At 47.1% G+C, this 60,948-nt stretch overlaps 1 protein-coding gene across 4 annotated transcripts; it reads left to right on the forward strand.

The window, feature by feature from the left end:
- Nucleotides 1–5,814: 5,814 nt before the first annotated feature.
- Nucleotides 5,815–40,642, forward strand: BRPF3 (bromodomain and PHD finger containing 3). 4 transcript variants are annotated; one of them, XM_043449819.1, is made up of 13 exons: nucleotides 5,815–6,044; nucleotides 9,352–10,807; nucleotides 14,142–14,298; nucleotides 16,648–16,779; nucleotides 18,537–18,665; nucleotides 18,958–19,270; nucleotides 19,986–20,288; nucleotides 22,182–22,691; nucleotides 26,165–26,258; nucleotides 30,150–30,247; nucleotides 33,099–33,196; nucleotides 36,936–37,090; nucleotides 38,337–40,642. In XM_043449819.1, the coding sequence occupies exons 2-13, from the start codon at nucleotides 9,357–9,359 to the stop codon at nucleotides 38,518–38,520; spliced, it is 3,624 nt and encodes a 1,207-aa protein (XP_043305754.1). In that variant the 5' UTR covers nucleotides 5,815–6,044; nucleotides 9,352–9,356; the 3' UTR covers nucleotides 38,521–40,642. The 4 variants fall into 4 exon arrangements, with proteins under 4 accessions (XP_043305754.1, XP_043305753.1, XP_043305755.1 ...); XM_043449818.1 differs by having other exon boundaries at nucleotides 5,816–6,044; nucleotides 9,331–10,807; XM_043449820.1 differs by having other exon boundaries at nucleotides 5,893–6,021; nucleotides 9,331–10,807.
- The last annotated feature ends 20,306 nt before the right edge of the window (nucleotides 40,643–60,948 follow it).

The raw sequence follows: 60,948 nt of genomic DNA on the forward strand, positions 1-60,948 counted from the left end.
TTGGTTCAAGTAATTATGTAGGCAAGGAAGTTCCATGATCTGTCATCTGCAAGCTGGAGAACCAGGATAGCTGCTGGTATGATTCAGCCAAGTCCAAAGGCGTGGGAGCTAGGACTACCAATGCACAAGGGCAGAAGATAATGTCCCAGCTCAACCAGAGGGCAAATGCAACCTTCCTTTACCTTTTGGTCCTAGTCAGGCCCTCAATAGATTGGATGATGCCCACCCCCTTTAGTAGGGGTGATCTTCTTTATTCAATCTAGCAATTAAAATGCTAATTTCTTCCAGAAACACCTTCACAGACAACCAGTAATAATGTTTCACCAGTTATCCCTTAGCCCAATTAAGTGGACACACAAAATTAATCCTCACACACATGAATCACCTAGAGGGATTTTGTTAAAATATAGCTTATGCTTTGGTAGATGCTATTATTATTATTAAAAGCTCTTATTTTTGTGTATTTTCTCTCTTTAGTAAAATTATACCTAGTAGGTAGCTACTTGCAAGGTACTGACCCTTTTCTTTTGTTAAAATATGGAAATAACATATTTCATGGTGTCCTGACTTCACACATGATTAAAAGTTTAGGACCTGGACTTCCCTGGTGGTCCAGTGGTTGGGAGTTTGCCTGCCAATGCAGGGGTTCGATCCTTGCTCCAGGAAGATTCCACATGCTGCAGAGCAACTAAGCCCGTGAGCCACAACTACTGGGCCTGCACGCCTGGAGCCCATGCTCCACAAGAGAAACCACTGCAATGAGAAGCCCACACACTGCAACTAGAAAGTAGCCCCTCCACTCTCACTGCAACTACAGAAAGCCCACACACAGCAACGAAGACCCAGCACAGCCAAAAACAAGTACATTAAAATTTAAAGAAGGTTTAGGGCTTAACAGAAATGCTAATCAAAGGTTAAAATGAAAGGACATTAAATCAGGTTGAACAGTTTACACTTGCCACATACTTTTTATTTTCAGGTTTGTGGTTTAGTATTTCACTAAGTATACGGTAAAATGTTCCAGCCAGAATTCAAGTCGAGAGGATAATGTGAGCCATACTAGCTGGATAATTTAAACCATATTGTATCACTCTCTTGCCTGACTGGATTTTAAAGCATGAATTAGTCAAACCATTTCCTTGTTCTAAAAATCATGAGGAACCACTGCCCCTCACATCCAGTTCCCTACATAACAGACTCTATGTTCTGACTTTGTTTTATTCTTCCAGTCTTTACTGTCATATCTCCCATTTTTGGTCAAACAGGGTAACCCACTGTTCCTTGAATCAATATTGTGCTATCTCACCTTTCTCTGCTCAGGTTGGTGTTTAGCCTGGATCACACTCCCTCTGCCATCCTCCCAGTAAACCCTGAACCCAAGCTTTAAGGTGGAGCTCAAGTGGCACCTTTTTCATGGAGCCTTGCCCTCTTCTCTCTCATATCTAACTCTCATGCCACTTTGTTTGCATCTCACCCAAGGTGCTTACATGCTATTGCATGTTCTGGTTATTAATATACTTGTTTTATTCCTGTGATTAGATTTTAAGTGACCTCAAGTGTGACAGTGTAGCCTTTTTACCTTTGTACTCTTCACAGGCATAAAATAGAACCTTACCTGCAGCTCACAGATAATTACTGAATGAATATGTATTTTAGTGTCACTAAAAGAGGCTCCAGAGAAACTGAGCTGACATCATTCCCTCAATCCTCAGACCCTCAGACCCAAAAGGAACTCCTGAGTAACACTTTGCCACCTCTTACTTTGCAATGACACTACCAGCATTGTCAAAATCTCCTAAATTTGCGTTTAGATTCCTTCTTTTTTCTCTTAGATTCATCTTTGATCTTCTCCTTTGTTCCTATGTCCAATCATTAAAAAAACAAACAAACTGTTGATTTGTCTTCTGATTTGACCCTTTCTTTCCCTCCTCTTTTTCTACCATCTCTTCCACCACTCTGGTTAGCATCCTTTTATTTTCACACCACCTAATTATCTAAAGTAAATTCCTTCTAGTTTACCTAATACTTTGCCTGCTCTAGTTTATTTTGTGTGTAATGGGGACCATGACAATAATTTCATAGAGTTACAGATTGATAAATGAGATACAGCAAGCATACTGGACCTACTTTCTAAAAGTGGCCACTATCTCTTTGGAGAATTATCTCATGCCTACATCCTCTGGTTCTGGTAGTGAACAATGACCACAGCCTCATCAGAGTATCATGTCCTTTTGGCCACAGCTATTATTTCAGGCTAGCCGAGAGACTGCAAGAGACTATGTCCCAATGACATAATCTGAATTTCTTGACTTGACCTTACCTAAAACCAGATGCACCCCTGGACTTTCTGGTTATGAGAACCAACAGATTTCCTTTAATTAAACTAGTTTGTTTTCTAAGTTCAATGAAGATATTAAATAATATGTATGTAAAGCACTAAGCACAGTACCTTGCAAGTAAGTGTGAGGTATTATTTTTATTATCCCTAGACCCTTGCCATATCTCATATCCAATTCAACTTTTTCTCTCTCAACATCTTCCCCATAGAGACCAGCGAGGATAATTTCCTTATCATTTCCTGCATATTGTCCCTTTGCCTGGGCTGCCCTGGCACCAGTCTAATAATGTCATTCTATATTCTTTTCACCAAGTCACATCCATCACTATTTAGGACCAGGCTAAAAGAAGTCTCCTATCCTCCATTTGAATAGTAGTAGCCCTACACTGTTCACTGCTTTATCTAATTTCTCCTGCATATATTTTCTAATTATTTCTAGCTACCATCTTGATTGTATACTACTTAAGGGGAAAAAAAAAGACTCTATGTTTACATATGATCACTGTGCCCTTTATAGGTTGAAATTTTGTCATTAGTTTCCAAAGCAACTTTTACAGTGTTGGACACACAGGAGGTGTCCAATAAATGTCTGTTACAGGAATAAATGAATGGAATTAAATTTAGAGGGTGTGGTATTCAGTTTAAAGCTTGTTGTTAGCACAGCTATTTTTTTTATTTTTCTAAGCAAACTATATTCTTAGAAAGCATTTCATCACAGCATAAAACTATCACAATGAATCCAACCTCCCATATTCTTCCTACTTATGCTTTAGAATTTTTTGGCCAAGGTCTAAAGAAAGAATATTCTATTAAAAATAATTTAACAATCAAAGTCTATTCTCTTTTATTCACATATATTTCATTAATCCAGTAAGTATTGCATCTGACCCTTCAGAGGTTTCTTGCCTCAGTAAACTAATGATAATAGTAAATTGTTGACAAAGATATTGTGAGATGCTGGAAGAAAAAATTGAGGGGAAACTTTTTGTATTCATGGTTACCTTTTTTGGGTCTAAGTGGTAAAACAATCTCCTAGTCAAAATTAAGTTAGTCTCTACTTAAAAAATGGAGGATTTTTAAAACTGCTATTGGGAATCAAAGGTCTGTGTCTGTCTGTTGAACTTAATTGCTGTATGGTTTAATGGAAAGGCCAAAGGCTGGTGAATTTAAACACTTCAAAGTAGCTAAAGATTAAAGTGAATTAAATTTAGTGCCTCTGGGATTTTTGATACATGTTCCAAATTTGTTTTTAATGACATAATTGTCCCACATTACATTTAAAATTACATCATAGTGAACTAGTTATGTATGCAGTTATACTAACAGAAACCAATTCCAAATGTCAAAAATATAAGTGAGGACAACTGTAATGTTACCATTAAGAAAGTGGAAGTTGAGAATAGAAAAGAAACATTTAGGCTGAATGTAAGGTCTTCTATGAAATCTTTGAATAGAAAAACCTGGAAATTATATGTATAGGCTTAACAGTGCATTTTCAACAGCATTTAAAATCATTTAAATACATTTTCCTCAAAGTATTTTTCACTAACTTTAGTGGAAAAAGTTAGCTCCCAATCACACCAATGAGAATTGTGTTAAATAAAATTTGAGAACATTCATCAAGAAATAAAAGTTACTAGTTATATGTAGAAATGGTTATATTTCATATTTTAAAAGAACAAGGAATGAAATTCAGTGTTCTTGCTTCTATTAGACTTCTTTATTCTTTAACTAAAAGTAATTGTAATATTCTCTTGTCTCTGGGGCTTTCCTTTCTACAATTAATCATCTTTTCTTCCATATTTCCCCTCCAAATGATTATTCCCCTTAGCCTTTAAACAGCTGACGTTAATTCATACTATTTTACCGTCACAGCTTTCAAAACAATGCCCTGCCCTAGCTTAGCTTCACAAGCCACTCCCTTTTTCTTGAAAAGAAAAAAAAAAAAAAGGTTAATGAAGTATTTTTGCTATTACTTTGCCAGAAGGTGCTATCATGTAATCAGGAAAACATCTTTGTTATACAAATAAGCGTCTTTACTTTTATCAAACTTTCAAATTCAAAACACAATGTTTACATTCCTTAGAATGATAAACATCTATACTTCAAAAGTAGCAGTCTGTTCATTTCAAACATTTGGAAGACTTGGGTCCTAAAGCCTTTATTCTTCATCCTCTGACTCTACAATCTGTGTTGTTGATCATCAGAACCAAGCAAGAAACTGTGAGTCTCACCAAGCTACACCACGAGCGCGGGCAGAGGTATCGCTTTCAAAACATGTCATTCATCTTCACATTTAAAGGCAGTCTATCCATATATCCTTTATAAACACCGTTAAATATTGGTGCTTAAGACTTCAGTCATATGCGGCAAGCTTTCCAATTTATAGGCAAAAGAGGGGTGGCAAACGCGCCCTTTTTTCAAATTTATTTACGAAAGCAAAAGCCGGGCTGATTATTGATACCTGAGAGTTTGAAGTTGCCATTTGCCGAACATCTATTAGAAAACCGCTTTTGCATTACAGCTTTTGCATTCCTAGCCAAATCAGGTGTAAGGAGGGTGTTTCCCGTGTCTATAGTGACAAACGAGTTACCAGACGTCCTTAAGTAAGACTGTCAAACTTCTATGTTTACGCTTTTTAAAACCCAGAAGGGAGAGGACGGGGCACAGCGAAAAGTCAGGTCTGATTCTTATAAAGGATGTCTGGTGGGGAATGAGACGCTCACCTGTACACAACAGAGGCAGGCAGGTCTTCCCCGGGTGTCCTCACTGGGGGAAGGTATGGACATCGATAGACCTTTGTCCTCTGAACTGGAACACGGGGGTGGGGGGTGGGGGTGGGGACGACTTTCTAGAAGTAGTTCAGGCACCTGCACCACACACACAAAAAAAACCTGCAGACCGATTTTGTCTTCAGTGATTGCTCTTGGATTAGAGACCCTCTAGCTCGGGGAGAGGGGCTGTCGCTCCAAACCTTAGCCTCCTCCCCCGCAGGGCTGGGGGAAGGGGATGACCAACCACTCTAAGACGAGTTAGGGACTTGTGTCTTTCTCAGTTGGATCCGAACGTCCTCCAGCTCTCTGGTCGGGCTCGCCCCAAAGGAGGCGAGCCGGGCCGGGGTGAACCGGGGCTGCGGCGAGCGCAGATCCCGCCTTTGCTCGGCGCCCCTGCCGCGTCCGCACCGCCACCGTGAGGCCGAGCAGGGGACCGTGCCCTGTGGCGGCAGCGGCTCCGCGCTCCGCTCCGCACCGCCCCGGCCGTCGCCGCGCCGGGTACGGGCGGGGGGATTTTTTTTTCCTCCCCCCCCGTTTCCCCTCTCTTTCGCGCTCTCGATCCCGTTCAGCGGGAGAGCCCGCGGAGCCATAGAGGGAGCGAGGGAAGGGGTGGAGGTGGCGGGGGGAGGGGGGGAGGCCGGAGGGGCGGATCCTGCCTGGGGGCTGATCCCTCCCTCCCCTCGGCCGGGCTCCGTGGCGGCAGCGGCGGCGGCGGCGGCGGCTCCATTCCCCCTCCTCCCCCGGGAGTGGCGGCGGCGGCGGCGGCGGCCGGGCCGGGGCCCCAGCGCGGGCCGGGAGGGGGCACGGCGGTGGCCGCGGAGGCCAGCGCGGGAGGAGGCCGCGCTCCGCTCCCCGGACCGCGCCAACCTACTAGACGGCTGGCCCGCCCGCGCCCAGGGGTCCCGAACGGTAGGGCCGGGCCGGCGGCTGAGGTAACGGGGGCGGCAGCGGGGTCGGACGGAGCGGGGGCGAGGGCAGCAGGGCCTACAGAGACCAGGGATTGAGCGGGGTGGGGGAGGGAAGCGAGGGGCTTCCCGACAGGGACGAGGGCGGCGCGAAAGCTCTCTCCTGGAGCCAGGGTGGCGGCGGGGAAGGAGAAGGCGAGTGAGGGGGGGAGCTGAAAAGCGAGGACCCCCTCCCGCAGCCGCCATCTTGTTTTCCCCCCGGTCCTGGAAGCCAAGCCGCCGAGCCCCGCCCCCGCCACACTCTCCAATTGGTCAGACCAGAGGAGATTTCCACCCCCTGAACGTCCCTTGGCCCCCCAGTTCCTCTTGACGGGTAGGTGAGGCGGCCAATGGGCTCTCGCCTCTGCGCCCCGCTCGTTCGCAGGCGCTAGCTTTCTCTGTCTGAGGGTCGGACTCCGCGTCAGTCTGTCTGTGGCGCGCTCGCCCCCTCCCCTCTGGTGAGGAGATGTTATTTTCCCTCCTTTCTCCTCTGAAGGATCAAGATTCTTCTGGAAGAGGTGCCCCTTTAAAGGGGCAGGGAGCCTTGGCTGGGGTTCTCCCTTGTCTCATGAGTATTTCGTGTGGGGTGTAGGGGCAACAGTCTAGTTGCAGAAGCTCGTTCTTCGAGGACCTGTGTGGGGTGGGAGAGGTGGGGCTCAGGGGGTGCCAGGGAGACCTCTGAGGGTGTTGGGAGGTATTTGAAGCTGTATATGTGGGAAGGGCTGTGTGGGATGAGAAACTCCCGCCAAAAAACTAGACTGTAAGCTCCTTGCGGGCGAAACTCCTTTTCCTCAGCCGCAGCCCTTCCGCCTCTGGAGTTTGCCCCCCAGCGTCTTGGGTAGGACAACAGAAGTCTCTGTAGATATTGCCGCCTGGCTGAGAGAGACCCGAGCTACGAGTTGCCCAGGAGGTAGCGAATAGCGGGTAGGGAGGGGGTATATACCGTGGCTTTGACAAAGGAAGGGCTTCATCTGCTCTCTGGGCCATTTCGAGTTAGTACTGAGGTAGATTTTTACTCTGCAGGGGTCTCCACGCCCTCGAAGGAGGGGGGAGGGTAATAAAGCAGGTCCGTTAGCCTGGGCTGCCCCCCAGGGGAGTTGGCGTTTGTAAGGCATGGAGTGGCCAAGGGTCCCTGGAACCTGCACAGAATTGCTGTGATGATTCTCTTTCCTTTGGGTCCAAATACGGTTTGTGCTTGCCTGGCACTGTGCCTCAGTAAAGTTGCTTTTTGTTTGTTTTTGTTTCAGTCACACTTTGGGATTGAAAGGCATTTTGAGTAAGAATGGTAACAGTACTTTTTGACAAGTAGCAACCCTTGAGAGATTTGTTTTATTGATTTCATTTTACTGATTAAGTAGAGAGGCACAGAACGATTCAGTGACTTTCTTGGGGGTCACACTGGGCCAAGATTAGAATCTGGACTGCCTCAGAGCCTCTTTTTGTACCAGACCATGGCATCTCTGTGGTGTACTTACATCCTAGTGAGAGGAGTTGAGCAAATCAAAAGATCTGGGTTTGAATTGTAGCTTTATCGTTTACTAGCATTGCATGGAATGATACCTTTTTGGGATTCTGTTTCTTCATCTGTAAAATGGGGATGAGGATATATATCTGTTCTACCTTCCAAAATAGTTGTGAACAGTATTAAAAGCAAAAGGGCTTTGTAGAAAAGTGTGTTACATTGTCATCACCATTTCCACTTTATAAAGATGGTAGATCTTGCATCCAAAGTGACAGATTCTGTTTTGTCTCCTTAAAATCATTTCCTTGTTCATAGCCTTCCGAGTCTCTGCTTATACCTCAGAGCATCATATCCTCAAAGGTCTTTTCTAGCACTGATGGCCTCGGTAATTGTGACCACAGCTCCTTCTGAGCTTGTCATAATTCTCTCCATCCCAGAAAACAATGTGAGAAGAATTTACAGCTTTCTCCTTGTTGCACAGAGGTAGATGAAGTATTTTGGGAGAGAGGGACTTTGAGGTAACAGATACATTGAGAGTTTACATCAGATATTACCTTCATTATCTTGGCCTTGGGTCCGGTGAGAGTCCCATATAGGCTACTTGAGGCCACTCCCAGAGCTTCCAGGTTTTCTGCTTAGAGATGTACTAGCCAATGCATCATGAATGCTGCCTTTTGCAGAGAATACCCTGCACATTGTAGTTTGAAGTGCTTAGACCACATGTAGTAGACATTTCAGGTGCCTTCACCCCCTTCACCCCTGAGTGTGATAAGGGGATAGGGTTTCTGATCATGGTAAGATCAATTGGGAAAGGGCACTAGACCTATGATTTTTGATCCCTCATGGGGCCACTGTTCATGGCTTTACACTGTTCATGAGTAGAGCTTATAAGTGGATGCTATTCTTGTTTACTCCTTTCCTAAGAACCACCACCCCCTGTTTTCGTAGTTGGCTGTCCCACAGCCTTATGTACATTATTAGAACGTTAGCTCTCTCCCCATGTTTCACTGTAGTGATCTGTACTTTTCTGTCCCTTCAATCAGACAGAGCTCCTCAAGGGTAGGGATCACGTGTGTTTGGTTTCTCGTTTCATTCAGCTAACACTTGTTGGAGATACAACAGGGAACAAGACAAGCAAAAATCCTTCCCCTCATGGACCTTACATTCTAGTGCTGTGCTGTGCTAAGTCACTTCAGTTGTGTTTGGCTAAGTCACTTCAGTTGTGTCTGGCTCTTTGAGACCCTAAGGACTGTACCCCGCCAGGCTCCTCTGCCCACAGGCTTCTCCAGGCAAGAATACTGGAGTGGGTTGCCATGTCCTTCTCTAGGGGTCCCAGCCCAAGGATCGAACCTGCATCTCTTACATCTTACATCTCCTGCATTGACAGGCAGGTTCTTTACCACTAGTTCCACCTGGAAAGCCCACATTCTAGTGGAAGGAAGAAAATATACATGATAGATAGGTAAATTACATAGCACAGCAAAAATTGGTGAGTGTAAGTAACAGTGAAAAACAAAGCAGGGTGAAAGATGACTGATGGGGGAAAGGGATTTGCAGTTTTGGGTAGAATGGTCAGAGAGGGAGGGACTCACTGAGAAGCACTGTTTATGGAAAGACTTGGAAGAAGTGAAGGAGCAAGCCATTGTAAATGATGCCTGAGGGGTAGGGTGTTCAGGCTGAGGAAATAGCCAGTTTGCTCAGTGGCCACCTGCTCAGAAGGAATGGTAAATGAGTGCATAGATGCCTAACCATCCAGCATGCATGGATCCAGCATCCATCCTAACCATCAGTCTCCTGGCCTTCTCTCCTTAGGTGTGTCTCATTGGTTCCCAGGTACCATGAGGAAGCCTCGCAGGAAGTCGCGGCCGAATGCCGAGGGCCGGCGCTCCCCATCCCCCTATAGTCTGAAGTGCTCACCCACTCGGGAGACCCTGACGTATGCCCAGGCCCAGCGGATTGTGGAGGTGGACATCGATGGACGCCTGCATCGTATTAGCATCTATGATCCACTCAAGATCATCACAGAGGATGAGTTGACTGCCCAGGATATCACCGAATGCAATAGTAACAAGGAAAACAGTGAGCAGCCTCAGTTCCCTGGCAAGTCCAAAAAACCCTCATCCAAGGGCAAAAAGAAGGAGTCCTGCTCCAAGCATGCATCTGGCTCTTCCTTCCACCTCCCGCAACCCAGCTTCCGCATGGTGGACTCAGGCAGTCAGCCAGAAGCACCCCCGCTGCCTGCTGCTTACTACCGCTACATTGAAAAGTCACCTGAAGATCTGGATGCAGAAGTCGAGTATGACATGGATGAAGAGGACCTCGCCTGGCTGGACTTGGTAAATGAGAAGCGGCGAGTAGATGGGTACAGTTTGGTGTCAGCAGACACCTTTGAGCTGCTGGTGGACCGGCTTGAGAAGGAGTCATACCTGGAAAGTCGCAGTAGTGGGGCCCAACAGTCACTCATTGATGAAGATGCTTTCTGCTGTGTGTGCCTGGATGACGAGTGCCACAACAGCAACGTCATTCTCTTCTGTGACATCTGCAACCTGGCTGTACACCAGGAGTGCTATGGCGTCCCCTACATCCCTGAGGGCCAGTGGCTATGCCGCTGCTGCCTACAGTCTCCCTCCCGGCCTGTGGATTGCGTCCTCTGCCCCAACAAGGGTGGCGCCTTCAAACAGACCAGTGATGGGCACTGGGCCCATGTGGTGTGTGCCATCTGGATCCCTGAAGTCTGCTTTGCTAACACCGTGTTCCTGGAGCCCATTGAGGGCATCGACAACATCCCACCTGCCCGCTGGAAACTAACCTGCTATATCTGCAAGCAGAAGGGGCTGGGTGCAGCCATCCAGTGCCATAAGGTGAACTGCTACACGGCCTTCCATGTGACGTGTGCACAGCGCGCTGGGCTCTTCATGAAGATTGAGCCTATGCGTGAGACCAGCCTCAATGGCACCATCTTCACAGTGCGCAAGACCGCCTACTGTGAGGCCCACTCACCGCCAGGTGCTGGTACTGCTAAGAGGAAGGGTGACTCTCCTGGAAGCCTCAGTGAGGCAGGGGACGAGGAAGGGCTGAAGGAGGCTTGTGAGGAGGAGGAAGAGAAGGAAGAGATAGAAGAGGAGGAGGAAGGTGAAGGGCAGGGTGGGGTAGGTGGCCCCCTCAAGGGAGTGTCCAAGAAGAACAAGATGACTTTGAAGCAAAGGATCAAAAAGGAGCCAGAGGAAGTGGGTCGAGACACGACCTCCACTGTCCCCATGGTCACTGTCCCACGGATACCCTCTTACAGGTGAGCTTACCCAGAAGGTCTCCCTGGGGATGCATGGTTTCTTCTTGGGCTGGTGTTGGCCCTGAGCCAGACCTCCTTACCTAATGTTGGTGAATTCCTGTTCTCTTTTGTGCTCTCAAATTTAGACTTCTCCTTTGGACCCTGGGCTCGCCCAGTCTGGTTTGTGGTTTTGATTGTGCCCTTCAAAGCAATGTATTTCCTTTGGTTCAAGGTGAGACACACACTTAAGTTCTTAGAAACCCAGGCGACAGGATGTCTAAGGTAATATTTCAGCTGGGCACCAGTGGCATTTTCGATAGGAGGTGACTCATTATTAGGACCATCCCATGCGTTTCTTGATGTTTAGAGTCCTTGGTCTGTGTGAGTGCCATTCGCATCCCCTCCCTAATTGCCTCATCTTTGTGACAACCTCAGATGCTCCCCACATATGTTCCTGGTAACCTTATGGGGATTGAACTACTTCCAATTGAGAACCTCTGTTTCAAAGGGTCAGTATGGGTATTTGTTGTCCAGAAAGCTCCATCCTGGGAATGATGGGAACTTTGTGTAAGAGGGTTGTTGTGTGGGGAAGATATGTTGTGTCTCCTCCTAAGAAACCTTTAGATATAGAGGAAAGATCAGTTCTGCAGTATAACTAAGAAACTTTGGCTCCCACCAAGCCTGTTTTAAATCATCAGAGAGGTATCTGGAGCTGTTGGAGGGATGGGAGCTTGGCAGAGAAGCAAGAGACAGGGAAGACTTTTCACTGGAGGCTCATCTCATTATTCATGTTCGTTAAAAAGACTACAGTGTTAGAGCAGGAAGGAGTCTTGGAGATTATTCATCTAACATAGTCCTTGCACCTTCTCCCACACCCCCAGATGAAGAAACTGCGGCCACAGGAGGTAAAGTTGTTCACTCCTTTATTCATTCAACAAGATGTTTATTGAGCACTTACTATATGCCAAGTCCTGTTCTAAGGGCTGGAAGGAACCAAGGGAAAGTGACAGATCCTGGACCACAAGCTGGGGCTCATGACACCTTTAGGTTCTGTTCCTGTTGTCTGTCTGTCTCTCTTTGTGTAAGGGACAGGGAGAAAGGAGTACTGGTGGGCAGTGGAGAGTGAGTTGTTTGCAGAAAGCAGGCAGCCAGACTTGTCCATCTGGAAAGAAGACAAGAGAAGAAGACAGAAGACCCAGAGGGAGAGGCTCTTGTGAGCCATGACTGGGGTTAGATTTAGTCAACAGAAAATGGACCTTCTAGTCACAGAGCTGTTCTAGGCTCCCCACTTCTGTTAGGTGAGTGGGTCCATGCTTAGTCCCCTGGTGGTTATGCCCTGGGACTAGACTTTTTGGTTGTCAGGTGTGCTCTTGTAGGTGGTTTCTTGCAGGGTCCAGCACTACACGCTGATTAAGAACCAGAGAGACCTGCATTTGAATCTTGAGCTTCTGTCACTACCAGTATGATCTTTGGCAAGTCACTTAACTTCTTTCAGCCTTAGTGTATTTATTTGTAAATGAGCCTACTACCTCAAAGGGTAATTGGGAGAAATCGGTAAGATAGTATAAGTAAAGCACTCAGCACAGTGCCTGGCAAATAGTAAGCGCTCAATAAATGGTGGCTGCTGCTGCTACTGCTATTTTATTATTATTCTTTTTCCCGCCTGCTATTGGGACCCTCCATGGCCAAGAGGTTGTAGAGGGTGGGGGCTGCCTGCATCTGGGCAGGTGTGCTTGGCATGGGTGTTGGTGGGGGAGCTGTTCTTTGGGGAAAGACCTAGGCCTTGATTTTGTCAGCTTGGCTTTGGGGCAGGGATGTCTGACCATGGAAAGGCGCAAGGCCTAGGTGAGCAATGTCCAGCCCAACATGAATATACTTTTTAGGTTCCACCTTGTTTAGCCATAGTTATCTTCCTTTCAGTGGAAGTGTGCAAGTGAGAGGAAGAGAAGCAGAGGAAAAGCCAGAGGAGCACTGAGTCCTTGCTTAATCAGTTTGGGAACACAATATGGTATAGCAGAGAGATCATGGGTTCAAATCCTGCCCAACTTCATCATCTTATTAGCTGCGTTAGTGGCTTCAACAACATATTTAGCCTCTGTTCTTGAGAACATTTCCATCATTTGAAACATGGGAATAATGTGACCCACCTTGCAGTCTGAGCGTTATTGTAGAGATTATGAACTTTAATTAATGCCTTTCCTACTGATTCCCACCGCGCCCCCCCCCCACCCCCTATGTGTTATTGGCTTAAATCCTGACCTCCAGACTTATCTTTGGGGGTAGTTGAGCCAGCTAAATTTTAAAATTTTACTTTTATACAACTTTTAAAGATTACTTTTTACTTACAATTATTACAAAATATTGACTATATTCCCTGTGTTGTACAATATATCCTTGAGCCTATCTTATACCTGATATTTTGTACCTCCCACTCCCCTGTCCCTGTATTGCCCCCCCCCCCCCCATACACACACTGGGAACCACTAGTTCGTTCTCTTGGAGTCTGCTGCTTTTATGTTCACTAGTTTGTTATATTTTTTATTTTTATTTATATTTTTTGGCCATGCCAAGCAGCTTGCAGTATCTTAGTTCCCTGACCAGGGATTGAACCTAGGCCCTTGCAGTAAAAGCACTGAGTCCTAACCCCTGGACCGCCAGGGAATTCTCTCATATTCTCATAGGTTTTAGATTACACATATGAGTGATATTGTATACTATTTAATTTTCTTTGTGGAGCCAGCTAAATTTTCAGATTCTCCATTCTCTTAAGTCTTTAGATTCTTTTTTTTTTTTTCCAATTTAGTTCAAAATTAGGCATTTTTAGGCTGCTAAGTTTTAATGAAGAACCAGAGGTCAGACAACTCCAAAGGGTTGCATTTGGGTTCAAGGGCAGTAGCCTGCTATATTCCTACTAATTTTCCTTCCAGCTTGGCTATGGACTACTCCCTGGTCTGATGGGACCCTTAGCCACAGAGGGGCAGGAAATAGTGACTACATTGCCCACAGCTTACTCAAGTTCCTGTTCTCTTTTGCTGCCTTTATCAAGAAAAGAGTGAGGGTGTTGGGACACACACCTATGTCTTAGGAGTCCAGGACTAAAGGGTCTGGGTTCCTGGGGGAGGGTTCTTTTGGAACCTGCAAGGCAGGAGGTGGAAAATCAAGTGAAATATCTTATGCTGAATCTGAGCTGCTTAACTTTGCCGTCCTTTTCAAGCCTTTCTCTGAGGTGAGGCATTTGGCCACTTTATTCTCTTCCTCTACCAAGTTCTGAAATGAACCACTGGGCCTTGATAGGAGGCTGTAATCCAGGCTGCCCACTGACCCTGTCTTTCACTTCCCTGTGCCTCTACCCAAGGTTGAACAAGATCTGTAGTGGTCTCTCCTTTCAGAGGAAAACCCAGTTCATGCAGCGGCTTCACAACTACTGGCTGTTGAAGCGGCAGGCACGGAATGGTGTCCCCCTCATCCGGCGCCTGCACTCCCACTTGCAGTCTCAGAGGAATGCTGAGCAGGTAGGTGAAGTGGTGATTTGAGGGCAGTGGAGGGAGGTGGAGAGTGATGAAGGAGAAATGGTGGGGCAATGCTTCCTGAGCCCTCTGTGGAGCCTTTGCCTGTAGCCTTCACCCCTCTAGGTGGTCCACCCCAGGAGTGACCTCCAGCATTGTAGCGCTCCTTCTAGATGAGAGGCTTGGCTTGGAGCAAATTCTAGGGGAGAGTGGAGAGCAGGCCCAACTTTCCCTGTACATGGGGAAACCCCTTTAGATACTGCAGAAAGGAAGAAGTGGGCTGAGTGTGAGTCAGGTGACCATGATATATGACTTAGGAAAAGGCATACTTTCCTTAAGACACTATACTGCCATCTGCCAAAAAAATGTTCCATAAGAAATACACAAATTAACCATCTAAGTTGTAACACACAGCCTGCCCAGTTGGGTGGCCTTGTAGACATTAGCAGCTGGAGTCGCTGCATGTTCAGTGTTTTCCAACATGGTGGAGGCACCCTGAGAGATTTTTTAAAAGCATATTTGGTTCTCTCTCTCTCTTCACTTGTTTCATTACTTCTGCCTTAAAATATTCCTACACCTTTATCCAGAGACAAAGCAAACCTTCCCATGACTCTGATGCCCTCTGTTCTGTCTGATTTCACTTTTGCCTTTTGTAACTGAAGTCCTGAAAGGGAAGTGTATATTTGCTCTCTCCTTGAAATGGTCTGCTTGCTCCCCTGTAGCTTCTTCGAGAACAATAGTGACACCCTTCCAGCCCAGCAAGTCTTCCCTCATATTCTCTCACCTTATAGACTGTTGGACGACATTTGACACCACAGTCACTTTGTCCTAAAGCTTCTTTGTGACACCATTTCCCACCTCCTCTACCCCACTGAATGCACCCTCTGCTGATCCCAGTTCTTACTCCTTAGTGGTAATATTCCCAGGGGCCCTGCTGTCTGCCCGTTGGCTTGGAGAGCTTGTCCACTGTTGTAGTTGTTAATAACTGTGGCTGTAGCTCCAGGTTTCTTCTCTTGTCCCCTCTCTTTTTTTTGGCCCTCAGTCTCTCTGGGGCAGAGGAAGTATAGATGTTCATGCATATATTGTTTCCTGTATGTCAGATATTGGAAACGATTCAGTATCTTCCTTCGTCTCCATAAATGTATTTCTGTTGTTGATATGGAAGCTTCTTCCTCCTGACCTCAGACATTGTCCACCTTGGAGTTAGTGTTGGCTCTTCCCTCCATTAGGAGCTACAGTTAATCATCCCCCAGTCTGTTTCAGGGGGTTAATCAGTGTGTGGCCCTTTATCTCCGTTCTACAACTACTCTGCTCACCTATGCCCCCTTAATTTCAACAGTAGCTTTCTAGGTGGTCTCTAGCCTCTAATTCTTTCTTTGCTCTACCACTGGTACTGCCTTATTCACTTAACTATTTTCCATCCTGTCATTTCTTTTTTTCCAGAATATATCCCCCCAGCCCCCAACCCCGCCCTGCTTCAGGCAGGCTACAGCTAAGGTTTTTTGCCTGGCATTTGAAACTTCTTGCCAGTTGGATTCTGGGTCTTCCTTGGCTTGTGTGGTTCTCCAGTTCCTCTGCTCTGGCTGACCCATTTTCCTCTACAAGCAAAGAATCACTGATTGTGCCTTCATACTTGCACTGTGGTCCCTTCAGTTCCAAAAGAGGCCTTTCTTACTGCTTTGTTCATCCATGTCCATCGCTGCATGTGAAATCCTAGTAAGCTTGTTCATGCCAGGAATTCCTGACCTGAGCCCCACCCATTGAGATCTTCTCTATTTTATATCTTCTCAGCATTTTATATTCAGTTTATCAGATCAGTTTTTGTTGGCTTTATGCTGCTGTGCCCTTGTGTATCAAACCCTGGGCCTCACCTACATTGTAGTTTTTCTAGGCAAGAATCACATGTTTGATGATGGTGGTAGTGCTGGTATTTTAAAGTATGTTGAAGTCAGTAAGTACAAGCTTATGGTAAAAACTTGGCTTTGTTTTCTAGCCAAGTTGAGGCTCTAGGGTGAAATTCTTTCCACCCTGAGGTGTCTATTAGTTTGCTTCTGAAATTCTTTCCAGTCCTGAGGATGCACAGCTGCTCTCTGGTGTCCCTGGGGGTAGGAAGGGGTAGTCCCATCTCTCCCCAGCAGTGGTGGTTGTGCTGTAGTGAAGAGACAATGTCATAGGACTGGGGAACCACAGGAGGAAGGCATGTGATGGAAGGGGGTGAAAAGGCTTTCTAGAACCGAGGGTCCAGGAAGGGCATGGGGCTTTTACCTGCAGAGTGCCTGTGAGGCTGGCTACAGAGAGGACTTTGAGCAGGAGGAACGCCCACAGCTCCTCATTCTTTTCCCTACCCTCCTGCAGCGGGAGCAGGACGAGAAGACAAGTGCTGTAAAGGAAGAGCTGAAATATTGGCAGAAGCTCCGGCACGATTTGGAGCGGGCACGGCTGCTAATCGAACTGATTCGGAAAAGAGAAAAGCTCAAGCGGGAGCAGGTGAGGAGGAGCTCCCAGAGCTCTTGTTCAAGATCTTTTTGTCCCCCGATCAGTGTCAGCTTTCTCGCCTTCCTGCCCAGCACTATGGGCTCCAAGCCCTGCCTACTAGGCATTGGGTGTGGTGCTGCTGATGCCTTCAAACTTGGGGAGCTTTTAGCTTCTGGTGGCCTCAAGCATAAGCTTACTATTATATGTCTGAGCCCACCCCTGGAGTTTCTCACTTAGGAAATCTCAGGAGGAGCCTGGCCTTGAATATTTTGGAGAGCTTCTCAGGCCATTCCGATGGTTATCTCTTTTGACCTGGGAGCCTGAGGGTTCTCATTTGACCCTTAAACACTTACAGTCTTTTTTTTTTTTCTTTTAATATCTCAAGTTTCCTTGACTATAAAAGGAGGGTATTAATAGAACCTACCTCATAAGGTTGTGCAGATTAGATGACTTAGTGTATATACAGAGCTTAGAACAGTGCCTGGCATACAGTAGGACTATAGAAGTATCAGCTGCTAGCATCATTATTGATACTCTTCGCTTCCCTAGAGTGTCTGTTGCAGCACCCTGCATATGACAGTGAGCAAAAACTATTAATTGAATGGATGACGAGCCAAAAGTGTTCTTTCTGGTCCAGGAATAGCAGCTGTTACTTCCATGCTCCGGAGGCCCAAGTTAAAGATGTTTTTTCTCTCTTTCTCCAAACTCTGCTTCACCGTTCAGCCCCAGCACAAACCCTTCTCTTGTGGGCTGAATAGCTTGAATTTCCACCTCTGAGACTGGGCAGCTTTTGCTATATGTAAGCATGGGTGGGCATGGAGGATATCTCAGGACCTTGTCCTTATAGTCACACTGTCTCTGCCATCCCAGGCCTAGTCCTCCAGTTGAACGTCTCTTCCCATTTCTGGTCCAGAGAAATGTAAGGGGAAAGGAAGTAGACAGGGGATGCAGGCAGGCCTGTTTGAATGTAGTCAAGAGGCAAGAACATCTCATAGTCTAGTGTGTGGCTTCCCAACCTTTTCACATCAGGGCACACGTGGAAAATAACGTTTGTATAGCACACTGGTGCAAATTGTCTGGCTGCTTGCTGCCTGAGGGGGTGATCTTTGCTAGGCCAACCTAAATGTCCCAAGGGCCAATTTGGTGGGAATTGTGGCCCAAGGCACATTTTATATCATCAATGTGCCCCTTGGGCTAAGTCAGACTTCGGTTTAAATCCCATCCCTGTTCTTTTCTAGCCAGGTGACCTTGGGTTAGTAACTCCGTGTTGTATTCCTTTCAAACCTTAGATTCCATATTTGTAAAACGTAGATAGTAACAGTTTCTCCTTCAAGGTTGTTGTAATGATTAACTGAAGTAATAGAAGTAGAAAGGCAGTGTGCATAGTAGTCAAAAGCGCACACTGTGAATCCCAGCTCTGTCCCTTATTAGCTGTGTGAGCTCAGGCCAGTCAGTCTCAGTTTCCCGGGCCGCAGTTTCCTCTTTGTAAAACACCTCATTTGTACCTATATTGAATGTTGTTTGGACTATAAAAGTATTAACTTTTGGTAAGTAAGTTTTGGTACGGCGCTGAATACATAAGAAAGGTTCACAAAATGGTAGCTGTTGGTATCATTGTTTCTAAGCTACGTACAGTGATAACTCAAGTCCTGATTAGCTTACTGTCTTGTGAAAATTTTCATCATGACTGATGAAAATCAAGTTATCAAGAAAAAGTTCTGTGCCTCTTTGTGGGGGGATGTCCTGATTTCTCCCCACCTTTCCCACAGATCAAGATTCAGCAAGCTGCCATGGAGCTGGAGCTGATGCCATTCAACGTTCTGCTGAGGACAACACTGGACTTGCTGCAGGAGAAGGATCCCGCACACATCTTCGCCGAGCCCGTCAACCTGAGTGAGGCAAGTTCCCCACTACTTTCTGAGCAATGAGCCCCACCTGAAATGGAAATAGGGTCTGAGTAGGCCAGGAAAGGATTGGGGCACAGGGTGTACAAAACCTGGGGGTGTCTGGCAAGGCTAGTAGACTGGCTCATGGTGATAGCTCATCAGGGCAGGGTGGTCCAGGGCCCGTCGGCTGTGAATGAGTCTGGCATGGCCAAGCCAGAAAACGGGGAGGCAAGAGTGCCGGTGAAGGGTGCGCCTGTTTGGCTAGTAAATGGTTGTTGTAATTGTACAGGTTTTATATGTTTAGGTTCCAGATTACCTGGAATTCATATCCAAGCCAATGGATTTTTCTACTATGAGGCGGAAGCTGGAGTCCCACCTGTACCACACCTTGGAGGAGTTTGAGGAGGACTTTAACCTTATAGTTACCAACTGCATGAAGTATAATGCTAAAGACACAATTTTCCACCGAGCAGCTGTCCGCCTGCGGGACCTGGGAGGGGCCATCCTGCGGCACGCCCGGCGGCAGGCAGAGAACATCGGCTATGACCCTGAGACGGGCACCCACCTGCCCGAGTCACCCAAATCGGAGGACTTTTACCGCTTCTCCTGGGAAGACGGTGAGAGGCTGGGATGGATGGGGAGGAGAGGGGCCAGGAGAGGTACAGGTATAAAATCTTGGAGAGCTGGGGATTAGGATGGTCCTGGGGGCTACCGGGTAGACTATAGGAGCAAAACTGGAGGTAGGCACAGGCTGAGGTCCATGTGCTTGTGGCTAGAATCGTTCCAGGAGTTAAAGTTTTATTCACCAAGCCCTTCTTGAATGCTAGGATGGGAATCAGGTACTAGCTATCTGTTTAAAAACTAAGGTTTCACAAGGGGTCTTTCTCTCCTGGACTCCCACTGTGTGGCATTGGAGCCTGGGCAGCGGGAGTGCAGTGTGGTGTTTGGCTTTCTCAGAAGAGTGCAGGTGGAGGATCAGAAAAATGGAATTGCCTCTGGAATCCCCAGTCTGCCTGCCCCTGCTCTCTGCTTCTTGATGGCAGCAGCCAAACAGTCACTCGGGTTAGGGGATGGCCAGGTTGCCTTGTTCCTGCTCCACAAGCCTGTAACCGTGACTGAACTGCTTCCTGCACATTTCCCAGATTCTGACCTCATACCTGTGGCCGCTTTCCTGGCAGCAGTGTGGCGGGGCCAAGGCCCCACAGTGACGCTGCTGGAATCCACTGACCCAGGCATTCCAGGAGAATATTTTGCATCTGAAGGAATCCCCGTCCCCTTGCCCTGGCCTGGGCAGGTCCTTCAGCCCCTTCTGTCCTCCTTTCTCCCTGGCAGTGGACAACATCCTCATCCCAGAGAACCGGGCCCACTTGTCTCCAGAAGTGCAGCTGAAGGAACTGCTGGAGAAATTGGACCTGGTGAGCGCTATGCGGTCCAGTGGGGCCCGGACCCGCCGAGTCCGCCTGCTGCGCCGGGAGATCAATGCTCTTCGGCAGAAGCTGGCGCAGCCGCCACCACCACAGCCACCGTCACTGAACAAGACTGTGTCCAGTGGGGAGCTGCCAGCAGGGCCCCGGGGGGATGTGGCTGTGCTGGAGCAGGCCCCGCAGGAGGAGCCAGAAGACAATGGGGACAGAGGTGAGAGACAGTCATAGGCAGGCAAGGGGCTGCGGCCCGGGAAAGGGAGGGTTAAGCTGAAATCCCACAGTGGGAGCATCCTTCCTTAATTCTGACCCTAGTGGGCAAGCAAAAGCCCTGGGAAGGGTCACACTTTCCTGCACACCCAGAGGTGGTGTTCAAATACTTAATAATCCATTGAGACCAAAATCCATCAGTCACAGTAGATGTTAGCTGTTGTCCTGGAGGGGGCTCCTGAGGGCCACTGATTTGGATTTTCAACTGCTGGATTGTGAGCAGATTCAGGGAGTTTGAGATACTGAGGTCCAGCGGCTGTTTACTAACAGTAAGAAGTATTTTGGTATTTTGCACCTGGTATGGCCGTATTGTACATACTAGTTAAATATTAGCCCAACTTACCCATCATGTAGAGAGGCTCTTGGAGCAGGTTAGGTTATGGTATAGTAGGAGAATAGAAAAGAAGAACCTTAAAGATGGTCTGAGCTCATGGCTTTGACTCCAGCTGGCCAAATCTACAGGCCCGTCCCAAGAAGGAAGCCCCCATATTACAAAAGACGGTTGGGAAAGTGATTCTCAGAGACCCAGGTGCCTTACCCGAGTTGCTGTCCATCCTCTCCACTTCACTGGGGAGCAGAATTGTCAACTCAGGAGGGCCTGTCATCCATACAGTCCAGAAAGTTGGAAGTTATCTTCAGAGGCAAAGGGGCCAAATTGCAGGGAATGGCCCATTCTGTGTTAGGTTGCCGGAGAGTGGGGATGTGGCTGAGGTCAGATTCAGCCCTTAGAGGGCTTCATGTCCCTTGTGACTTTTCCCAGCTCCCTGTGTGGCAGTCAGCATCCCGTTTGTATCCATCCCCACTTCGGGGCTGAGGCAGTGCAGAGTCACACCCAGTGGACCAGTTGCAACAGCTTCTAGAGATTTCAAAAATTTCTAGTCTTCATGTTCCAGAAACTCAGATTAGGGAAATTTGAGCTCTCTTAAAAGTCTCAATTTTTAAAAGTTTCAAGGTGGAGGTTGAACAGACATGTTTGGGAGCCACTGATTTAAATTCTTTGCTCTCATTTTTCCTATCTGTAAGCTTATTCTATCTGCTTGTCCTGCTTGCTTCACTTACATGATATGAAACAAAATACATTGACAGATGGGAAAATACCTGGGTCTAGACCGTTGTAGACCCTTAATTTGTGAGGTTGAGACTTATCTAATTATTGATTAATCAGAGGGCTTTGGGCTTTCTTGGGTGTAGGGGTTTGTAACCCTATCTTCATCAGACTCACCTGGTAAATGCTTTTTTTTTTTTTTTTAAAAAAAAAGAATTCCATCTTTAGCGATTTGGTTTCAGTTTGTCTGAGGTGGGACCTCACCATTGGAATTTTTAAGAAACTTTCTAAGTGACTCTTAATACATAGCCAGGGTTGAGAGCTACTAGTGTAGACAAAATTTACTGCTGCTTCTGTTTAGTTGATAAGTCATGTCCATCTCTTGCGACCCCATGGACTGTAACCCACTAGGCTCCTCTGTTCATGAAATTTTCCAGGCAAGAATACTGGAGTGGGTTGCCATTTCCTTCTCTTTTTTTTTTTTTAAGACAATACGCATTTTATTTATTATCGATCACTTCATCCATTTCCTTCTCTGAGGGATCTTCCCAACCCAGGGATTGGACCCATGTCTTCTACTTGGCAGACAAATTCTTTACCACTGAGCCACCTGGGAAGCTCATAGACACAATTTAGTCCTACCTTTTCTTCACCTCAAATCTGAGACCTGGGATGCATCTCAAGTGTTCTAACAGCCTATGCTTTTGGTTGTTAGTTGTCAGTGTCATTATCCGACTTGTAGGGGCAGACTTTTTCTAAAATGTTCAAGCAGGTTCTCTTTTTCTCTAACAGATGACTCCAAAATGCCTCCCCCACCAACCCTGGAACCCACTGGACCTGCACCTTCCTTGTCTGAGCAAGAATCCCCTCCAGATCCCCCCACTCTGAAACCCATCAATGATAGCAAACCTCCAAGCCGATTCCTCAAGCCCAGAAAAGTGGAAGAAGATGAGCTTTTGGAAAAATCACCTCTGCAGCTAGGGAGTGAGCCCTTGCAACGCTTACTCAGTGACAATGGCATCAACAGAGTGTCCCTTATGGCCCCCGACACATCCCCCACTGGCACCCCACTCAGTGGCGTGGGCCGCCGCACATCAGTCCTTTTCAAGAAGGCCAGGAACGGGGTTAAGCTCCAGAGGAGCCCAGACAGGGCCCTGGAGAATGGTGAGGACAACAGCACAGTGGACTCTCCCGTGTCTCCCGCCAGCATCGAGGACGAACGACACTCCCGGAAGCGGCCGAGGAGCAGGAGCTGTAGTCAAAGCGAAGGGGAGAGGTCCCCCCAGCAGGAGGAAGAGACAGGTGACCTCACCTGAGACTTCTCTCACTCCTCATATGCTTTCCTGCTTTGCTTGGCAACCAGCACCTCCCCCAGTCAGCTATATCTGTAGTCGCCCCTGTGGATGCCAGTAGTAGCATTGAGGCTGGCTCCACAGCTCACAGTTGGGCCTGGCACATGAGCAGTGGCCTGGGGAACCGGGCTTTGAGAAGTGTTTTGAGAGGGCCAGATTGTGTCTGGGGCTCTCTTTGGCCCTTAGGGGAATACAAAGCTGTATGTGATAAAATGGTTCCTACCTTCATTTTAGTTCATTCATTTATCAGATATTTATATCAGGCATTATTGTAGGCACTGCCGTGTGTGGAGGGGGAGTCATTAAGTAAAACAAATAGGTCCCTTGTAGAGGAGTTAGACTGAAAGCAAGTAAGTAAATTGTATCTCATATTAAAAACAGTGGAGAAAAGTCCAGCAGGGAAGGGGGATAGGGGGTGCTGAGGTGGTATTATAGAGGGTGGCCAGGGAAGGTTTTCTGAGGAGGTGACATTTGAGTAATAAGGAGCCAGAGGTGTGAGCTTTTTGGGTATCTGGGAAAAGGATGTTCCAAAAAAAACAGACTAGCAAGTGCACAGGCCCTGTGTGTGGAAACATGCTTGCATGTGTGAGAGACAAGAACCTGTGGCCACAGCAAAATGAGCCAAGGGATCATGGGAGATAGTATTCAGGGCTTGTCACCAAGGAGTCCTCACTGCATGTCCAGCACAGGCTGCTCACTGGCAGGAATAAGTCAGACTCAGGAGCAGCACTGAAAGAGTTCATGGCCCAGTGGGGAGGCTGGATGGTGTCCTGAGGTGCAGAGATGCCCCAGTGCTGGACAGTGTGTGGTTATGTGTCAGGTGACGGCACTGCTAGAGGTGTTCAGAGAATGAGAGCTGAGAGGGTTGGGAAGGTTTCATGAGGGGACAGTGCCTGAGCTGGCCCTGAGGATGAGGACAGAGTAAAAAGCAAAGAGCTCAGGCTGTGGTATGTGGAACCAAGGACAGAGTTCCTGTGAGGAACAGTTTGGAGAGGGGCTTCCCGGAGCATCAGGAACCAACACACTGGGCGAGGTGGGCCTGAACGTGCCGGATCTCCGTTACCAGACAGAGCAGTAGTTTAGTCCTGGTGGGATATGGAAGCCCAGCTCACTTGGCAGGAAGGGGCCTGCCCTGGGTTTTGCTTCTCATGTCCTGTTATGTGGGTGGGTTTGGACTGTGTGGTTAACACATGCTTTTCTCTGTTTTGCTTGCTTCCTGCCTAACACTTTGTTTTGAGTAATACCTTCCCTTCCCATCTGGCCCAAGCTTGCCTGTATTAGGGCAGTAGGATGGTATGTAGAGTCAGGAACTTGAGCCTGAAGTAGGGTGTGTGTGTGTGTGTGTGTAACTTGAGGCTGAAGTAGCCTGTGTGTGTGAAGTAGGCTGTGTATATGTGTGTAACTTGAGCCTGAAGTAGGCTGTGTGTGTGTGTGTGTGTGTGTTGGGAACTTGAGCCTGAAGTAGGCTGTGTGTGTGTGGTATGTGTGTGTAACTTGAGCCTGAAGTAGGCTGTGTGTGTGTGTGTGTGTTGGGAACTTGAGACTGAAGTAGGCTGTGTGTGTGTGGTATGTGTGTGTAACTTGAGCCTGAAGTAGGCTGTGTGTGTGTGGTATGTGTGTGTAACTTGAGCCTGAAGTAGGCTGTGTGTGTGTGGTATGTGTGTGTAGAACTTGAGCCTGAAGTAGGCTGTGTGTGTGTGGTATGTGTGTGTAGAACTTGAGCCTGAAGTAGGCTGTGTGTGTGCAGTAAGTCGCTTCAGTCGTCGTGTCCCACCAGGCTCCTCTCTCCATGTGATTTTCCAGGCAAGAATACTGGAGTGGGTTGCTTTGCCCTCCTCCAGGAGATCTTCCAACCCAGGGATCGAACTGGCGTCTTTTATGTCTCCTGCATTGGCAGGCAGTTTCTTTACCACTATGCCACCTGGGAAGCCCCGAAGTTAATTAGGCAGACTTGAGTTCAAATCCCATCTTCTTGCCAGCTGCGTATCCTGGGGCATATCAGTTAACCTCTCTGATTCTATTCCTTATTTCTGACATGAGGCTAGTGATACTTCTTTGCAGGGCTTTAAGGATTGGAAGCAGCCTATATAAAGCACTTGGTACATAGCGGTAGATGGTAGCTGTTATTGTTGTCATCTGTTGAGCTATATCAGGCACAGCCAAACGGCACGGTGCACTAAAAATGAAAGATCCTGCCGTAGGGAAGTAGATCTGGATGTCAGGCTCATGCAGCCTGAGAGGGCCCACTGCTTGGGGCTGAAGATAGTGGGCTGCTTCTCCTCCACTATCTCAGCTACTTGGTGAGAATGTTTTTGCACAGCCTTAGTGGAGTCTCACAAAAGCAGGTGTTGATCCTTTACAAATGAGGCACAGCTGGCTTTCGTGATTTAAATTGAGGTGGTAATGTTCGAGGCAGAGCCAGGTTAGGGCACGGATGTGTTGGCTCAGACACCTGCTCTCACAGGTGTAACTTGCTTCAGTTTTTCTGGCTGAGGTATATGTGACTCCGAGCTCTTGAGCACTTGGCTCAGCTATCAGACTTGTAGGATTCTGGATTGTGGTTGAGAATTGGATAGATAGATAGAGAGTTGAAGATTTCAGAGCAGATGAAAGTTATGTCCCTGGGATGATCAGTCTTCATTTGCCTCTGAAGGGCTTCCTGCTGTAAATAGACCTTCCCTTATTCATACCTAATAGCATCCTCTATAAGTAAAAAAGTATTACCTTCACTTTAGGAAAGGAGAAGTCAAGGCTTAAATAGGAAAAGGGACCCATATTTCAGAGCCCAGTGTAGAACCCAGGGAATCTGACTCCCCATCCTGAGAAGGTCTCATCTCTCTGGATCTGCTGAAAAGTTTCCCCTATCCTCAACTTTGACTAGCTCTGCTAGATATCTAAGGGTGTGGCTGACACAGCCCTTATCCGGTCCCAGCCTGACACCATCCCAAAAGAATGAAGTTAGTTGTTGCCAGCCATGTGATGGATAGGGTGTGTGACTATTTATCTGAAGAGGCAAGGTGGGTGGGCTCCCCAAGAGGCAGAGGAGACTCCCCGATAATTGAGGCTTGAAATTAGAAGCAGATTCAGGGTCTCGTGAGCCAGCCAGGGTGAGGAAGTCTTGGTATTTCCCACTGTAGTCAAGTGACAATAACTAGAATGAGCTGTGGGCTGTTTCCTTCAAGAATACCCAGAAGGATGGGAAGGAAAATGCAGTGTCTGTTCCTTGCGCTACCCACCATCTCCACCCCCCCACCACCACTTTATCAGGTTCTCTCCACCACCCAAGACCCGTTGCCCAAGGGAAGGGACCTGCTGGCCTCCACCCCTCCTCCCAAGCCCTCCCAAGGCAGCTGCCTCACACTGCGGCATGTGTCAGGGGTTGGGGGTTTCTGCACTCACGCTCACTCTGTGTGTCCTTGGCAGGCGTGACCAACGGCTTTGGAAAACACACCGAAAGTGGATCTGACTCAGAATGTAGTTTGGGTCTCAGCAGTGGACTGGCATTTGAAGCTTGCAGGTAAGAACCCTTGTCCCAGAGCTTTGCCAGCAGCTGTGCTACCTCTCTCCGTTTAATTTCCTTTCAGCTGCAGATTGAACCTCCTCCCGCCGATCTCAGTTTTTCCTTGCCCTACCCCTGCTATCTCCCAAGGCCGCTTGTCTATGCTTCTGGTAGCTCCTAGGGAACGCCATGACCCTTGGCTGTCAGGCCTGGTCTGACGGCAGGGGAGGGGTGGCGCTCATGCTTCACAGGGTTTGCAGAGCTGAATGGGCTCCAGGGGTGGGGACAGCCGGGACGGTGCTGCTCAGGGAAGCTAACGTTCGAGTCAGTCCCCACCCTCTCCCCAGCCCATAGATAACCTAGTTATAGATGGCTTTGTCTTTTGCTTTTTGGGGTATCATAGCAATGGCCCCTTTAGAAGTGTGGTGTGGGAGTAAGAAATGAGCAGATAGAAGGTTGATGTAGCCTTTATTCTGACCGAGGCCCCAGCTCGTCTGCCATCCTTGATCTGGGAAGGGGTGGGTTTCTCTTCCCATTCTTTCACCTAAAGGGAGGATTTCTGAGAGCAGAACCTTCAAGTATCTTCCAAGTCTAAGAGTTTACTGAAACTGTGCTGTGTTGTGTCCTCTGCAAGATACCAGGGAGTGTGGGACTCTTGGAAATGGGAGACTTTCGGTGCCACAAAGGGAAAATGATTTATCCAGAAGGCTGACCTCGTGGTCCCTCCACATGGCGACTGGATGGATCCTGGTTTCAGAGTTGGGGGAGGAGATCCCAGACAGCACCAGAAAACTCTGCGTCTTTGTTTGAACTGCCTCCAAGGCAGGCTGGGTGTAGGTTCTATTGGGTTCTCGCTTTACCCTGGTGCTGCCCGTTGGGCCTGGGCTGCTCTCCCACCACAGCAGGGCCCAGATTTCAGTGGGTGCTTTGAGATTTCTTCCCCACAAAGCCTCAGATAAGTCCTGGCTTTCTCCCTCCTTGTTGCAGCCCTGGAGCATAAAGGGGAGTGGATGGGTACACAGTTACTAGGCATAGAGAAGAGGCAGAGGTTTCAGAATCATACAGATGCTGCTAGCCTGGTCCTGGGTTGAAATTCCTGACTCCTTTCAAAGATAGGGTGCCTGGAAACTCAGTTCATTGGGGTAGGGTAGGAGTGGGGTTATCACACTGTCCCCGCTTAGCCCATGACTAAAAGTAGAAGGTGTGTTGGGCTCCTCCCTCCACAAAGGGCACTCTTCCCAGCTGTGAGCCACAGGAGCAAGCCAGGCCAGGCTCTGGCTAGCCTGCCTGTTCACACTGCTTGCCTTTCTGCAGAGCATGCCAAAGCCACCAGTATCTCTGAGTTCCTGCTCACTGTGGAAACAATGCCCTTGGAAGGCATTTCCTCTTTAACTCAGTGGTTCTCAGTAGAATTTCAGGGTTTGAAACAGGAGATTTAGAACTTAAACCACAGAATTTTTTCTGTCTTTCTTTCTCTCTCTCTCTCTCCCTCCCTCCTTAACACTGTGGTGGTAAGTACATAAAGGAAGATTTTCCTTATTAATTAGACTGGAATCATATGATTGCAGGATAAAGAACCTTGAAAGAATTTCTGGTTACTAATCCCATCCCCTTCCCCTCCTGTCTTTGGATTTATCTTTTCTAATGATTTTCTGAGCAGGTTGGAGCTGCCCTCTCTTCTATGGGTCATTTACTCAATTATTAATTGAGCCAGGCACTGTTCTAAGCCCTGATGAGATGTCTGTTCTCATGGAGTTTATCTTCTAGAAAGGAGAGATAAATGTTAAACCAGTAAACAAAATATTTATAGATTGGGTGGTCTGCTTAGGCCTGGGTAACTTGGAGAGAGGGTGGAAATGCCAGCCATGATTGAGTTACTTGTGCTTTTTTCTGTAAAACAAGAAAACAGGGATCTAGTTTTGGTGTTGTATCCTACCCCATTGAGCTCATCCTTCTCGGAGCTCATCCTCCGTAATTTATAATATTAAAGTGAGACATTAAAATTTAGTGCCTTTTTTTATAATAACATTTGGGCTCCCCAGATGGCTCAGTAGCAAAGAATCGGCCTGCCGATGCAGGAGATGCAGGAAACCTCAGCTCCATCGGTGGGTAGAGAAGATCCTCTGGGGGAGGAAATGGCAACCCACTCCAGCATTCTTTCCTGGAGAATCCTATGGAGCCTGGTTCATGAAGTCACAAAGAGTTGGATACAACTTAGCGACTGAGCCTGCACATACAACAATGTTTACTATACACCTGCTGTTTATTGAGTACTTAGTGTGTGCTGTACTGAGTGCTTCCTGTATATTAACCCATTAAATCCTCATAGTATCACATGGAGAACACAAGCCTCAGAGAGGTTAAGTACCTTGCTCAGGGTAACAGAATGAATGAGTAAAAGAGTCAGATTCTGAACCCAGGTAGTTTGGCTCCAGAGTTTCTCTCATAGCCACTTGGTTGCGACCTCCTCTGTTGTATTTGGAGGTGTCTCCCTGGATCCATGATGTAAACTTGGAGAGATTTCCCTAATAGAACTGCCGTTTCTTACATTTTTACAGGGACTCAGATTCTCTAAGCCCAGTGACAGATTTTTGTAGGGTGCGTGAGAACTGAATCCTGAATATGAACTGGGTGTTCTTTTGTTTTTTTCCCCAACAGGTCCTGACCAGCAGGAGGAAAGCTCCCAACCTGCTAGTTAGTGAAGGATTATGATTGATTGGGTTCTGGTTGTGCTGGGTTTTCTGTGTAAGACCGTGATAAAGTCAGTTATGATTCAGTAAAACAGGAGCACTCTACTCTCCAACCAGTCTTAACTTCAACCTCTTCTTATCCCACTAGAGGTTTCTTATTTTTTCCCACTAGAGGTTTCTTAAGCATTTCTGCTCTGCTACAGGTTGTTGGCTTGCCTTTTAAGCATTTCTGTTATTGGAAGAATTATATAGCAGTAATTGCAGAAAGCAATGGCAACCCACTCCAGTGTTCTTGCCTGGAGAATCCCAGGGATGGTGGAGCCTGGTGGGCTGCCGTCTATGGGGTCTCACAGTCAGACACGACTGAAACAACTTAGCAGCAGTAGCATATAGCAGTAATAGTTTTTAAAGTTTGATTGGAAAAAAAAAACCTTAGCCACATCATTCTTGCCCAAAGGCTTCTAACTATGGTGGTACATTAGAAATTGCATTGGAAGCAATTTAAAAATACTAGTGCCTATGTGGGTTCCAGTTATATCATTATTCTTGTATTACTAGTCTCATTTTTGCCTATTACTATGTAGTCTTTATCTAATACATGATTTTTTTTCTCCTTGCAATAACCGCATTAAAAAAAAAACCCCGTCTGCTTGCTAGTTTAAAAAAATCCATCTCTGTCTAAGAAAAACTTCACACACATAAAGTAGAAATGAGAAGTGGATTGTTTTTCCAATTTAAAAATGTCTTTCCTAATTAAGGAAGTAAGGCATGTCCATTATAGAAAATTTGGGAATGAGGCAGATTTTTGTGCCTCAAAAAGGAATTGGTTTCTAGACAAGCTATGTGAACCACAGAGTAAAGGATTCTGGGCAGACGTGAGAACAGGCCCTCCTCGTGGCCAGACTGCTTAGACTCTGGAAGGATTGACAAGTGCCTGGGGTGACCTACCCTCTGGGTGAAATCCAGTGTCCCTGGGCAGGGGAGCAGGCTTCACTTTCCAAGTTCAGTCCTTCCACATGGGTGACATGTTTCCTTAAGCTTCGTGGGAACATTTTGGTCAGAAGTATGTCATGGGTTTGTGTGAATGTTTAGGGGAAGGTGAGAAACCGTTCTCCTTGAAGAGCTGTTGCGACTCTGCCCCCGGCAGAGGTGGAGAGCAGAAGTGGGTGTGTTAGTCGTTTAAACTGCTCATTTCACTCCCCTCCCTCCCTACATGCAGTGGTCTGATGCCTCCCAAACGCAGCCGGGGGAAGCCAGCCCTGTCTCGAGTCCCTTTCCTGGAAGGTGTGAACGGAGACTCTGACTACAACAGCTCAGGTAAGGAGTGCTGTACAGGTGCACCCGGGGGAACCAGGCCTTCCGAAGAACCACAGCCAAACCCTGGAGTCCTCCAGACTGGACACAGGGCAGGGAGATGTCCCCTTCCTCTGAAATAATTCATCTTATTTTGAAAAAGTGACACAAGCTTTGGTGAAAAAAGTCAGAACGAGCCAGTGTTCAGTGGTTTCTTTTGTGTCTTTCCAGATGTAATCCATACGTACACAGCCAAAAACTTGTGCATATATTCAAAAGAGTGAGCAGGGAAGCCTAACATGCACATTCCTCTAAACCATGCCTTTTTTTGGTTAATAATATATCTTCGAGATTCTTCTGTGCTTTTTATTGGCTGCCTAATGCCCCACTACATAGGAGTGCTATCGTGTACTCAGCTGGCCCTCTGCAGATGGACATTTAGATTGTTTTCATTTGTTGTCATAGTCAGTGTTGGAGTGAGCAACCAGGTACAAAGCTCATTTTGTATCCCTGGGGAGTATTTCTGCACATACACTCTTTCTATATTGAAGGAGTATGCATTTGTATTTCTGACAGATATTTCCAGTCTGCTCCATGTTACTGAATTTCACACATAACCCTGTAATTTCATGTGATGCAGTACTTCCACCCCTCTCCCCATGAGAGAGTCTATTCCAGCAGGCCCAAACAGTAAATACTTGGATGTTATCTCCTTGGACTGAGGGAATGAAGGGCAGGGCAGAGCCACAGGAGAGGACTAGGTGGTGCTCAGGTGGGGCGGCTGCAGGGCAGCTGTTCTCTGAGCACAGCTGTGTCCAGCCCTCCCATGGAGGGTGTGCGCTCTGGATGCCCTATCTTTGAAGCTTCCGTCTAACATACAGGCTTCAGGGCTTCTCTTCCTCTCTTTCCTATTCCCAACTGCTTTATTTTCCCTTCGCATGCATTTCTTTTTTCATGTGTGTTGATGAATGCATGCCTGCATATCTCATTGCTGTCTGACTGTCAGTGCCTAGAAGGCAGGGCTCATGTCTGGATTAACTTGTACAGCATCTAGTGCATAACTGGGAATGGATTTGGCACGTATTTTGTGTTTCTGGTAGTGACATTTTATTCTTATTGTAAGAACCATGTAATTATTAAAATGATGCCAAAGGAGATTTAAAAAGGAAACCAACCTTTCACTGTTCCATCACCTTAACACCATTGTCTTCATTTCTCTACATTGCCTTCCATTTATTTCAGGCACATTTTTAACAGAATGCTAAAGCAGAACTCATGTTCTTTCATATATTGCTTTTTTCAATGTTAACCTTCCAGTCAATGCATTATAATTTACTTACTTGTTTCATTAGACATTTGGTTATTTCCAACTTTTAACACTATACATAATGCAGTGAACCCATATTTTTGTCCAAATGCCTCTCAGTCATTTTAGAAGTTATTTTTCTAAGAACAAATTCCCAGGGAAAGCATTTACTGGAACAGATGGTTCATACTTTTTTTTATGGCTCTTGAGACTTGCCACCAGATTATATTGTGAAAGGATTAGACTGGTCCCCAATTTCCTCAGCAGTATATGATTGCACCAGTGTCCCCACAGCCTGCCTCTTCAGTCATACTGGATTTTTATCTTTTTGTGGTTATCGCTATTGATTCAGTAGGTAGAAAACAAGACCTCATTACCAGTGATACATTTTTAAAAAAATTATAAACATGGGAGGTAATGTTTCCTTAGGAACATAATTTCTACTTTGTGGAATTTGGGCGTTTTTCCTTAGTCGAGTGTGGTCCCCTCACTGTTGCTAGTTTATAGGCTGGGAAGGGGAAGGGAGGTTCCTCTTCGTGTTCAGAGATGTTTGTGAAGGACCCGTCATGTGTGCTAGTGCGTTAGGTGCAGAACAAAGAAAGCTGAAGACCTGTGTCTGCCCCAGGATCCGTGTAAGACTCTGACAAAACAGGCACAGAGAGAACCTCTGCTGAGTGCTCTGCAGCAAGGTGACCTGGAGCCAGGTGTGGCCCTGTCAGGAGAGAACTCATTTAGCTGGTAGTTTTCTGGGATATTTGTCCTAGGCGTCTTTTTCCATGAAGCTGCCATCCAGAGGCCCAGAGAGCAGTCTGTGGCTTTGCCAAGCTGCCGTATACTCTGTATTCCTGGTAATGAAGCAGTTATATTTTTTCAAGGAACATCAACCTAGGTAGGGTTCTAGTTTAGAGGTCAGCAAACTGTAACTTGTTGCCTGTTGGCTCACTTGGTAAAAATCTGCCTGCAATGCGGGAGACCCAGGTTCAATCTCTGGGTCGGGAAGATTTCCTGGAGAAGGAAATGGCAACCCACTCCAGTATTCTTGCCTGGAGAATTCTATGGACAGAGGAGTCTGGTGGGCTACAGTTCATGGAGTTGCAGAGTTAGACGCGACTGAGTGACTAACACTTTCACTTTCATGAGCTAAGAGTGGTTTTGACATTTTTTTCAAATGATTGAAGATCAAAAGAAGAATGATATTAATATTTTGTAATACGAAAATATATACAAAGTTCAAATTTCAGTGTCCAGAAATTGTTTTATGGGGACACAGCAATGCTCATTCATTTAGGAATTGCCTGTGACCGCTTTCATGATACAACAGCAGAGTTGAGTAGATGCAGTGGAGACATGTAGCACATAAAACCTAAAATATGTACTATTTGACCTTTTAAAGAACAAGTTTGCTGACCCCTAATCTAGTCTTAAGAACTCAGGAGAGGGTAGGGAAGAGGAAGGGTGGAGGGGATGTTGTTGACTCATTCCTGGGCTGCTCCAGTCAAATGGAGGCCCCGGGCAGGCCTCCTGGGCACTGTTCCAAGCCCCCTGTCTCCTCCCCTCCCCCACCCCCAGGCAGAAGCCTCCTGATGCCCTTTGAAGACCGTGGAGACCTGGAGCCCCTGGAGCTGGTGTGGGCCAAGTGCCGAGGTTACCCCTCCTACCCTGCCTTGGTGAGTCTGCCCTTCCATTCTCCCTCCCCTAGGGGGTTCTGGCCCCTGCCTTGCCTCGAGGGCTTATCTGATTGGATCAAGCCAGCAGAGTGTGGTTGGGAGTCAGGGTGCCTTTAGCTGCAGAAGGGAGGGAGGTTTTATCCCAGCCTGGGTGGGTCACACCAGCTAGGCTTAGGGCACTTAAAATAGGTTACAGTATGCAGACAGAGGCTAGGGCTCTTAGGGTTTTAATAAAGTATATTTATTTGCTAAATGGAAAAATTATTATTATGCATAAAAGTTAAATGTGCTTATTGTAGAGAATTATAAAATCTGCTAATAATGCTTAATGTTTGGCTAAATGTCTGTCATGCTAAGTCCTTGAAATATGGAGAAAGGTATGATTATTCTCATTTTGTAGGGGAAAACACTGAAGATCTGTTACCCATGGTCATCTAGCTTTTAAGTGGCAGGGTTGGAATTTGACAGTGTGTGATGTCAAAGCCTGTGTTTTGAGCCACTGAGTTCAAAATCACCCACAGTCCCATCTGTTCAGAGATTACCTCTTGATGTATACCCTCAGCCCTGTTTTTTTTTTGTTGTTGTTGTTTAATGCATAAATATTAGACCATGTGCTGTTTAACCTTTCCTTTATTTAACAGCACACCATGAGCACACGTGTCTCATGCCATCAAACATTCTTTATCGGCATCACTTTCATGGCTGTGTCATCTTCAGTTATATGCGTGTACCTTATTTAGATCAGTTTGAATGTTTCACTATGACAAACAGCCAGTGGTAAGCTTCACTGTAGTTTAACATTTGTGCACATCTGTGATTATTTCTTTACAGTGAAGAAGTCTTAGAAATGTCTTCTTTGGGGCATATGTAGAATTCTGATACAAATTGCCAAGTTGCCCCTTAGAAAGTTAGGGGCAATCCCAGTTTATATGGGGCTTCCCTGGTGACTCAGCAAAGAATCTGCCTAAATGCAGGGGACCCAGATTCAACACCCTGGAGAAGGGAATGGCTACCCAACTCCAATATTCTTGCTTGGAGAATCTCGTGAACAGGAGCAGTCTGGGGGACTACAGTCCATGGTGTCACAAAGAGTCGGATACAGCTGAGCGACTAACACTTTCACTTTCCAGTTTATTCTCCCACCAATAGTAGCTAAAAATTCTATTTTTACCACCTTGATTGGGAAGGTCATGTCCATCTGGTAAATACTGATTCTAACCTTTGAGACATAGCAAAATCATCTCGGGGAATTTTTTAAACGATGCAGATACTGAGGCCCCATCCCAGAAGTACCATATTAGACTCTGAAACCAGACCCAAGCATGAATATTTTTTTAAAAAACTTCCCTGGTGATCTGTAGCGAGGGCTGAGAACCACCCTGCCAGCCTGTGTGCACACAGAGCTCTGAGCCGCTCCTTGCTCATCTGTGTCTGTGGCTCTTTCTGGTCTCACAGCAGCCTCTTCAGGTAACGAGTACAAGAACTCTGATCTTTTTCCTGCTTGTGAGGAAACTGTATCTCCCGGAGGTTATACCACTTGCTGGAGTCATATCGGAACCCATGCTGCCAGCCTCCCCTCTCCTTAGCAGAGGCAGGTGGGAAATCCACCCTGTGATCCAGCGCCAGGGAGGTTGGGCCTGGGGCTGCCTTCACAGGCTCTGCTCTCGGTGAGACCCCCAGGTTAGTTGTTGAAGAAGTGGTTAAGGCTATGCAGGTTTGGTTTTGTCTTTTTAAATCTCCCAATACAAAAAAGTCAGTCTAAAACTAGTCTCTTTTTTTCCTTTTTAATTATCTTCTTAATTATAATTTTCTTTTGCAATTAAAGAAATTCAGCCATCACCTGAAAACCCTACCACCTGAACACAGCCTCTGTTTTTTATTTTGGTTTATACTCTTCCAATCATTTTCCTCTACATACTTAAATATGTACTTGCACATATAGTGACTATGGTTTTTAATTTTTTGGGGCTCTTGCTCTTTAAAAAAAGTTTTTCTGTAAAAATTACATATCTACGTTATAGAAGCTTGTATAGACAATCAACACAAACCTCCAGCATCCTGACATATCATCTGTAAGCATTTTGTATTGTTCCTTCTATTTATTGTTTATATATTATAGCTATAACAATAGTGGGTGTACACATTTATTATGTAATATATTAAATGTTATCATAAACTTTATTTCCATGTTATTTTACATCTGCGTAACATTTGAGTGAGTGTGGCCCATTATTTGGAGTACATTTGCCTCTGTCTTCTTTAAAAAGGGAGGCGACCTCTCCTTAAGAGGGAGACTTTCCCATCTTCTTTCTGCCCTTGGGGGGAAATTTTTCACAGGCTGCCCCCACTTTCCCAGCCAGGCACTAGCCCCACTGTTGGTGATTGAGGAAGCTCAGGAGAGCCTGTCTGGTGATTCCCATTAGGACCGTTAGCATCAGTCCCAGGAGGGACAGACAGGCTGGGAGTTAGAGTTTTTATCAAATCATACAGCTGGGGGCAGGGTAGGGGTGGTTCTTCCTTAAAGTAAACTCTTAACCAGAGCACCTGCTTTTAGCTGCTTATCTTGAGACGGATGTAAGGAAGCTGGCAGACACCCAGAAGTAAATAGAGCAATTTATTATTACGAGAAGAGGCCCCCTGGGACAGGGTATAGGAATTACGATTTTTCCATCTCTGGGGAAAGCTGCTTCCTCGGTAAGTTTCCAAGTCTCCCTGGCCTTGGTGCAGAGAGACTTTATCAGCCAGGTCTTCTGGAAGCAAGGGCTGTGCAAGAGGCAGTGGGCAGTCGAGCCTCAAGTCCAGGTGCCTGGTTTTTGTCCCAGACAGCTGCATCCTACTGTGCTTGGCATTTTCCTCTGTAGACTAATACTTGTCAGCAGACTTCTCAGCATTAGCAAGAGAATGAAATAAGATGATATGTGAATAATTAGGAGCTTCAGTAACAGTGTCAGTACTTCGTAGCACTGGTGAGTTATGTTGTGTTGATGCCACCAGGCATTTTGCTGAGCCCCTGCCCCTGTGGAGCATGCAGCCTCAAGGACTGATTCTTCCAGTGGCCTTTGTTTCCAACCACATCATTCTCCCCCTCTCCAGCAGCCCTCCAAGCTCAGTCTCTTGGCTTCTCTCTGACCTTACCATGGGATGTTAAAATTGTATCTGGTCTACACACCAGGAAGAATAATAGACAGGAAGGTGGCGGGTAACCAGAAGATATGTTTAGGTGAAACCGAGGGGGTGGGCCCTCTAGCTGAGGCAAAACCTTTTCCACAGCCATGGTGTCTAGGAATGCCCCTGAGAGTTTGAAATGAATTATACAGGTTCTAAAGGGAAATTGGAAGGGAAATGGCCTTTATTCCTCTCCTCTAAGGGACATTGGGAGGAACACGTTTATCTATCTGGCCTGGACATCAGAGACAGTCCACTCACTTCTGACAATGCCCTGGCTTCCCAGACCTTCTCTTTCAGCTTTGGGCCTGACAGTTGATGGAGCAAGCTTTCTTATTGGAAGGTCTTATTGGAAAGAGCCGAAGGATTAGAATGGTGTCTGGGGAAACAGAGTCAAGGTTTATGTTTGGGGTACTGAGGGTCATTGGAAGAGGTCAGCCCCTCCAACACCGAGTCAGGCAGGGTCAATCCGCTACACAGCTCTGGTGTAGGGTGGCTCAGTGCTTAGTCCTGCAGCAGGGTGCACAATTCACCCCGTCCGCCCCTTGCTGACTCCTCTCCCCTCTGCTTCCAGATCATCGACCCCAAGATGCCCCGGGAGGGCCTCCTGCACAATGGTGTCCCCATCCCTGTTCCCCCACTGGATGTGCTGAAGCTGGGCGAGCAGAAACAGGCCGAGGCCGGAGAGAAGCTCTTCCTTGTCCTCTTCTTTGACAACAAGCGCACCTGGTGAGTGCGTGCTGCCGCTGGGAGGGTGCGCCAGGACGCAGGCTGGGGAGCCCAACTGGGGTGCTGTTCTAATGCTGACGTGCTGGGGGCACACAGGGCTGTGGACTCAGCCACTCTGCCTCTGCTCAGTTGAAGGTGAAAGGTTACCTGCCAGCAGCTAGTCTGCCTTTGCCATGAGAGTGGTGATTTAGTGATAGGAATGACAGTGCTGAATAGTGCTAATGGTAACTGAGGGGTTTGGTAGATCAGAGTCTCTGAGAAGCACTCTGAGATGGAGATTTGTGTTAGGAGGCTTCTTGGGAAAGCTGTGGGGGTGAAGGGTGAGGGGTGCAGCCCTAGGCAGAGGAGGCAGTTGGAACTGCAGAGGCCACAGCTGATCCTGTTTGAGCTCATTAGAGATGTCAGAAATGGGGGCCGTGCCCCTGCACCCCAGCGTCAACCAGGCCTTGAATGCTGGCTGTCCTTGTGGGGGTGATTCCTGGAGAGAGGCTCACTTGAGAGCCTATAACCTGCCGCTGCTCCCAGCGGCTGCGGGAAGACGCGTCTCAGTCCTGGGTGGCTGGGGATTTGTGGGAAGTGCAGAACGCACTCCAAGGGGCTTGTCTGCTCATGGTTTAAAAAGGCCAGCACCCCTGCTTCTGTAGAGTGGGGAGGCAGGACTAGCTAATAACTATTATCTATCGAGGATTTACTCCATGTCCTTATGCAGATTGCTTTACATGAGTGATTTCATTTGATCCTCATTTAACTCTTCATCAGTTCCCTCCCAATCCATTTTGCAGCTGAGAAAGCTGAGGCTCAGAAAGCCAAGAACCTATAGCTAGAACTGGGATACAAACCAGGATCTGGCTCCAGAGGCTGGGCTCTCAGCCATACGTTCAACTCACCCAGGGATCTTTTAAAAACACCAGGTGTAGGCCCCACCAGAAATCATTCCACTGACTCCTAGCAACAGCTCTACTTCCTTAACAAAGCTGCCTGACTCTCCAAGGCAGGGTGAGGCTCAGAGCCCTCCAGGGGGCACATGGGCTTCCTTCCAGCAACCTTCAAGCCGAGTGTCCTGGGGCCCAGGTAAGGGCCTGGCTACAAAATAAGTCCCTTCGTGGCCTCCTGCCTGCAGCATCCCAGTCTGCTTCCCTCTCCCTGTCCCCTCCGCCTGGCTTGGCTGGTCATGGGCAAGTGGGTCCAGAGGAGCCTCCTGTGGGACCCACCACTGTCCAGGCCTCTTACTATGCTTATATTTTAGGCAGTGGCTTCCGAGGGACAAAGTCCTGCCCCTGGGTGTGGAAGACACTGTGGACAAGCTCAAGATGCTGGAAGGCCGCAAGACCAGCATCCGCAAGTCAGTGCAGGTGGCCTACGACCGCGCGATGATCCACCTGAGCCGCGTGCGGGGGCCCCACTCCTTCGTCACCTCCAGCTACCTGTAAGGGGGGCCCGCCCTGCCTCCGTCCTGCAGGGCACAGAGAAGCCTCTTCCGGCCCCAGCCAGGCATACGGCCGGCTGCTTCCCCCTCCCATGGCAGGCCAGGCCCTGGGCTGTGTCCTCCCCATGGGCAAGGCCCCAGTTTTGACTAACTGCATGGTTCCCCTGGTGGGCCTGCTGTGCCAAAAACTCCCACCCGAGCTCCCCCTGAGCTGGTCCATTGAAGAACCAGTTAGAAGTAGAAACAGCTGTGAGGTTTGGGCCCAGCCACGGAGATAAACCTGGCCCTGGAAAGCAAGAGGTCTTGGGCTTGCTCAAGGCTGTGCCTGGTGCCCTCCAACGCACTCCCAACTAACTACACCTCAGGGTGAGCGAGGCTCGAACGCTGACCCCAGAGGTGCTGTGGATACACTCGGGTCCTGCGGGAATCTCATGGAGCTCACCCTCTCTCCCTCCATCACCCCTCCTCCCACCTCTTCCCTGAACCATCCTGCACCTCTGCCCAGCCTCTCGTTCTCCTGTGTTCCTTTCCCAGCTTTCTCTTGTGCCAAACTGACAGAAACCATCACCAAACTGATGTTTTTTCTTTTTATGTCTCATTCCCTTTGAGGCCAGCTGCTAACTACCACTTGGGTGACCCCTTCACCAGCACACCTCCCCGCCCCCTTGTGTGTGCTGCAGGCAAACAGCAGAGGCCAGACTGTGAGAGCTGCCCCCTTGGATTGAGGCAGGGCCCTAGGGCCTCTGCCTTGCAGAGAGGTGGGCTCAGGCTGGGCGGGCTCCTGTCAGCAGGCCAGGCTTCTGGTGCCCGTGGCCATCTGTCCACGTGGATTCTGCAGGCTGTTGGGGTGAAGCTGTGCCCTTTGGCCGGGTCTGCTCTTTTCCTCCTCCTAGCCGCCTCACGGGTTTTCATTTTCTGTCCCTGCAGTCTCTAGGCTCTCATTACCACCAGGGACGGCGAGGGGCCTATAGTCCAGCATCTTCCTGTCCTCTGCTCTGCCCTGCTCAGCCTCTGCTGCTGCAAACTCCAGGGAGTGCAGCACGTTTCTTTCAGACTCGCTGTCCCCTCCTCGCTTTTCCTTCAACCCCCTCTCCACCTTTACCTTCTCAAAAACAGAAGGGAAAAAACAAAAACTGTGAAACGGGGGAATGCTGACTGACAAACCAACACAACTTTCAGAGGCTTCGATGTCTGTTCTCTGACGTTTCTTTTCACCTCTTAAGCACCAAAGTTGCAGGGCCAGGTTGCCGGCCACTGATCGCCATGTTGATTTTTAACCTGACGTTCTTTTTAATTGTTTTAAATTTTTCATAGGGGAGTTTTGGACAAAACGAAGTCACTGGGGAGATCACTGCCATTTTTACGCACTTGACTTTTTAAAAATACAACCAACCAACCGCCACGACTTCTTATACACTTGGGACACGAGCCAGAGTTTAAAAGGGAACCAACAAAACTCTCTATAACATAATAAAGGACGGGGTTTTGGATTTTGTACAATAATAAAACTACAATGCCTATGGCTAGGGAAGGACATAGTGTATATAATTGTAAAATACTGTTCTAAATTATTCAGGCCTATAGTTTCCATTACTGGAGTCCTCCATTGTGTGGCTGAGTATTTTAAACGCACACCGTGTGTTTTATTTAAAGGAGCCAATGCGTCCCCCCTCCCAGGTAGTCGGTCGGCTGTGGACTCTGTGACCCTTGTCTCAACCTGTGTCGTAAGATCTTGGGGCTTTCTCTTTCTGTGTATCTCTTCTTCCCAACACTTTCTCTTTCTTAGTCTGTCTGTCTTTTTCTTTTTCTCAGTCTCTCTGAATCTTTCCGTCTCTGAGTCTCATTTTTAAAACTGCTCTTTTAGAACGGGAAACGGCTCAGATCCTGCTGTGGCATGGGGCCTACGTGTCTCAGTCGCGTCTGCTGTGAAGCACACGATGCTCTATTTATTGTAGAAAGTAACTTTATTTGCTTTCTAGAATTGTTTATAACAGATGGTATAAGAGAGGTAATAAACAGAGAAAACTCTATGCTTGTAAAGAATACAAAAGTTAATTTTACCTACTATAATATGACTGTCTTAAACTTATTTTCTCTCTGAGAAATAAATGTTCTAATGGGCAGCAGCCGCTGTGTGTGTTTATGGTTGTCAGTGGGGCCTGCCCTTCTCCTCCTAATCTCTGCAGCCCTCTCCCTCCTCAGGAGGCCAGGGCCATCAGTGGTTGCATTAAGAATGGGGTTGCCTAAGCCGTTGCAGACTCCCAGCTGGAGCATGCTGTCTGCCTGCTTGTCTGTCTCTCAGACCCCTGGAAGAGATGTGAGGACGGTTTCTGATGTTTTTCTCCCCAGCAGCGCTGCCTTTTGGGAGTTGTGGAAGGTCCAGCCTGCCTCCCACACCTCCGCTGCCCTGTGGCCACCTTCCTTCAGGAGCATGTTGCTCCTCGTCCAGCAGGAGAAATGGCCCTTTGGACAAATCGGGTACCTGTTCACCAGGCTTGCAGAATTGGAAACTCTAGGCTGTCCCCACCTCCTTTGTCTTTGTTGCTGCCCACCTTCTATTGATGGCAAGCCAGGACTCAAGAGAGGCAGGCATGATCCTGGTTACTTTTACAACTAGAAGGGAACCTTGAGCTTACCCAGTCTTCATTTTGCATACAAGGAAACAGACCAGCAAAATTAAAAGACTTGTCCAAGATCAGCCAGCCAAGAAATGATGGCAGAATCCTGGGACAAGGAGCTGGCTATGCTAGCCTGTTCTGTACCTCCTTCCCCTCTCTGTGGCTCTGGCTCCAACATTTCTGGAAAGCAGTATCTTGAGCAGAAACAGGAGTATTCCTTGGGGCCACCTGCTCTGTTGTTGGGCCTAGGATAGTTTTTCCCTCTGGTTCTGCCTGGCTGCTCTGCTTGGCTGGAAGTTACATGTCTCAGTGTGTGGCTGGAGGATACAGGAGTCACCTCCTCCACAGGGCTTTGGAAATTCTTATCATTGAAGTCACCAAAGTATAAAGGTTCTCACTCTGGTATAACATTAACAAAATATCTCTAATAAACTGATAGCCCTTATATTACATGTTAGTGTGCAGGATGCTAGCAACCTGATGTATAAATGTTGCAGACAACTCTAAAAAAGGTTCCAGAAGAACGAAACAGTTAATTCAACCCTTGAAAAACGGGGTTAAAAATACCTATACATAAATTTTTATTTTGAATTATAAAAGCAATTTAGAGAGAAATTATAAACTCACCCTGTAAAACATATGCAAATAAAAATGACCAGATGAGTAGGATTTTAGCAGAGGGGGATAAAAAGGAAGTCATCGTAAACAGATGAAGCAACTTAAACAAATGGTGACCTCTGGGAGGTTTGGTGTGTATTCCAGCTGCAATAATTACCATCCCCTTTGAGTAGAGGCCATTCAGGGAGTGAGGCAGTGTGTTGGGATTAACAGCCTTGTCACTGACTTGCTGTGTGATCTCAGGCATGGTGCTGGACCTCTCTGAGCCTCTCTGAGACTGATGTAATAGAGGACCCCGAAACCAGGGTGTGGCACTAGTCCATGGTAGGTGACAGCAGTCATTGAAAGATTTGAATAGGGAGGAAACTTGATTAAAACTTGGCGACTAATTAGACTGATAATCAGAGTCAAAAAAGTGTTATGGAGGGTCATTGTGTGGCTGGAGTGACCAGCAGTGGGTTTGTGGGTGAGGAGGAAGGAAGAGTAGGTTTTGATCAGTTTATGTTGCCTGTGGGACATTGAGGAAAGCCCCCAGCAAACAAGTGGAACTGGACTTGGAGTTCCAGAGGAACATAAGAGCAGATGATAGAAATGTGTGGCCATTGAAGCCCATCGGGGTAGTTAAGAATGGTCAAGGATGGAGAAGGAAATGGCAACCCACTCCAGTATTCTTGCCTGGAAAAGTCCATGGACAGAGGAGTCTGGCGGGCTGAAGTCCATGGGGTTACATGACTGAGCATGTGTGCACGGGGGTGGAGGGAAATGGGTTGGTAGCAATAAAGTGGTAGAACTAAAAAAAAAAAAAAAGAATGGTCAAGGAGAGAGAGTGGGGAGGACAGAGCTAAGAAAAGCCCCTTGTATCTAGAGACTGGGGCTGGGGGACAGGTTGGAGACAGTCCCCAAGGAGGGCCTCATGCAGACAGTGTTGAGTCCTAAGAGTTATCTAGCCACACACCCCCCCAACCACCACCCCTCAACAACTCATTTCACAGAGAGGGGCAGGTCAGGCGTGCTCAGCATTGCAGAGCAGGAAAAGGCAGTGCTAAGAAACTAGCACTTTATACTCTCTTCACGCCCACGTATTCAGAGCCCTTGAGGTGCGTAGAAGTTTCCTTGATTTATTTTTATAAATGCTATGATTAAAATTCATAGCCTCAAAAAAAAAATAAATAAAATTCATAGCCTCAAATCTGAAATACGATACTGGAGCTTGTGAGGGCCCTCTGACTAGGAAGAGAAAATCTCTTCTTTCCTAACAAGTTAAAAAACAGTAAAAGCACTTGCCAAGACCCTGGTCAGCTTGGTCACTTTCCTTAATGTCACAGTTGCCATTAACACTTGAGTGTGAGTTTGCCTGTCAGGCTCTCCTGACCTGGCCAGGCTGTGAGCTTTGACTTTGAGAGAAGAGAAGAGGGGGCAGGTAGTAGGACTGCTGGGCTCTGGGACAGGAATGTAGGGGGGCCTTGTCTGCCCCTGGCTGTGCAGGCTATCCTCCGTGTCTGTAGGGCAAGGAGTGTGAATCTCTGGTCCTGCCAACTGCAGCCAGTCTGGCCTTTACCAGGACAAGGGGAGGAGGTCTTTGGAGGAGCAAAATGGTTTCTCCAAAAGATGAGGAAGAAGTTTCCACCTCACTGTATGGTAGGGAAGAGGGGCCCAAGAGATACGTGTTTGGGCCAGAGCTGGAGTGGGGCTCTGACTTGACCTTGGCACTTGGGGATTCCCTTCTGTTGTGAAGGAAAAAAAGAGTGAAGAGGAAAAAAAATGATATATGTGTATATATACATATATATATATAGCATGCTATACTATATATATTTTAGTATTGTCTACAATTTTAATATTCTTAAGAGGGCCAGGACTCACAGGCTACATGACATAGAAAAAGGCAGTTGTCCCCAAAATTTCAGAAACGTTGTTGTTAATGTTTTAAAGAACATGTGTATCCTTTGCTTGGCGCCTATAAGTCTGGTTGGAAGTGGTTTCAGTCTAACTCCCCTCACTTCTGCAGCAATAGCTGAGTTCCTTCCTCTTCCTTTCTTCTTTATATTGGCCCCTTCGAGGGGGCATAGAGATGGTTTGGGGATGTAACACTGAAGGCTCCTGGTGGGTGAGAGTGCGGGTTGCATAGGGGCCCTAAGAAGAGTCTCCCCACCCATCCCAGCTTCACAGTCCAGAGGACCCATGAAGGATTTTATTTGAGCTGGTCACAAAAGAATATAAGATTGTTCATTGCTATCTAATTTGGGGGAAAAATTTTTTTTCTAAGTACAAAGGAGAAAGTAAGACTATTTAACCACCCAGAAATAACCATTTCCACCATTTTAATGTAATTCCCTTATAGTCTCATTTTGTTTTTCCCCCTAGATAGAACATGTATTTTAGTTTTTTGTATTGGGTAGCTGGGAAGTCAGCTGGTAGCTGTCAGCAGTCACTGCAGAAGTGCTCAGCATGATTGGAATACAAGGCCCAACAACTTTTCTGCCAAAATTTAACTTACCCTCTCTTGCTCAGTATCATGAGCTGGCTTATGCCAACCATTGCCTGTTAATGTTTGCTTGTTCCCTTTATTTTGCTAAGATATCTGTAGACTCTTAACAATTGAAATTGAATGAGAGCTATAGTTCTCCATCCCAAGAACCTTATTATTGGGGTACATTTCTATGGAAATCAGTCCTAGACCAAATTCCACCCCATGTTCAAACACCTATGAGCGAGGTGGCCCGCAAATGGCCATGTACTTTCCTCTCCAGCCTGAGATGTTCCCTCTTTCTGCTTGCTGGTGGAGCACCAGCCCCTGACATGAAAGGTCATTCCAAGGTGGACACACCCTGCATCTGAGTAGTCAGGTCAGGGGGCCAGAGCAGGGCGCTTCAGACCAAGAATATTTTTGTTGTTTTTGATATAACTTTACATACAGTAATTGAGATACACAAACTTTAATCTCTGAGTTTTTATATTTGTTTCCATCCATGAAGCCACGGATTTAACCATGGATTTTAAAATACAGAACATTTCCTCATGTTCCCACCTATAAGGCTGGTTGGAAGTGGTTTCAGTCTAACTCCTCTCACTGCTGAGCGATGGCTGAGTTCCTTCCTCTTCCTTCTTTATACTGGCCCCTTTGAGGGGGCATAGAGATAGTTTACGGACGTAACATTGATGGCGAGAGTGTGGGTTAAATAGGGGCCCTGAGGAGAGTCTCCCCACCCATCCCAGCTTCACAGTCCAGAGGGCCCAAGTACAGAACATTTCCTGCCAGAAAGTTCCTCATATTCCATCCCAGTCAATATCTGCCCAATCCCCCAGCCAAGGGTAACTACTCTCCAGGACTCCACAGCAGAGATCAGTGTTGCCTGTTCAAGAACTTCATAAAATGGGATCATGCAGTGCGTGCTCTTGTGTCTGGCTCCTCGCATTCAGCATCAGGCCTCTGGGTTCCGTCCGTGTTATGCACGTAGCTGCACTTGTTTGGGGTAGTATTCTGTTGCACAGAAGCACCACGCTGTGTTTATTATCCATTCTCCCGCTGGTGGACTCTGGGTTGCTTCCATGTTGACCTGTCATAGTAACACTGCTATGAACACTCTCGTATAGGTCTTTTGGTAGACACAGTGCTCATTTCTCTTCAGAAAATCCCCAGGAGTAGAATTGCTAGCTTTAGAAAGTTCAACCAAACAGTTTTCCATTGGTTGGGTGATTACACTCCCATAGCCGTGCACAGGTGCTCCACATCGTCACCAACACTCGTGTTGTCACGACGTTGGCACTAGACGTGCTTGCTGAACAGCTTCCGCCGACTGCCATCATACAGCCTGGCTTCTTCCTTGGTGATACCACCTTGCTTCCAAGGCAGAGGTATGAACAGCTAAGGTGTTTGCAACTGCGGAACCCCTCACTGCGGGGATGTGTAAGGTGGGAGAGCTAATCCTGTCCCGCGTGGCCCAGCCTTCTGTTAGCACCCACCTCTACTACAGAGCCACGCAGATCCCTGCACTGGCTCTTTGGGGAATAAGGACCTTCTTGGTTCAGAGTCACACAAGCCTCCCTGGCCGCCCCATCCTCATCCCTGGCCACTGGGCTCTGGGGGACTGAGCCTGTCTCCTACAGACCCACACCACCAGTGCTTCACCCCTCAGGCATCCTGTGTACAAGCAGGGCAGAAGGCACCCCGGGCACACTGCATCCAAATCCTTCCTCCCCGCAATGGCTGATGCTTGAAGCTCCATTAGCACTTCATGCCTTTACCTCTCAAGGCCATGATCCTTGGGGACGCCTGTGACCCTGGTTTTCTCTGAGTTATTGGTATTCCAGCATAATAAAGAATTGCGAGCAGGTCTCGATGAGGCGGTAGGCAAAGGACACTGAGTCCTTGAGAAGGGGATGAAAGAGGGGATGAAAAGGGCCTGTTTGTTTCTGGCTGACCTTGGTGACACAGACGCACACTTCAGAGCCAACCAGGATGAAGGCTCATGGAAGTGACTTCAGAGGAATTGCTCAGATCACAGGTGACCGAAGGTCTGAGATAAGACCGCAGGGTCAGGGGAAGAGACTCGGGGAGGGAGTCTTGTTTGAAAACAGAGCTCTGGAAACAAAAGATTGCAGAGCTGATTTGATGTGGGCAATCATGGAGGCCAGCCCTGTTTTTAGGTGCAGAGCGTGTTGGGGTGTAGGCCAAGCTGGGGGATGAGGACTCGGGCCTCCCTGGGCTGTTGGGCAGGGCTTCTGGCTCTGCTTGCGATTTGGGCACGCCCGCAAGGCTTCGGAAGGTTCTGGCTGCCAGAGCCCTGCCATTCACTCCTCCTGCCCCTGTCCCTCCTCCCTTCCCTTCCTCCCTCCCCTCCCTGTCTCCTCTGTCTTTCTTCAAATTTTATTATTACTTATTATTTTTAACTCCAATCGACAAATGTGATTCAAAATTTTAAATCTTCAGGAAAGTCTCCCATCTTGTGCCCAGCCTCCTAGTTCCCCTCCCAGAAGCCACTGATTTTACTGATTATGTGTGTAACCTTCCAGAGGTGGTTTAATGTTGGTGTATGTGCACATGTGCGTGAGTCTGTGTGTCTCCTCTTTTATACAAATGGTAGCACACTGTTCACATTGGTCTAGGCCTTGTTATTTAAAACTTTCTTGTCTTTTTAAAAATTTTTTAAGTTTATTTATGGCTGCTTCACTGCTGTGTACAGGCTTTCTCTAGTTGTGGCGAGCGGGGTCTACTGTTCATTGAGGTACGCCATAGCACACGCAGACTTCAGTAGTTGTGGCCCACGGGCTTAGTTGCTGTGCAACATGTGGGATCTTCCCAGACCAGGAATCAAACCCGTGCCCCCTGCATTGGCAGGCAGATTCTTAACCACTTGGGACCACCAGGGAAGTCCCAAGTCTCATGCTTTAGAATTGTTTTTATTAAATATTGGTTAAATATAAAATAGTAGTTATATATGTGTGTGCTCAGTCGTTCAGTCGTGTCCGACTCTGTGCGACCCCGTGGACTGTAGCCCGCCAGGCTCCTCTGCCCATGGGATTCTCCAGACAAAAATACTGGAGTGGGTTGTCATGTCCTTCTCCAGGATACAATATATATAAATAATTTTTAAAAACCCATGATACAATAAACCACCTAGTACCTACCTACCTCTCCTAGACATGGAAGGAGGCTCTTTAAAATCCTTTTGTGGCCCTTCTCACCTTCACCTTTTCTTCTCCTAAATACTATCCTGAATGTTATGCTTATCATGCCCTTTTTTCCTTTATAGTCCTGCCAAATGTTTATGTCATCATGCGATAAGTATTGTATAGTGTCTTACCATTTGGGATTTTAAAGAGAAGGAAGGGTATTGCTTGCAACCTTCTGCAGCTTGCTTGTATCCCAGCTGTGATTAGATTAGGGGTCCTGAACTTCAGTCACGGGATATCAGTCATTTTCACTCTGGTATGGAATTCCATCATATGAAAATACCACAATTAATTTTTCATTGCACTTATTTAGGGACATTTGGGTTACTTCCAATTTTTTGCTACTAGAATCAGCACTGGTGTGAATGTTCTTAATTGTTTCTCCTGATGTGTATATATGTTTAGGGGGTGGTTGGGGTAAGGATTTCTGTGGGGCATTTGTAGGGGCCTAGGGAACACACTTGGAGAAGGCAATGGCAACCCACTCCAGTACTCTTGCCTGGAAAATCCCATGGGCAGAGAAGCCTGATGGGCTGCCGTCTATGGGGTCGCACAGAGTTGGACACGACTGAAGCGACTTAGCAGCAGCAGCAGCAGCAGGGAACACGCTGCTGAGTTTTCCAAATTTGCTGGTATATTGATTGCAGTCCTTTCACAGCATCATCTTTTAGGATTTGAAATAGCTCAAGTGGAATTTCATCACCTCCACTATCTTTGTTCCCAGTGATGCTTTCTAAGGTTCACTTGACTACACATTCCAGGATATTTGGCTCTAGGTGAGTGATCACACCATTGTGATTATCTGGGTCGTGAAGATCTTTTTTGTACAGTTCTTCTGTGTATTCTTGCCACCTCTTCTTAATATCTTCTGCCTCTGTTAGGTCCATACCATTTCTGTTCTTTATCGAACCCATCTTTGCATGAAATGTTCCCTTGGTATCTCTAATTTTCTTGAAGAGATCTCTAGTCTTTCCCATTCTGTTGTTTTCCTCTATTTCTTTGCATTGATCGCTGAGGAAGGCTTTCTTATCTCTCCTGGCTATTCTTTGGAACTCTGCATTCAAATGGGAATATCTTTCTTTTTCTCCTTTGCTTTTCGCTTCTTTTCTTTTCACAGCTGTTTGTAAGGCCTCCTCAGACAGCCATTTTGCTTTTTTGCATTTCTTTTCCATGGGGATGGTCTTGATCCCTGTCTCCTGTACAATGTCACGAACCTCCGTCCATAGTTCATCAGGCACTCTGTCTATCAGATCTAGTTCCTTAAATTTATTTCTCACTTCCACTGTATAATCATAAGGGATTGCCACAGGACTGGAAAAGGTCAGTTTTCATTCCAATCCCAAAGAAAGGCAACCCCAAAGAATGCTCAAACTACCGCACAATTGCACTCATCTCACATGCTAGTAAAGTAATGCTCAAAATTTTCCAAGTCAGGCTTCAGCAATACGTGAACAGTGAACTTCCAGATGTTCAAGCTGGTTTCAGACAAGGCAGAGGAACCAGAGATCAAATTGCCAACATCCGCTGGATCATCAAAAAAGCAAGAGAGTTCCAGAAAAACATCTATTTCTGCTTTATTGACTATGCCAAAGCTTTTGACTGTGTGGATCACAATAAGCTGTGGAAAATTCTGAAAGAGATGGGAATACCAGACCACCCTACCTGCCTCTTGAGAAACCTATATGCAGGTCAGGAAGCAACAGTTAGAACTGGACATGGAACAACAAACTAGTTCCAAATAGGAAAAGGAATACGTCAAGGCTGTATATTGTCACCCTGCTTATTTAGCTTATATGCAGAGTACATCATGAGAAATGCTGGGCTGGAAGAAGATTGCCAGGAGTACATCATGAGAAATGCTGGGCTGGAATCAGATTGCCAGGAGAAATATCAATAACCTCAGATATGCAGATGACGCCACCCTTATGGCAGAAAGTGAAGAACTAAAAAGCCTGTTGATGAAAGTGAAAGAGAAGAGTGGAAAAGTTGGCTTAAAGCTCAACATTCAGAAAACTAAGATCATGGCATCTGGTCCCATCACTTCATGGGAAATAGATGGGGAAACAGTGGAAACAGTGTCAGACTTTATTTTTTTGGGCTCCCAAATCACTGCAGATGGTGATTGCAGCCATGAAATTAAAAGATGCTTACTCCTTGGAAGGAAAGTTGTGACCAACCTAGATAGCATATTAAAAAGCAGAGACATTACTTTGCCAACAAAGTTTCATCTAGTCAAGGCTATGGTTTTTCCAGTGGTCATGTATGGATGTGAGAGTTGGACTGTGAGGAAAGCTGAGTGCCGAAGAATGGATGCTTTTGAACTGTGGTGTTGGAGAAGACTCTTGAGAGTCCCTTGGACTTCAAGGAGATCCAACCAGTCCATCCTAAAGGAGATCAGTCCTGGGTGTTCATTGGAAGGACTGATGCTGAAGCTGAAACTCCAATACTTTGGCCACCTCATGTGAAGAGTTGATGCTGGGAGGGATTGGGGGCAGGAGGAGAAGGGGATGACAGAGGATGAGATGGCTGGATGGCAGCACCGACTCGATGGACATGAGTTTGTGTAAACTCCAGGAGTTGGTGATGGACAGGGAGGCCTGGCGTGCTGCGATTCATGGGGTCTCAAAGAGTCGGACACGACTGAGTGACTGAACTGAACTGAACTGAGGGAACACACATGGGGATTCCCAGGGGGCTCATTGGTAAAGAATATGCCTGCAATGCAGGAGACGCAGGAGACAGGTGTTTGATCCTTGGATTAGGAAGATCCCCTGGAAGACGGCATGGCAACACACTCCAGTATTCTTTCCTGGGAAATCCCATGGACAGAGGAGCCTGGCGAGCTACAGTCCATAGGGTCGCACAGAGTCGGACGTGACCAAAGTGACTGAGCTGAGCTGAGGGAAAACACGTTGTCAGCTTCAAATAGATAAAGGCACACTTTCCCAGAGTGGTTGTGTCAGTTCACATACTTGCCAGGTCATTGAGAGTTCCCTTTGCTTCACTCCCTTGCTGATGCTTAGAATTATCAGTTCTTAAAATTTTACAGACTCATACATTCTGATTTAACTTTTTATTTCCCTGATTATGCACCACTGCATTTTTTTTCACTTAAAATATATTTTGACAATTGTTCCTTATCAGAGCGGCAAAGACTTCCTCCTTCTTTCTTGAACTGAAGAGTGTCCCATCGTATGAAAATCTGACTAACCAGTTCCTTACTGATAGACGTTGGGTTGTCTCCACTGTTTTACAATCAGTTCTGCAATGAATAGGTTTGTGTAGAGGTGGGGCAGTGTGTCCGTCTGTGCGGGAGTCTGTGTGTAGGTTTCTTACACAGGAGACTTCTGAGGCATTTAGATGAAAATGGAAGATAGTTTTTGCTCCCCTCTGGCCCTCTTGTCCGTCTGTTTCTGGCAAATTCCCTTAATTTCCTGCGTTCCGAAGGTGGGAGCTGTATCTGTCCTGTCTTGTTTTACTGCTGACCTTTTCTCTCAGGTGATGGTGTGTATCTCCGCCCCTCCTCTCTGAACCAACCCAGAACCAGCTGGTTTGCGGCTCTACTCCTCCCCCTCTCCACCCCACCCCCGCAGATTCCTTAGGGCTTCCTACCCTGGCATCTCCTTCTAATGACCATCCCGGCCTCAAGAGTTCCCTGGTGGCTCAGATGGTAAAGAGTCCGCCTCCAAGGCAGGAGACCCAGGTTCAATCGCTCGGTGGGATATATCCCCAGTATACTTGCCTGTAGAATCCCATGGAGAGAGGAGCCTGGCAGGCCTTGGTCCATGGGGTCTCCAAGAGTCGGATATGACTGAATAGCTAACACTTTCACCAAGGAAAGGAAAAGAAAACTGACCACCACCCTTACAGAATGGATAGTCTCAAAGGGGAGAGGTTGGCGGATACATAAATCAATGAGGAAGTCTTAGGACAAATCCCAGCCTATTGGCTGTGCTGCCCCAGTAAGCCTAGGCCAAAGGAGGCCCCATAAGACTCTACAAAAGGAGAACAGTACTCGTCTCTGGGGCTTGGGGCGGAGTGGGGTGTATGTTCACTTACCTGCAGGTCATAGCTTTCTTTGTTGCCTAGGGAAGCTCATTCAAGGGAAGCCGTGGTAATGACTGTGGTAGATGCAAGTTGAGGGTCTGAGAACCTGAGAGCATCCAGAGGAAGGGGAAGGAAACATACTGGTTCACAAGGAGCTTTTCCTTATTCTGCTATAGAGCCCACGTATGCTCCCTTTGGTAGGCATTTCAGGGGGCTTCTGAAGTTGTGCAGCTATAAAGCCAACAGCGAACAGCCTTGACCTCAGGTTCAACCGGCATGAGCACTTACATCTGCTGGATGAGGCTCTAGAAGGGGAGACGCTGAGTGCGCCGAGCACCGTTCAATACGTCCTCCCCTGAGTCTGCCCATCAATTCAATCATAAAGAGACTTCTCCCTTCCATAATTAGACTCTCCTAGCACTTTCTCCCATAGACTCTGGCTATCTGGGTACATGTCCTGTCTTGTGGGCACTCTTTTGGGGAGTGGGTAGGCTGAATTCCAAACCTCTGTGCCCAGCACATGGTAGGTGGGGCACTCAACACAGGTGAACTGAGTTACCGTTCACTTCATGGAACATCTCCTCATCTGGTCCTCAAAACAACCTTAAGTGGGCCTGGTGGGATGATCGTCCCCACTTTACAGGGGGGTAAGCTGAGACTCGGAGCCTCCTTGCCCTTGGCCTCAGGCTGAGGAGGAACGGAAATCCAGGGGCCCTTCACTCCCAGACTCACTCCCCCTGGGCCACACTCTGAGGTTGGAATCTTGTCGCAGTCTTACTCTCTGGCTGTTTTTCCACACACAGAAATACTAATGGCCAGGGCCCTCCAAGCCTTATTTTCTTGTTTATTTGCCAACACAGATTAGAAAGATTATTAGAATATCTACCCAACATTTTCTGAGTTCTCAGACACTCTAGGGAACCTCTCTGCATAGTACTTCTCAGAAGCTGAAGGAGCAGGTGACATTATTATCCCCTCATATGTGTACTAAGTTGCTTCCGCTGTGTCCGACTCTGCGACTCCATGGACTGTAGCCCTCCAGGCTCCTCTGGCCAGGGGATTTTCCAGGCAAGAATACTGGAATGGGTTGCCATTTCCTACTCCAGCAGATCTTCCCAACCCAAGGATTGAACCGGCATCTTCTGTGTCTCTTGCAGGTGGGTTCTTTACCACTAGCGCCACCTGGGAGGCCCCATCCCCTTCATATAAATGAGGTTAAATGAGTGGTGGGTAGCAGAGCTGGGATTTAAACCCAAGCAGAGCCCATTTTCATAACTAGTCTATACCACTGGCTCTCAATCACTGGCTTTTAATATATGACACTAATAAATTGTCATTATAATATTATTTTAAGACTCTTGAAATGATGGCTCTCTGCTTGGTATTTTAGGGATGATAGGAAGGTCCTTGGGGGAATTCCACAGTAGTCCAGTGGTTAGGACTCTGAGCTTTCACTGCTGAGGGCCTGGGTTCAATACCTGATTGGGAACTAATGATCCCACAAGACAAGCAGTGAAAAACAAGCAAACAAAGAAAAGAGGAATATCCCTCACCTATAAAACTAAACACCTCGGGACTTGCTTGGTGGTCCATTGCCTAAGACTGCATGCTCCCAAGGCAGGGGACCTGGGTTCAATCACTGGTCAGGGAACTAGATCCCACATGTCACAGCCACAAGTTTGCATGCCCCAACTAAAAGATCCTGCACGCTGCAAGTAAGACCTGGTGCAGCTAAATAAATAATAAATATTTTTTTAAAAAAAGCTAAATACTTTCCCACCAGTTAAGAGTTGCTTACTATTGCACAAGTAGAACTATATCCCTTAGGCTGACAGCTTTGATCTTCAATGAAACAAGATACTCCCAGGTCTTGCTTAGGCCTGCTTTTCATGCCATGAATAGCTTCCTTCTCTATAGTTCTTACAGTAAAAGCAAAAGGGATTTTCCCCAAATGTAACATTAAATCACACTATTAAATATGACTTTATAAACTCCTCCTCTCACCACCATCACTATTTTATGAATCATCTGAGGGTCTTAAGCTCCTGTTACTAAACCTGGATTCGGATCTGAAACCATTCATTTCAGAGCTTCCCAAGTGGCTCAGTGGTTAAAGAATCTGCCTACCAAGGCAGGAGACGTGGGTTCAATCCCTGAGTCGGGAAGATCTCTTAGAGGAGGAAATGGCAACCCACTCCAGTATTATTGCCTGGAGAATCCCATGACAGGGGAACCTGGAAGGCTGACAGAGGAGCCTGGAAGGCTATAGTCCATAGGGTTGCAAAGACTCAGACGTGACTGAGCATACACACATGCCGTTCACCTCAGATTGGGACTTGAAACCACGTGTCAGAACGCCAACCCAGCCAAAACCCAGTTTGGGACTCAACCCACATGTCTGGGACTTGAACCCAGCCAAAATCCATGGTCTTCCAACTGAGATCACACACCTGGTTTCAGGACCTAACGAAGCTCAGGTTCTTGTCTCATTGCAGGAAGAATTCAGTGAGAGACAAAGTGATAGGTAAGAAGTGGATCTATTTAGAGAGAGACATATCCCACAGACAGTGTGGGCCACCTCAGAATGAAAGGGCCACCTCAAAACGTGCTGTGGTTAGCTTTTATGGGCTGGGTAATTTCATAGGCTAATGAGTGGGAGGATTATTCCAACCATTTTGGGAAGGAGGTGGAGATTTCCAAGAATTGGGCCCAGTTTTGGTCTTGGCACCTGTGGGTGTGTCATTTAGCTTGCTCGCATGTTACAATGAGCTTATACCAAGGATCAAAGTCTAGTGGAAGTTGACTTGGACCTGAAAGTGAAAGTTAGGTTGTTCAGTCTTGTCCGACTCTTTGTGACCCCATAGACTGTAGCCTATCAGGCTCCTCCATCCATGGGATTTTCCAGGTAAGAGTACTGGAGTGGGTTGCCATTTCCTTCTCCAGAGGATCTTCCCAACCCAGGGATTGAACCCGGGTCTCCTACATTGTAGGCAGAAGCTTTACCGTCTGAGCCACCAGGGAAGACTTGGATTTATTCAGTTCTAATCAGTTTATGTTGTGTCCTCAGGCTATGTCATTCTTTTAAAGGTTGTGTCCTGCCCCCTCCCCTCCTGTTTCAGGCCCACTGGCACAGTAAAACCGACTACTGACCCCAGGTTGTGGTGAAGGAATGTACAGTGTTTATTGCTGTCACTGACCAAGGAGAATGGGCAGCTCATGCTCAAAAGACCCAAACTCCCCAGTGGCTTTCAGGGAGGGGTTTTTAAAGGCAATATTAGGGGTGTGGGTCACAAGGTGCTTGTCAGCTCTTTTGCCTGTTGGTTGGTGGTGAAGTAAGGTGGTAATGTTTCAGGAGTCAACATCATAAACCTTCTGGTCCCAACCAGCCTGAGTTTCTGTGTGTGCTTATGGTCAGCAGTTTTCATCAGTGATAGAGGGTGGGGTAGGTGGGAGGAGTGTCTGGTTTCTATAAAAACAATTTAGGAATGTGTGTCAGACAGCGTTATCTATATCTTTCAGAGAACTGGGAGTTCAGTGACTGCTATGTAGCTGATTTATGGCCTAAATTGTTATGAGTTTCCCAGCCCAACAGCTATCCTTTGTTTCTATGTGTTCACATTTCCTAATCATTAACTCTTGAGCCAGACTTTTGAGACTGAGGGGAGGCCTGAAGCAAAGTCATTTATTTACAGAGATGGGGAACCCAGGAGGGGGAGCGTACACACCCAAAGGGCCCTCAAGGGTCTCTTTCACTCCCACCCCACTGTCCCCTGTCCGCCTCGTCTTGCCACTGCTCTGTGCTTTCACCATCCACTCACCCCATCCACAGTGGCTTTGCCCTCCCTCTTCCTTGGCCTGCCCTCTTGCAGTGACCTCATCTTCCCTGGCTCACTATTCAGCCCCACACTTAACCCTGAGGCCCCCTGAAGATCCCACATTCAAACCTCTCTTTAGCTCTTCAAGCCTTTACTCCCACGGGCCCCAGAGTCCACCACCTTTCACCGCCCCCTTCAGATCCCTTCTCCCCTCCTTTCCCCGCCTGGACTCCATGATTAGTTATTACAGCTCCTCTTTTGTCTACACCCTCCCCTCCCATACCTCAAACTTGCTAGATTGTGTTCACTTGGCAAAACTCCAGCCCAGTCAAATCCAGCTCCACCTGCTCCACCGTATATTTTCCTGTTTACTTGGCTCGCCTCTGTCTGCCCAGAAGAATGTCGGCCCCAGGAGGGCAGGGACTGTCTTCATCGTCCGCTCTGTCCCAGCGCCAGCCTGGTGTACCCTGGAGGCACGTTAGTCAATGTGCATGTCTGTTACATGGATTTCTTTCAGAGGTTGGAAAAGGATCTGAGAGCTCGTTTATGGTGAGGCTTCCCTGGTGGCTCAGACGGTAAAGAATCCAGCTGCAGTGTGGGAGACCTGGGTTTGATCCCTGGGTTGGGAAGATTCCCTGAAGAAGGCAACAGCTACCCACTCCAGTATTCTTGCCTGGAGAACCCTATGGACAGAGGAGCCTGGTGGACTACAGTCCATGGGGTCACAAAGAGTCTGAGCGACTAAGCACTAGGGAAAAGTGGAGGATGGAAGTCACAGTGTGACGAGGAAGGCACAGAGCAGACGGAGCAAGATGCGGCGGGCAGGCAGGGGGCTCCTCAAGTTTGTCCACGGAGAATGCCGCTATTCCTTCCTGAGACTCTTCTTGTTCTGGGAGAAGATCTTGAAAGAGTTCTTCATTGTCAAGCCCAAATTACAGAATTCTAAACCTTTACTAAATTGTTGCTTCCTGCTAGTGCTGGTTACTTAAGACTTCTGAGAAAACATTTGAACAGCCATAATTAGCAGAGAACTGAAGCCCAGGGAACCGAAGGAAACATGAGCGCTGCAGGCAGAGCCCCCGCGGGCCAGGGGGTCTACCCTGCAGTCATCAGCTCTCTGCTCCTGTCTGCTGTGATGCCCCACTCTGTCACAGCCTGTCACTTGCCCCGTTGTCCTTACCCTTAAAAGAACCAGAGAACATGTTGTCTAACCCACACTGAACACTCATGAAAAAAGCCGTGGAAGAGATTTGTTACCAGGTCGAGTCCTTGGACTCTTTAATCAACAGAAGTTGGTAAGCAGCCAGACGAGGAATTCGGGCAAAGCTTTACTGGGACTCACGCTACAGGGCAAAGGAGCAAAACCAAGTGACAGGTTCCCTCTCTAGAAGGAACAGGCTGGTCCTCTCTAGAAGGTTCTGCTCTCCTAGAAGGGCAGGCTGGTTCCTTAAATAGGGCGAGGGTAGGGGGGTTAGGGGTTGGGCCAGAGATGGCTTGGGGGGTTGGCCCACCCTCTTGGAGGCTCCCTGTATAGGCATCATGCTCAAGGCTCATCCTGCTTTGGCTCCTAGCACCTCAGAAATGGCCAGAAGGTGTGTGGCCTCTCTGTATCTTATTGTTCATAACTTCCCTGACTGCACATGCCTGTAGTTATGTTTCAGTCCCTTACAGTTTCTCTGTTTGTGTTGCTCTGGAGAGGGTCGCAGGTCGCAGTCTGTCTCAGACAGAAGGATCCTATAAGGCTTCAGCAAACCTAAATGATGTGCTTACAGAGTAACATATGTTCCCTCATTTCGTCCCCACATCAGGCCTCTGAGACTGGTACTGCTATTACCCCCATTGTATGGAGAAGGAAACAGAGACACAACTTCACACACAGGAAGTGACGGAGCCTCTGTGCAATTCAAGAGCCTATGCTTATAACCTTGATGCTCTAGGGTTGTAAAGGCCACACCAAAATGACTTTTTAACGGAAGCAAACTTTCCCTTGAAGGCTTTGAGTCCTGTCGACAAAAGGAACTCTGACCATCTGAAACAGGAAGCCATGTGGTGAGGCAGACGCTGCTTGTCAAATTGTACGCTTAGAGGTATTTCAGCCCCAAGTCTGCCGGGGAAGTGTGAGAGGACAGGGGAAGGGGAAATGAGGCATGGTTTATCCCATTTTGTATCCCAGATGCTTTCTATACATTAGATCTTTTCAGTTCTCACAGTGGGCCTAGGTCATAGGTTCCCACACTAGCTGGTGGTAGAAATGGGATTCCAGCTGTACACATTTCATCTATTAAGAGGCTTCCCAAGGCTGTGTTACACAGGACGTGTTTAAACACCACAAATAAGGCATTTCTGGGTCATGGGCTTGGAATTTAAAGTAATCTTGGTAAGCCCGAGCTGAGGCTCTGACCATTACATTCTTTCCTTTCTCTTTATCACTTGAGAACTAAAAATTTATGTACAGAATAGATTTTCCACTGAGATGGATAAGAGTTTGAACCAACTAATCACAAAGTTTTGACTCCAAAAAAGGAAACAACTTGTTCTAATTTGCCAAATCTTAGGTCAAATACATTTTTTTTGTAACTGAATTGTCCACAGGATCCCACTTGGCATTTTTGTCTTTTTAAAGATCAGTGAACTAACATGAGATTTCTAACTAGCAGCAGCTCAGTATGCTACCAACCTAGACAGCATGTTAAAAAGCAAAGACATAACTTTGCCAACAAATGTCCGTCTAGTCAAGGCTCTGGTTTTTCCAGTAGTCATGTATGGATGTGAAAGTTGGACTATAAAGAAAGCTGAGCGCAGAAGAATTGATACTTTTGAACTGTGGTGTTGGAGAAGACTCTTGAGAGCCCCTTGGACTGCAAGGAGGATCCAACCAGTCCATCCTAAAGGATATCAGTCCTGGGTTTTCATTGGAAGAACTGATGCTGAGGCTGAAACTCCAATATTTTGGCCACCTCTTGCGGAGAGCTGGCTCATTTGAAAAGACCCTGATGCTGGGAAAGATTGAGGGCAGGAGGAGAAGGGGACGACAGAGGATGAGATGGCTGGATGGCATCACTGACACAATGGACATGGGTTTAGGTGGACTCTGGGAGTTGGTGATGGACAGGGAGGCCTGGTGTGCTGCGGTTCATGGGGTTGCAAAGAGTCGGACACGACTGAGCAACTGAACTGAACAGTGTGATAGAGCTCTAGGTTGGGGGTCAGGACTCCGGGGTCCTGGACCTGGCTCTGATTTGGGCTTGCCGTGTGACCTTGAGCAGGTTACCTCCCATCCTGAGCCTCAGCACTACAAAATAAAAGGCTTCTTCTGATGAGCATTCTGCTCCCCTCTAGACCTCAAGTTCACAAGTTCTAGGGTAGGATCACAGGCTCTGGACTCAGACACTGGAGTTCAAACTCCTGAGTCATCATATACTAGCTGGTAAGTGAGCATGTTAGACAGCTACTCTGGGATTCAATTTCTTCATATGTAAAATAGATTGATAATACATCTGTCACAGGGTTGCCATGACTGAATGAGAAAATTCCATAGTGCCAGCACGAATGGAAGATGCACTCAAAACTGGTTAGACACAGTTGTGATGAGGGTCCTTTATATTATGAAAGATCAGTAATGAACCAGATCATAAAAATCTGAACTTGCTTGAAGCTTGGGGTGACCCATGTTTTAGCCATGAGACATAAGCTACTCGGTGGCTTTTAGGAAAGCTTTTGTTCCCCGCTATAAGGTACAGTCACTAGAGGAGAGCCCCATGCTGCTGCCCCTTCTTCATTTTCCTTGCCTTAAGAATAGATATTATTATGTGGAGCAGTGGCAACACCTTTGTGATCAAGAAGCACAATCACGGGGAGGAAAAGCCAACAAACCAGGTGTAAGGCTGGAGTCTAGATCCTACATGACTTTGCTGAACCGAGAAACTAGCAGCTGCTGGCTGTTAAGACTTCCCACTGTGTTAAAATACAAACCCTGTTTGTTCAAGCCGCTGTCATCTGGGCTTCCTGTTCCATAGCCGAGCCCATCCTATCTCATACATCATTCAACAAGCATTTATGTTTCTACTAGTACTAGACACAATTGCAGGAATGAGGTTTACAATGAGGGATAAGACATCTTTAAGGTTTTACAGCCTATTCAGGCAGACAGGCTTTTTTCTTTTTTTAATGCAATAAAAATGTAAGATGTAGTACAATTGAAGTCTCTAGATGTTAGCCTGAGTGCATAATGGAAGTGGTAGACGATTCCTTCTAGTCTTTTGAAAATGCTTTCAGAATAGATACTTTGCTTACCAATACATCTCTAGCACCTCTCTTAGTATATAGTCAATGGATTTGGTTAACTGTTAGTGCTGCTTACCCTGCACTGAAGGATGAGCTCACGTCTGTGCCTTTTTGAAGTTAGGTGTGGCCACAGGACTTGCTTTAACCAATGAAATGTAAGCAGAATCAATAAATGTCACTTTCAGATGGAAGTAGGTAAAAGGTGGTCCCAATTTCTATGCTCTGCCTTCCCCCTTGCTGTTTGTTGCTAGAACATAAACTCGCCAAACTTGACAAATACAATGAATTAATCATTAATTAGATGAACGAATGAATAAATTGTGGCAGTGTTGGGGATGGAATAAAGAGTGGGGAGACCCAAGGCAGGAAGTTTGGGGCTAACAGTGCTGGTTCCCTACCATTGTTTCCTGGCCTTTTGGCTAAAATCAAGTGTATTGGTTCCCTACCCTAACAGAAACTGCCTCTTTACTCTTTTCTTCTTCCTGCTGACAGAGTCTGCATCCCACTAATGCGACTGAAAATGCCAAATGATGGTTTTCCCAGCCTTCCTTGCAGCTAAGGCGTGAGCGTGTGACCCAGTGCTGGCTAGTGGACCCTGAGAGAGAGTCTTCTGGAGCCCTTTCTGGAAAAGGCTTTTCTCTCACATAAAAAGAACAACCTTGGGCTTCCCTGATAATCCAGTAGTTAAAAATCCACCTTGCAATGCAGGGGACGGCGGTTCGACGGCGGTTCGATGCCGGGTCCAGGAACTAAGATCCCACATGCCTCGGGGCAACTAAGCCTGTGGGGCACAACTACTGTAGTCCACGCTCTGCGACAAGAGAAGCCGACACAATGAGAAGCCGCAACGGGAGAGTAGCCTCTGCTCATCACAAGAGAAAGCCCGCACACAGCAACAAAGACCCAGCACAGCACCTCCCCCCCCAAAAAATAGCCTTTCTTCATTGTTTAAGCCACTGCAGAGTAGACTTTACTGTTACTTGCAGCCTAAACATCATAACTGATACAGAACCAGTTGCTACAATTATGGCAAGAACCCATGTGAGAAATGAGGCTTAATTGGAGGCACAGAAAAGAAAGAATAGAGCTGAGGAAAGCTTGGAAGTAAAGTCAGTAAGACTGGGTAGCTGATTGGGTGCAGCGGTTGAGCTGTGTGCTGTGTAGAATAAAAGAGGTTTAAAACCCAGTGACTGATACTAAGGATCCCAGCAAGAGAGATACATCCTGAATGAAAGCACCAACTCTACAAGGCAGCCTATGCCAAGGGCCAACCTGTACTGTAGGAGTTGTGAGGAGGGAGGGATGGGGAGCTGGCACAGGACTTGAAGGATGGCTGGGCTTTGGGTTTGGATGGATAAAGGACATTATGATCATCTG

The sequence above is a fragment of the Cervus canadensis genome, chromosome 28 (genome assembly GCF_019320065.1).
Source record: "Cervus canadensis isolate Bull #8, Minnesota chromosome 28, ASM1932006v1, whole genome shotgun sequence".
Classification (NCBI taxonomy): domain Eukaryota; kingdom Metazoa; phylum Chordata; class Mammalia; order Artiodactyla; family Cervidae; genus Cervus; species Cervus canadensis.

Excerpts from the sequence above, each read along its gene's own strand:
- BRPF3 (XM_043449819.1), top strand. The coding sequence starts at position 9,357 with ATGAGGAAGCCTCGCAGGAAGTCGCGGCCGAATGCCGAGGGCCGGCGC. Across the intron at positions 16,780-18,536 it reads AAAAGCTCAAGCGGGAGCAG|ATCAAGATTCAGCAAGCTGC; the intron begins GTGAGGAGGAGC and ends CCTTTCCCACAG. Across the intron at positions 22,692-26,164 it reads CCAGCAGGAGGAAGAGACAG|GCGTGACCAACGGCTTTGGA; the intron begins GTGACCTCACCT and ends TGTCCTTGGCAG.